This window comes from Macaca nemestrina, chromosome 12 (assembly GCF_043159975.1).
Source record: "Macaca nemestrina isolate mMacNem1 chromosome 12, mMacNem.hap1, whole genome shotgun sequence".
NCBI lineage: Eukaryota > Metazoa > Chordata > Mammalia > Primates > Cercopithecidae > Macaca > Macaca nemestrina.
This window is the reverse complement of record NC_092136.1, coordinates 69452676-69524764: the sequence shown is the minus strand read 5'-3', so window position 1 is coordinate 69524764 and position 72089 is coordinate 69452676. Positions and strand designations below refer to the sequence as shown.

Sequence of the window (72089 nt, the reverse complement as noted above, 5' to 3'; positions counted from 1 at the left end):
ACTCAATAGTATTTTTAATACTACAGAGAGGATATGCCTTGGATTTTTTATCTAGCCAATCCACTGGATGATAATGACATAAAAAGATTACACAATTTCATTGCTTTGCGTGTCTTCTGACTATTTCTATGTGGTATTCATGTCACTGTCTGTCTACTTAACAAACTATTCAGACCCTGTCTTACTATAGAAATAATTATCTGAGTTGACAGATATAATTTCCCGATTATTTTATTTGCAAACACCGAATACAATGTCCTCTCTCTCTTTTACAAAAAATACACAAATATGTAGCTTATTTATTTCCTTTAATGATCAGCTTTGCACTTACTAGCTAAATTTTTTTTTTATTTACTGAGATTCAATTACATATGAGAAGGTTGAAAAGGAAAAATACTGTTTTTGTAGTTTTCTTGCCTATATTTCTGTTTTTCAGAGATGTTATTCAGGAATACAGAAAGTTTAATTGAATTAAAAAAAACCCACTGGCATATACAGTGATAAATCACACACACAAAAAATGCCTTTTTTTTTTTGAGATGGAGTCTCGCTCTGTCGCCCAGGCTGGAGCGCAGTGGCGCGATCTCGGTTCACTGCAAGCTCCGCCTCCCGGGTTCAGGCCATTCTCCTGCCTCAGCCTCCCAAGTAGCTGGGACTACAGGTGCCCGCCACCACGCCCGGCTAATTTTTTGTGTTTTTAGTAGAGATGGGGTTTCACCGTGTTAGCCAGGATGGTCTCAATCTTCTGACCTCGTGATCCGCCCGCCTCGGCCTCCCAAAGTGCTGGGATTACAGGCGTGAGTCACCGCACCCGGCCAAAAAAGTGCTTTTATAATTGAATCCTACTCTCACACCTTTTGTTGTCCATGTCACACCTTCTTAAAGTATTCGCTGTTAGATTACAAGGTCAAAACATTATACAAGAAAGACTCTGTTCTATGAATATTCCACATTGTGTCTCATGCAGATAACATCTTTTCTTAGCCTTTCCTCTTTTCAAATGTTTACCATTTCCTTCTAGGAGTCCCTGTCTCCCCATCCATATTACAGTGCTCCCTCCCATATGACAGTGCTGTTTATCATGGGCCCTCCTCTTCTTGGCTTTGCTTCTCTCATGTTAATGTTTATCCCACATCCTGATTATCTTCTGGAAACTATAGTCATAATTAGTATTGCTGCTCTGGAATCAACCAATGATAAAAATGATCAAAAAACTTTTTACTATATAATAATAACACTTAATGAATAATTGAATGCCTTGAAAATACTCCCCTAACAAATGCCATAAGTAAGGTACGTGAAAATATGTAAAAACAATTTGGGTAGTTTTAGAAATGATATATATTTTTTACTTCTAATAATTCAATGCTCAGATTATATTTTTCTCTCTCTAGTCTTTTCTTCCACATGTTTTTCATCTATCTTAAACACTCAAAATCTAAGCGTCTCAGATTTAAAATAAAGATAATGATATCTCTTATTCAGATGCATGTGTGTTTAAAAGAGATTACCTGTGTTACTGTGTGTGTCATTAGCAATATGACTCAAATAAGATGCAAATCATCTCTTCCTTATTTATAGTTTCTTTCCATTTTAATTCATTTATTTCCTCTCTATTTCCTTTTTCTAGTTCTATAATTACAAGTATTTCATGCATATAGTTTGATGAGTCATTAAACTAGTTAAGGCTCAGACACTTTGTAAAATACGGCTAAATATGCTCTCCCACATGTTTACAGAGATTATATCTGCTATTTACACAGATTCTAACATAGAATTTCAAGCAGGAAACAGTATATTAATAAATGGTAGTTGATGTGGCTGTTTTACTACATTTACTTCATTATTTTGTAATAATGATGAATAAATAATAACAAATGGGCCAAGTTTAAATCTTTAAAAACATGGATAGAACTAGAGGACATTATGTAAACTGAAGCTAAACACAGAAAGACATATGTCTTCTGTTCTCATTAATATGTTGTATCTAAAACAAAATTGATCTCATGCAAATACTGAGTAGAATGATGGTTACCAGAGGCTAGGAAGTGTGTAAGGATGAGGAGGGATAAAGGGAAGTTGGTTAATGGGTAAAAAGTATAGTTAGATAAAATAAATAAGTTCTAGTGTTTAATAGCACAGTAGGGCAATTATAGTTAACAAGAATTTGTAGTATATTACAAAACAGCCAGAAGAGAAGACTTGGAATGTTTCTAACACAAAGAAATGACAAATGTTGGAGATTATGGATATCCCAATTACCCTGATTTGATAATTACACATTTTACATATTACATGTGTGTATCAATATATCACATTTACCCCATAATTATGTGGAACTATTATGTATTAATAAAATTAACCTGCACTAAAATAAATTTTCAATATTTTAGATTACATCTTAATGAATCTGTGTTTTCATTAACAATTTCTTACCATTTTTTATGTAACACCTGTGTGTTGCCATCTAACCAAGTGGAACAAATAGAAATCACTATGGGGCCTGACAGCTCTATGTATGTCTGAATTGAAAGTAAATTCTGTGTGATGGTAAGAGAAGTTAATAAATGGGTATTAAGATAAAATTGTAGCATAATATCAGTGATGAGATCATTGCAAATTGATGAGAAGAAAAGCATTAAAACAGAGGAATATGTTATGTCAAAGTTTTTATTACAATCCACTGCTTAAATTCATCCAGACCCTTCTCACTGAGAATTCACATTTTTGATTGTTCTCTATGTAGTACGTTTCTAATTGTGTGAATTTTTTGGTTTTCAATTCTGCAGAATTTTACCTGTTTTCCTGCTGATTGGCACACATACAGTCATAAAGATCACGGACTTCTGCATTCACAAGCAGGATGTTTCTTTCCAATGACACCCAGCTTCACCCCTCCTCCTTCCTGTTGCTGGGGATCCCAGGACTAGAAACACTTCACATCTGGATTGGCTTTCCCTTTTGTGCTGTGTACATAATCGCACTCATAGGGAACTTCACTATTCTACTGGTGATCATGACTGAGAGCAGCCTACATCAGCCCATGTTCTACTTCCTGGCCATGTTGGCCACCATTGACTTGGGCCTTTCAACAGCTACCATCCCTAAGATGCTTGGGATCTTCTGGTTTAGCCTCAGGGAGATTATCTTTGATGCCTGTCTCACCCAGATGTTTTTCATCCACAACTTTACTGGCATGGAGTCAGCAGTCCTCGTGGCAATGGCTTATGACCGCTATGTGGCCATCTGCAACCCACTACGATATAGCACCATCCTCACCAACAAGGCTGTTTCTGTGATTGGTCTTGGTGTGTTAGTGAGGTCATTTATCTTTGTTATTCCATTTGTTTTTCTTATTTTGCGGTTGCCCTTCTGTGGGAATCATGTCATTCCCCACACCTACTGTGAGCACATGAGTCTTGCTCATCTGTCTTGTTCCAGTATCAAGATCAATATCATCTATGGTTTGGGTGCTATTTCAATCCTAGTGTTCGACATCATAGCCATTGCCCTTTCTTACGTGCAGATACTTCGTGCTGTTTTCCATCTTCCTTCCCAGAAAGCCCGACTCAAGTCCCTCAGCACATGTGGTTCACATGTGTGCGTAATCCTTGCCTTCTATACACCAGCCCTCTTTTCCTTTATGACTCATCGCTTTGGCCAAAATGTGGCCCGCTATATCCATATACTCCTAGCCAATCTCTATGTTGTGGTGCCACCAACGCTCAATCCTGTCATATATGGAGTCAGAACCAAGCAGATCTGTGACTGTGTGAAGAAAATATTATTACAAAAACAAGGAATTGAAAAGGAAGAGCATCTAATACATGTAAGAAGGACTTTTTGAACACAAAAATACCTTCCTATAGTAAATTTAAGCTTATTTGACAGTTCTTTCCTGTATGTTATTGAATTCAGAAAGCTAAAGTCTAAGCTTTGCTATTCAATTTATATGATAAAGAGAGCCAATCAGAGTTTTTGTATGTAATTTTTATCGATTATGGCAGTAAATTTAAAATAGGATTTTAGAAACCTGCCGTGTTTTGTGTACTATCCACCTATGTCATTCATGCGAGTGTTTTCATGTTTCTTATTCCTTTATCTCCAAGCCTATCTGTATCTGTTTCTCTCTTCTTGCCTTATATGCCATCCTATCTATCCTTTTGTTTTTTACTTCTTTTTATATCTAGAAATATCAGTCATTTTTATTCCATAATAAAGACTATATTATGATATATTATTATTTTATCATGAAGATTATTAACATCCAAAATTGGTTCTATGGACTTGATACTGATTATGGCCATAAAAAGACAGTGAGAAAGCAAATGGAATCACAAACAGATTCATTATAAATTTTTGTAAAATTTGTTATAAATATATTTAGCTTTTTATGGACTAAATTGTGATTTAAACATAATTAAGGAACCACTTATAGCCTAGACAGATCGCTTGTTTTCCCTCCATAGTTGTATTTGTTTTCTAATTTATTTTTAGATTAATCCTGCAGTCACTATCTTCTTTTTCTTGTCTTTACTCATATGATTTTAATATTAAAAAATTTGGGTTTATTCCTAGTTCTCTCTTCAATATATGTTTAAATATGTTTAATATATGTTCTGTCTTTAATGTATGCTTAATGTTCAATGTTCCTTAATTTTTTGTGTCATAAATATGGCCTATTTCATAGATTAAGCATGAAGGGCTTAATTATATACTGTTCCTAAAATAATTAGAATATTGCTCTGCATGCTATTTATAGTAAACACAAAATAGTTGTTAGCCATTACTAGAGTCATGTTATTACTTGCATTACAGTGTTTTTTAAATCCTGATGCTTGACAACATCATTACAATAAGAGATGCTTATATTCATAACATTTCATTTTATATCATGTAATATTCCTGAAGTTGGGACTCAACTAAAGGACAATTAGTGTTAAATATGTACATATATGTTTATATGTATTCATCATAGACAAATACACATGCAACTAACGTGAAATTAATTTAAAATTTTTTGAAAATTTGATTTCCTTGAAGTTCTTATCAGAAGGAATTTGAAAAATGCCAACTTTTCCCAAGTCCATCATAAATTAAACTTGTATTTTTCATATATATATATATATCTTAAACTCTTAATCTTTATTTATTTATTTATTTTTTTAAATTTGTTTATTATTATTATACTTTAAGTTGTAGGGTACATGTGCATAACGTGCAGGTTTCTTACATATGTATACTTGTGCCTTGTTGGTGTGCTGCACCCATCAACTCGTCATTTACATCAGGTATAATCCCAATGCAATCCCTCCCCCCTCCCCCATCCCCCTCCCCATGATAGGCCCCGGTGTGTGATGTTCCCCTTCCTGAGTCCAAGTGATCTCATTGTTCAGTTCCCACCTATGAGTGAGAACATGCGGTGTTTGGTTTTCTGTTCTTGTGATAGTTTGCTAAGAATGATGGTTTCCAGCTGCATCCATGTCCCTACAAAGGACAGAAACTCATCCTTTTTTATGGCTGCATAGTATTCCATGGTGTATATGTGCCACATTTTCTTAATCCAATCTGTCACTGATGGACATTTGGGTTGATCCCAAGTCTTTGCTATTGTGAATAGTGCCGCAATAAACATACGTGTGCATGTGTCTTTTTTTTTCAGGTCTTTTTTTTTTTTTAATTTATTTATTTTTATTATACTTTAAGTTGTAGGGTACATGTGCATAACGTGCAGGTTTGTTACATATGTATACTTGTGCCATGTTGGTGTGCTGCACCCATCAACTCGTCATTTACATCAGGTATAACTCCCAATGCAATCCCTCCCCCCTCCCCCCTCCCCATGATAGGCCCCGGTGTGTGATGTTCCCCTTCCCGAGTCCAAGTGATCTCATTGTTCAGTTCCCACCTATGAGTGAGAACATGTGGTGTTTGGTTTTCTGTTCTTGTGATAGTTTGCTAAGAATGATGGTTTCCAGCTGCATCCATGTCCCTACAAAGGACACAAACTCATCCTTTTTGATGGCTGCATAGTATTCCATGGTGTGCATGTGCCACATTTTCTTAATCCAATCTGTCACTGATGGACATTTGGTTGATTCCAAGTCTTTGCTATTGTGAATAGTGCTGCAATAAACATACATGTGCATGTGTCTTTATAGCAGCATAATTTATAATCCTTTGGGTATATACCCAGTAATGGGATGGCTGGGTCATATGGTACATCTAGTTCTAGATCCTTGAGGAATCGCCATACTGTTTTCCATAATGGTTGAACTAGTTTACAATCCCACCAACAGTGTAAAAGTGTTCCTATTTCTCCACATCCTCTCCAGCACCTGTTGTTTCCTGACTTTTTAATGATCGCCATTCTAACTGGTGTGAGACGGTATCTCATCGTGGTTTTGATTTGCATTTCTCTGATGGCCAGTGATGATGAGCATTTTTTCATGTGTCTGTTGGCTGTATGAATTTCTTCTTTTGAGAAATGTCTCTTCATATCCTTTGCCCACTTTTGGATGGGGTTGTTTGTTTTTTTCTTGTAAATTTGTTTGAGTTCTTTGTAGGTTCTGGATATTAGCCCTTTGTCAGATGAGTAGATTGCAAAAATTTTCTCCCATTCTGTAGGTTGCCTGTTCACTCTGATGGTAGTTTCTTTTGTTGTGCAGAAGCTCTTTAGTTTAATGAGATCCCATTTGTCAATTTTGGCTTTTGCTGCCGTTGCTTTTGGTGTTTTAGACATGAAGTCTTTGACCATGCCTATGTCCTGAATGGTGCTACCTAGGTTTTCCTCTAGGATTTTTATGGTATTAGGTCTAACATTTAAGTCTCTAATCCATCTTGAATTAATTTTCGTACAAGGAGTAAGGAAATGATGCAGTTTCAGCTTTCTACTTATGGCTAGCCAATTTTCCCAGCACCATTTATTAAATAGGGAATCCTTTCCCCATTTCTTGTTTCTCTCAGGTTTGTCAAAGATCAGATGGCTGTAGATGTGTGGTATTATTTCTGAGGACTCTGTTCTGTTCCATTGGTCTATATCTCTGTTTTGGTACCAGTACCATGCTGTTTTGGTTACTGTAGCCTTGTAGTATAGTTTGAAGTCAGGTAGCGTGATGCCTCCAGCTTTGTTCTTTTGACTTAGGATTGTCTTGGTGATGCAGGCTCTTTTTTGGTTCCATATGAACTTTAAAGCAGTTTTTTCCAATTCTGTGAAGAAACTCATTGGTAGCTTGATGGGGATGGCATTGAATCTATAAATTACCTTGGGCAGTATGGCCATTTTCACGATATTGATTCTTCCTATCCATGAGCATGGTATGTTCTTCCATTTGTTTGTGTCCTCTTTTATTTCACTGAGCAGTGGTTTGTAGTTCTCCTTGAAGAGGTCCTTTACATCCCTTGGAAGTTGGATTGTGGATGGAAGTTCATTCCTGTTTTGGCTCTCTGTTTGTCTGTTACTGGTGTATAAGAATGCTTGTGATTTTTGCACATTAATTTTGTATCCTGAGACTTTGCTGAAGTTGCTTATCAGCTTAAGGAGATTTTGGGCTGAAACAATGGGGTTTTCTAAATATACAATCATGTCATCTGCAAAGAGGGACAATTTGACTTCTTCTTTTCCTAACTGAATACCCTTGATTTCTTTCTCTTGCCTGATTGCCCTAGCCAGAACTTCCAACACTAGGTTGAATAGGAGTGGTGAGAGAGGGCATCCCTGTCTTGTGCCGATTTTCAAAGGGAATTTTTCCAGTTTTTGCCCATTCAGTATGATATTGGCTGTGGGTTTGTCATAAATAGCTCTTATTATTTTGAGGTACGTTCCATCAATACCGAATTTACTGAGCGTTTTTAGCATGAAGGGCTGTTGAATTTTGTCAAAAGCCTTTTCTGCATCTATTGAGATAATCATGTGGTTCTTGTCTTTGGTTCTGTTTATATGCTGGATTATGTTTATTGATTTGCGAATGTTGAACCAGCCTTGCATCCCAGGGATGAAGCCCACTTGATCATGGTGGATAAGCTTTTTGATATGTTGCTGAATCCGGTTTGCCAGTATTTTATTGAGGATTTTTGCATCGATGTTCATCAGGGATATTGGTCTAAAATTCTCTTTTTCTGTTGTGTCTCTGCCAGGCTTTGGTATCAGGATGATGTTGGCCTCATAAAATGAGTTAAGGAGGATTCCCTCTTTTTCTATTGATTGGAATAGTTTCAGAAGGAATGGTACCAACTCCTCCTTGTACCTCTGGTAGAATTCAGCTGTGAATCCATCGGGTCCTGGACTTTTTTTGGTTGGTAGGGTATTAATTATTGCCTCAATTTCAGAGCCTACAATTGGTCTATTCAGGGATTCAACTTCTTCCTGGTTTAGTCTTGGAAGAGTGTAAGTGTCCAGGAAATTATCCATTTCTTCTAGATTTTCCAGTTTATTTGCGTAGAGGTGTTTATAGTATTCTCTGATGGTAGTTTGTATTTCAGTGGGGTCTGTGGTGATATCCCCTTTATCATTTTTAATTGCGTCGATTTGATTCTTCTCTCTTTTCTTCTTTATTAGTCTTGCTAGTGGTCTGTCAATTTTGTTGATCTTTTCAAAAAACCAACTCCTGGATTCATTGATTTTTTGGAGAGTTTTTTGTGTCTCTATCTCCTTCAGTTCTGCTCTGATCTTAGTTATTTCTTGCCTTCTGCTAGCTTTCGAATGTGTTTGCTCTTGCTTCTCTAGTTCTTTTAATTGCGATGTTAGAGTGTCAATTTTAGATCTTTCCTGCTTTCTCTTGTGGGCATTTAGTGCTATAAATTTCCCTCTACACACTGCTTTAAATGTGTCCCAGAGATTCTGGTATGTTGTATCTTTGTTCTCATTGGTTTCAAAGAACATCTTTATTTCTGCCTTCATTTCGTTATGTACCCAGTAGTCATTCAGGAGCAGGTTGTTCAGTTTCCATGTAGTTGAGCGGTTTTGATTGAGTTTCTTAGTCCTGAGTTCTAGTTTGATTGCACTGTGGTCTGAGAGACAGTTTGTTATAACTTCTGTTCTTGTACATTTGCTGAGGAGTGCTTTACTTCCAATTACGTGGTCGATTTTGGAGTAAGTACGATGTGGTGCTGAGAAGAATGTATATTCTGTTGATTTGGGGTGGAGAGTTCTATAGATGTCTATTAGGTCTGCTTGCTGCAGAGATGAGTTCAATTCTTGGATATCCTTGTTAACTTTCTGTCTCGTTGATCTGTCTAATGTTGACAGTGGAGTGTTGAAGTCTCCCATTATTATTGTATGGGCGTCTAAGTCTCTTTGTAAGTCTCTGAGGACTTGCTTTATGAATCTGGGTGCTCCTGTATTGGGTGCATATATATTTAGGATAGTTAGCTCTTCCTGTTGAATTGATCCCTTTACCATTATGTAATGGCCTTCTTTATCTCTTTTGATCTTTAATGGTTTAAAGTCTGTTTTATCAGAGACTAGCATTGCAACCCCCGCTTTTTTTTTGTTCTCCATTTGCTTGGTAAATCTTCCTCCATCCCTTTATTTTGAGCCTATGTATGTCTCTGCATGTGAGATGGGTCTCCTGAAGACAGCAGACTGATGGGTCTTGACTCTTTATCCAGTTTGCCAGTCTGTGTCTTTTAATTGGAGCATTTAGTCCATTTACATTTCGGGTTAATATTGTTATGTGTGAACTTGATCCTGCCATTATGATATTAACTGGTTATTTTGCTCGTTAGTTGATGCAGTTTCTTCCTAGCCTCGATGGTCTTTACATTTTGGCATGTTTTTGCAATGGCTGGTACCGGTTGTTCCTTTTCATGTTGAGTGCTTCCTTTAGGGTCTCTTGTAAGGCAGGCCTAGTGGTGACAAAATCTCTAAGCATTTGCTTATCTGTAAAGGATTTTATTTCTCCTTTACTTATGAAACTTAGTTTGGCTGGATATGAAATTCTGGGTTGAAAATTCTTTTCTTTAAGAATGTTGAATATTGGCCCCCACTCTCTTCTGGCTTGGAGAGTTTCTGCCGAGAGATCTGCTGTTAGTCTGATGGGCTTCCCTTTGTGGGTAACCCGACCTTTCTCTCTGGCTGCCCTTAAGATTTTTTCCTTCATTTCAACTTTGGTGAATCTGGCAATTATGTGTCTTGGAGTTGCTCTTCTCGAGGAGTATCTTTGTGGCGTTCTCTGTATTTCCTGGATTTGAATGTTGGCCTGCCCTACTAGGTTGAGGAAGTTCTCCTGGATGATATCCTGAAGAGTGTTTTCCAACTTGGTTCCATTTTCCCCCTCACTTTCAGGCACCCCAATCAGACGTAGATTTGGTCTTTTTACATAATCCCATACTTCTTCCAGGCCTCTTTCTTTTTCTTCTTTTTTCTTTTGGTTTCTCTTCTCGCTTCATTTCATTCATTTGATCCTCAATCGCTGATACTCTTCCTTCCAGTTGATCGAGTCGGTTACTGAAGCTTGTGCATTTGTCACGTATTTCTCGTGTCATGGTTTTCATCTCTTTCATTTCGTTTATGACCTTCTCTGCATTAATTACTCTAGCCATCAATTCTTCCACTTTTTTTCAAGATTTTTAGTTTCTTTGCGCTGGGTACGTAATTCCTCCTTTAGCTCTGAGAAATTTGATGGACTGATGCATTCTTCTCTCATCTCGTCAAAGTCATTCTCCGTCAAGCTTTGATCCGTTGCTGGCGATGAGCTGCGCTCCTTTGCTGGTGGAGATGCGCTCTTATTTTTGGAATTTCCAGCTTTTCTGCCCTGCTTTTTCCCCATCTTTGTGGTTTTATCTGCCTCTGGTCTTTGATGATGGTGATGTACTGATGGGGTTTTGGTGTAGGTGTCCTTCCTGTTTGATAGTTTTCCTTCTAACAGTCAGGACCCTCAGCTGTAGGTCTGTTGGAGATTGCTTGAGGTCCACTCCAGACCCTGTTTGCCTGGGTATCAGCAGCAGAGGCTGCGGAAGATAGAATATTTCTGAACAGCGAGTGTACCTGTCTGATTCTTGCTTTGGAAGCTTCCTCTCAGGGGTGTACTCCACCCTGTGAGGTGTGGGGTGTCAGACTGCCCCTAGTGGGGGATGTCTCCCAGTTAGGCTACTCAGGGGTCAGGGACCCACTTGAGCAGGGAGTCTGTCCCTTCTCAGATCTCAGCCTCCGTGTTGGGAGATCCACTGCTCTCTTCAAAGCTGTCAGACAGAGTCGTTTGCGTCTGCAGAGGTTTCGGCTGCGTTTGTTATTGCCCTGTCCCCAGAGGTGGAGTCTACAGAGACAGGCAGGCCTCCTTGAGCTGCTGTGAGCTCCACCCAGTTCGAGCTTCCCAGCAGCTTTGCTTACCTACTTAAGCCTCAGCAATGGCGGGTGCCCCTCCCCCAGCCTCGCTGCCGCCTTGCCGGTAGATCACAGACTGCTGTGCTAGCAATGAGGGAGGCTCCGTGGGTGTGGGACCCTCCCGGCCAGGTGTGGGATATGATCTCCTGGTGTGCCTGTTTGCTTAAAGCGCAGTATTGGGGTGGGAGTTACCCGAGTTTCCAGGTGTTGTGTGTCTCAGTTCCCCTGGCTAGGAAAAGGGATTCCCTTCCCCCTTGTGCTTCCCAGGTGAGGCAATGCCTCGCCCTGCTTCAGCTCTCGCTGGTCAGGCTGCAGCAGCTGACCAGCACCAATCGTCCGGCACTCCCCAGTGAGATGAACCCAGTACCTCAGTTGAAAATGCAGAAATCACCGGTCTTCTGTGTCGGGTCAGGTCTATTTTTAAGGGGCCACTGATAGAAAAAAATCGCATGTGTCTTTAAACCTACAGAATGGGAGAAAATTTTTGCAATCTACTCATCTGACAAAGGGCTAATATCCAGAACCTACAAAGAACTCAAACAAATTGACAAGAAAAAAAACAAACAACCCCATCCAAAAGTGGGCAAAGGATATGAACAGACATTTCTCAAAAGAAGACATTCATACAGCCAACAGACACATGAAAAAATGCTCATCATCACTGGCCATCAGAGAAATACAAATCAAAACCACAATGAGATACCATCTCACACCAGTTAGAATGGTGAACATTAAAAAGTCAGGAAACAACAGGTGCTGGAGAGGATGTGGAGAAATAGGAATACTTTTACACTGTTGGTGGGACTGTAAACTAGTTCAACCATTATGGAAAACAGTATGGCGATTCCTCAAGGATCTAGAACTAGATGTACCATATGACCCAGCCATCCCATTACTGGGTATATACCCAAAGGATTATAAATTAGTCTTTAAAAAGAAATATACATTAGGAAATAATTATTTATATAATTTATTCTTATCTTCCTCCTTCTGTAGGATGAGGAAAGCTGTTTTCACAATGTTTTGTGATCTCAGTTCGGATTCTTTTTTGTTTGTTTGTTTGTTTTGGCTTTTGAGACAGAGTCTTGCTAAGTCACTCAGGCTGGAGTGCAATTGCACGATCTCGGCTCACTGCAACCTCCGCCTCCCAGGTTCAAGCGATTCTCCTGCCTCAGCTTCCCTAGTAGCTGGGATTACAGGTGCCCAACACCATGTCCGGCTAATTTTTGTATTTTTTAGTAGAGACAGGGTTTCACCATGTTGGTCAGGCTGGTCTTCAACTTGTGACCTCAGGCAATCAATCCACCTCAGCCTCCCAAAGTGCTGGGATTATAGGCATGAGCCACCGGGCCCAGCCTGCTCATATTCTTATAACCTCACTTCTGTGTTCTTCTTCTAAACTATCTATTCCTCCTTTCTTGTTTTTAGGTGATGACTCTATTTTTAAAGTCCTTTATTCACCAGCCACTTTCAGTCATCTTTTCAGCCAATTTTATTCTCTTAGATATTTTCCTTTCTGTCTCTGCTGCTATTGTCTAAATAGTGTTAATAGTAACTGGCATACAATATTTTGAAATTGACTACATTCTCCATGCCAAATATCTCTCCCAACTTAACACCCTCCTTGATCCTTATTCTGTGGAGATATGCCAATTTTTTTGATAAACTCTACAATACAAATATACATAAAGCTTAATATAACAACTTTCAATTGTTGGCCATCATCCCCTCTCTCCTGGATGGTAGGAAACTTGTAATTTATGTATTCGTTCAGTGACTCACAATGTAAATGTAACTCACATATCTACTCAATAAATGTCAGCTGAACGAGTTGATCTAGTTTAAAATAAAAATTCGTGTGTTCACAATTACTCATAGTGTACTACAAGAAAGTTGATATTAAATGTATCAATTGGTGTAAGTTACAATTGGAAAAAGAAGTTTTATAAACAAACAGTCTATAAAGAAAATGCACTGAGAAGTAAAGGACTTAATTCTAAAAATAGCGATTGAGGGAGTGAAGGCACATATTCAATTAATTTATTCATGCAAAATGAAATGTAAATTTGTAGATTATCTTTGGCAAGTGTTTTTAATGCTGTAGAATAATTGTCTTAAAAATGCTTATAATCATTCTCCTGGTTAGTATGCTTTGTGTTGCAAATTTTTTTAAAAAATGTGTAAGTTTACTTTAACTGTAATGAAATATATTATTTCACGTAACAGTAAGCCCAGTGTAGGGCAGGATTCAATATTGGTTGTTTTAGCAGCCCACGATAAAATTAAGGATTTGCCTTCTCTCCAGCCTTTTATAAGTTAAAACACTTCTATCAACAAAGATATAGACATCTTCTTTTTATGACTGATTGTCCAGAATTAGGTTGTATGACAATTTCTAAACTTGCCCCTGATAAGGAGGTTGAATTTACCATTACTGTTTTATACTAATCATCTTAGGTAGGATAGGTTTTTGGTAATCAACATAATATGCCATGCATCAAATGATTTAACTTCTCAGAATTTCTTCATGGTTAATACAATTTCTTCATTCAATATGTAATTATAAAGAGTATACTCAGTGAGAAATATCTTTTCTGAAGATACAAATGTTAAAAGATAAGTATGGAAACACTTACAAAAATAAAAAACTTTCAGAGATTTGGCCAGGTGTGGTGGCTCATGCCTGTAATCCCAGCACTTTGAGAGGCCAAGGCTGATGGATCACCTGAGGTCAGGAGTTCCAGACCAGCCTGACCAACATGGAGAAAACCTGTCTCTACTAAAAATACAAAATTAGCCAGATGTAGGGGCACCTGCCTGTAATCCCACCTACTCGAGGCTGAGGCAGGAGAATCGCTTGAACACACAAGGAGGAGGTTGTTGTGAGCCGAGATCACGCCATTGCACACCAGCCTGGGCAACAAGAGCAAAACTACATCTCAAAAAAACAAAACAAAACAAAACAAAAATAACAAACTTCCAGAGATTTACCTATAATTACATCTATGCAATCTTATGCATCATATACATATTACAACTTGCAATTTTAGAATGTTGAGAAAATGTACACTACTGTGGAGTAATTAAATGAGCATATATTACATATTAAGATGATACACTGATAAAATCTGAGAGAAAAAGTTTCACTATTTTATATTGAGTGAAAATAAGAGAAATTTAAAAAATTGACATTCTTTTAAAGGCATAAATGTGTACAAAGATAAAGGGAAAAATATTTTTAGTGTTAGTGGTTAGTGATTTTTATAAATATATTTGTGTGCATTTTATTTTTGTTATATATATTTATTTTTCAAATTGACTAAAATAATAGGTATTATTATATAATAAAATTATATAAATAAGAAAAAAATATAAGTATAAAAGTGAAGTTGGTTGCCTAAAGCAGGGGTCCCCAACACCTGTGCTGTAGACTTGTACCATTAATGGGCTGTTAGGAACCATCTGCACAACTGGAGATACTGTGGTATGCAGTAGTCTAAAATGTAACTAATCTTTGTCCTCCATAATAGCCCCCCTTTCTTTGAAGGGACTTAGTCAACTTGAGTCAATAATTCATCATTTTGTCAACAAATTTTTTACGAGGCAACATTGCACACATCACTATATTAGGTACCATGGTACTTATCTATGTTCTATGTAATGTTACACAATGATCGACGTAATGATTTCAGGATTTTGCTCTGTAGTAGATGAGATATTTCAGCATTACACTGCATGATGTTCCAAATAAAAATAATGTGTGTCATAAATGTGTAAGAAAGAGGGGAAGAAGAAGAAAATGGTGTTGGGAGGCATGAATAAGGTGTTCAGGAAGGAATGGATAATCAAGCTTTATAGAAGGATAAGTTAATTTCTCTAGGCAAATAAGAGGTGAGTACATTCTAGGACAAGAACAAGAAAATATTAGAAACACATGTCTTTGATTTAGCTTACTTCAGTGCATTTACAATGTGCATTCATTCTAATGAGACTCATTACAACATGGTAGAAGCAAAGCAAAATTTTTCTTCTGATAGTTCTGTTACCCCTTGTGCCATTCTGATTATTTTATATTTCCAACCCTCACCCATTTATTGAGTTGATATTCAATTCATCTCTCTCTATGGTTATGTTATGATTCAAATAGGTATAGTTTTGTTTTGTCTTCTTTGTCCTAAAAATTCCACATGAAATCAACCAAATAAAAAATCGAACAGTACAATATGGTAAAAAATCTTTTGTAGCGGGGTTGCTCAAACTTACATTTTTATTTTAGGCTTGATGATTGGACAAGTCATTTTATATGTACCAATTTTATATATTTTTAAAAAATCAGCTTTTATTTCTTTTTACACAAATACGGGATGGTTGTGAATCAGAAACAGTGCCTTGAGATTGAATGCCTATCTGAACTTTTATTTTTTGTAAACTTTTTCTGAGGAACTGCACACTTTTGATTACCAGAGTCAGGGAAGTAGGTTTAGGTTATAACCAGATTCTTTTAAAAACAGGCACCTCCCTTGGCCCGGCGCGGTGGCTCAAGCCTGTAATCCCAGCACTTTGGGAGGCCGAGATGGGCGGATCAGGAGGTCAGGAGATCGAGACCATCCTGGCTAACACGATGAAACCCCGTCTCTACTAAAAAATACAAAAAACTGGCCGGGCGAGGTGGCGGGTGCCTGTAGTTCCAGCTACTCGGGAGGCTGAGGCAGGAGAATGGCGGGAACCCGGGAGGCGGAGCTTGCAGTGAGCTGAGATCCGGCCACAGCACTCCAGCCTGGGCGACAGAGCAAGACTCCGTCTCAATAAAAATAAAAAAATAAAAATAAAAATAAAATAAAATAAAATAAAAACAGGCACCTCCCAAAGTAAGGGAAACACAAATTAATTCACCTTATTTCCTCTCTAAAGAAATTCCTTCAGTTTCCCTTTTATGATGAATATAAAGGTGAACAATAAAAAAAAAAAAACTTTATCAAATGACCCAAGCAAAGTGCTTCCTTGTTTCTTTTACTGTAAGTCCTAACTCTAACACTGAAGATTAAAAATCTTAAGAGCACAATTTGATATGTGTCTGCTTAATCTTTGCTAAACAATATTTCTGTTAAATGAGTCTGTTTTGTATGTAATGACAATTCAATTGCGTTTGTTCTATTTTGTTTATTTGTTGCTTGTTATTGTTAAATTATTTTGTTTCATCACTTCACAGATAGTATTTAATGAATGTATTTCTTTAAAGAATACACACTACTTAATTTATATATTTTACCGCTATCAGATATTTGACTTTTAAATTTTTCCTTATTATGATAAAATCAGTACCAACATTTTTATATATGTATTTGGGTGAACATAATTATGTATTTTTTTTGAGTATTTATCTAGGAGTAATCGCTGGTTTATAGGTAATATAGTTTGAATGTGTCCCTGCCCAAAATCTCATCTTCAATTGTAATGCCCATAATCTGCACATGTCAAGGGCGGGACCAGGTGGAGGTAATTGAATCATGGAGACAGCCTCCCCTAGGCTGTTCTCATGATATTAAGTTCTCACTAGATCTGAGGGTTTTATAAGTAATGCCTGGCATTTCCCTGGCTTGTACTCACTCTATCCTGCTGCCTTGTAAAGAAGGTGCCTGTTTTTCCTTTACCTTCTGCCATGATTGTAAGTTTCCTGAGGCCTCCCCAGCAATGCAGAACTATGAGTCAATTCAAACTCTTTCCCTTATAAATTACCAGTGTCAGGAAGTTCTTTATAGCAGCATGAAAACTGGCTAATACAATAGGGAATATTTAGGCTTAATAGGCTCTTCCAGTTGTCAAACTGTTTAATAGTTATTCTGTATCTTTATGAACAGTCAGGATTAGAGGTCTTAATTTTAGCCATACTGAATGGGTTGTAGGGTTGTTACATTGTGGTTTGCATTAGCATTTTTCCTGATGAGTAGTGGTGTAAATTTTTTTCTTCTACTTATTAACTATGTTCTTCCTTTAAGGTTCCAGCTTAAGTTTTGGCAATATTTTATATTGAGTTGTCATTTTTAAATAAATGTATAATTAATTCATTGTAATATTTTACCGGATTATAAGCACTATAACTGATATATAATATGTATCCATTATTTATATATTGTATAATAAAAATATCGTATTGCAAGCAATGACTTCCCTATTCAATGTCTTAATGAAAACTTTGGTAAGCAGCATACTTATATTTAAGTATGAGTTATCATTGTTTTCATTTTCCATGATTTGTTTTATGACCAGTTAAAATATTTTTCTAATCAAAGGTAAGGTGTATTATACATTAAAGGACCTTCTGTGAATATTTTAAATAATCACAGAATTTTAATGAGTAAGAAGCAGAGTGAGATGGCATTTTAATTTTGTATCACTTTACTTTTCTCATTCTATTCAAGCATTCTGCATTTTGTACCTCATGAAAGGAATAAAAATAGAAGAAAGAGAACAAATATATAGAAGCTCTTGGTTTTTGAAACCCTAGCACAGGAAACCAGATTTAAGTATTTCTCCAATATTAGATACATTTTCTTTACAAATTTGATGCTACCCAATGATACCTAGGGATAGGTTGGCTAGGTGGGGAAGGATACTTGGAGGAGATGAAGAAAACAAAAATAGTAATGCAATCTGCTTGAGAAAAAAATGTATTTTATGTCCTGTCTTTTAGGGTAGGCCCAGTGATGGCAGGAAGTTTTGAGTCCTATTTTGTTTTAAGTTTTTAGGAAGAAAGGCGATCAGGTCTCTATTCCTATTAAGTTTAGGAAAAGGGCAAAATCCCCATGTTGGTATGGTGGCAACTGTGTGCACAGAGCATCAAAATAGCTTTACAGAATTATTTCTGGGACCTATCATTGAATAACCACAATAAAGTTTCCTCGGTAACACATTATCACAAGACAGCATGGAATCTGTGAATTTCTGAAACATTTTAACAACTGCTTATGTTTCTGCCTTGCCAGTGGATTGGAAACATAAAGTTTTACTTACGAAACAAATTTTAAAAACCTACATTTGCTTCAATATTGCTTGTTCCAGGTGTGCCTATTGCTTAAACGTCTGAGAAAGCACATACATTTTTTCAAATTTAATAGTAACAGTGTCACATACATGTTAAGTTAAAATATCAGGGGTACAGTTAATATCAACCTTCCTTAATCCCAACCAACCTAATCTTCAGTTCTACTCCCTGAATACATTCACTATGAAATCTTCTAGATATATATTCTGGTATTTAATTATACATTAATTTACGATGGGTTTATTTAAAAATCTGGTGATTCATTCTGTTCAAACAGGATTTATTAATTACCTGCTATATACATGATAATTTAGATTAATTATATTAATATTCACTCAGACTCCCCAACTCCCCTTTTTCCTTTCTCTCTCACTCTCACTCTCTCATATATATATATGTGTGTATATGTATATATATGTGTGTATATGTATATATACACACATATATACACATTTCATATATTTTCCTACAATTAAGCAATAAGTATTATTTTTATTGCTTTACTACTTTTGTTATTGTATTAACATAGTGTTACTTTGTACAATTAATATAGTGTTAATTTTTACTTATTATGTTAAAGAGATATTTCAACTTACACTGTAAATTATGAATACTATCAATAATTTTTTTTCCTTTGGCTTTTGTATATTTCACAACTCTAAATATAGTACTTCATGTTATTTTATTTTTACGTATTTTAAAATTCATTTTTATTAACTTAAGGCCAGTAAGATGAGTCTTGCTAGAAAAGAGATAAGAGGCTTTATCTTATCTGATAACCATGATATCTTAATAAATTATTGGTGAGTGCTAAAGCATTGATGTGGGAAAGGGGAATACATCCATTGGTCATTGAGGACCTAAATCTGCAATATTATAACATCTCATAAATTCAGACATAACATTTACTCAAGAGATTCAGTTTGCTTCATGTGAATAAGTTTTGGGAGCATTATTTTTGTGTCTCTGACTTCCTATTTACAATGTATGTGTCAGAAGAGAGGATGGGAAGGGATGTCTACTTCTGCTCTTGTCCCTGTATCCCTGGTGTAGAAAATGGGATCTTTCCAAGGAGACTCTGAGAAGTTATTCCTGGTTGATAGAAGAAATTTGAGTTGGCTGTAATTCTAGACATGACCCATAGGGCCCTAAATACTTACAGAGTAAAACTCTCTTCCCTTTAGTAGATATGCTAGAGCTCCCTGTTGGAGGTGAGTTTCTCATTAAATATGTCATAGATATGTACAGTGATCAGAGTCTCTTGTCTAACAGCTAAGGAACAGGCTACAGCTGAACATATTAAGCTGATATTCGATATCTCACTATTATAGAAAGATTTCCTGACAGAAAGAGGTCTTAATGGATCAGGCTGAAACACTTAAATTTTTAAAGTAACCATTTGCAAAGGGAACTTTAAGTTGTGGTATAAATGAAAATTTCCACTTCCAGGGATAATCGTGTATTAAGGCATAATTTTTAATAAAAGCAACCACAATGATAATAGTAAACAATGTTATCAGAGGACCAGAGATACATGCAGATTTATACATTTGTTTGCAAAGAGGGTGGAAAAATAAATAAGAATACAGGATATGAACTTTATATAATCTCACACAATTTACTGGCTAGGAAAACTATATTTTTAATGGTTTTTAAAAACTGTATTTTTAAAATACTTTTCAAAATTCGAACTTTCCCCTCTTATTTTTCTCTGGACTCAATTAGATTCAAGACAGACCTTCCTCCCTTCCTTTTTTCTCTTTTTTTATTTCTTTCTTCTACTTTTCTTTTTTAAAATAGTTTTCTTCTTTCTTGCCATTTCTTTCTATACCCCTCCATTTTTTCCTTCTTTTTGCAATAGTCCTATGTTATCTTTTCTTTCTGGAAGGAAGAAGGAAGGAAGGAAAGAAGGGAGGGAGGGAGGGAGAGAAAGGGAAGATCAGAGCTGCAGTGTGGGAAATCAGTAACATGGATCTTTTTAGCCTGGTGCCAACCACTGTCATTGCCTTTTTAAAATTTCTCTCAAGTTTCCTTATTTCAACAAACCCCTTTATTTCCCCACTCCCAACAGTATTAGATACAATTAATATTCCTGGGAATTTATCAGCCAGTAGAAAAGTTGGTCTTATTTATAAATTATATTCTCACCAGAAGACTACTGGCAAAAACACACATTTCTCTTCTGGGGGTGATTTCCAGCTGCAGTGTTTTTCACCTTTGTGCAACTATTTTCACATCTAAAGTATGACATAATACAGTGTGTCTATGGGGTATAGGAATAAACATATAAAGAGCAAATTAATAAAGCATAAGTTTTTATTTTGGGTATGGTTTTCTAAATATGCACCATGGAAATTACTGATACCAAATAAGCCGGTTTAAGAGTTCTGCTAGATTTTCTGTCACTCTTCATGGCTAGTTACCCTTAGGTTTTTGTATATATTGTCATGTTTGGTGGGCAGGTATCAGTGTCTGTCTTTCTGTGATTTTGTACGTTGACCTGTATAATTAAGGTCTGTTTTGTCTTCAAAAAAGATTGACATCTCACTATAACATAACCTTCATTTTTGAAATTCATTCCAGGTTTTGTATGGGGTTTGAACAAATAAGTAAATTATTGTCCAGAACCTCAGAGGAAGACTCAGGTCTCCCTCCGAGTCATAAAGCTAATTTGTCTTCCAGTCGAAGAATGCTCAGTCCGTGTCTAGATCTGACTTTGTACTCCAGCTTTGGCATTAGCTTTCTAATAATAAAACTAGACATAAAATTAAGCTTATTGGAGAGGTTTTGAGCTAAACATTTATAAATTTAAATTTTCCTTCTACGGGTGGTCAGCTACTGCTTTTGTCATTAATGGCAAGATATTCCACACCAACACCACCATTTTCTACCCAGATACCTTTTTTCTGACAGGCATCCCAGGACTTGAGGCTTTCCATGGCTGGATTTCCCTGCCCTTTTGCTCTGTTTACTTAATGGCTCTGCTGGGCAATGCTACAAATCTACTGACAATCTGGTCTGAGCATACTCTTTGGGACCCTATGTTCTACTTTCTTGCCATCTTATCAGCCATAGACCTAGCCCTCTCAACATCCTCAGTGCCTCGTATGTTAGGTATCTTCTGGTTTGATGCACATAAAATTGGCTTTGGAGCCTGTGTAGTCCAGATGTTTCTGATAAACACCTTCACAGGAATGGAGTCCACTGTGCTACTGGCAACGGTCTTTGACGGCTATGTAGCCATCTGTACACCACTCCACTATACCTCTATTCTGACACCCCGAGTGTTGGCAGGCATTGGTGTGGGCATTATATTGCACCCAGTCCTGCTCACGTTGCCCATTGTCTACCTAAACCATCATCTGCCCTTCTGTGAGGCTCGGATTATTGCCCACACCTGCTGTGAGCACACGGGCATTGCAAGTTGGCCTGTGCTAGCATTCACCTCAATGTGATTTATGGGCTTTTTGTGGCTTCTTTTCTTATTTTGGATGTGACACTTGTTGGAATCTCCTATATCTGCATTCTCCAAGCTGTTTTCCACCTCCCATCTCAAGAAGCTTGTCATAAAGCACTGAGCACGTGTGGCTCACATGTTGGGGTGATGTGTGTTTTCTATACACCCTCTCTCTTCTCCTTCTTCACCCATCGATTTGGCAAAAAAATTCCCCATTATGTCCACATTACTGTTGCCAACCTCTATGTGGTCATTCCACCTGCCCTCAATCCTATTATCTGTGGTGTGAGAACCAAGCAGATTCATGAGCATGTGGTCCACACTTTCACCTCAAGGTAAGGTCTCTTATTTCTTTACTTCTTGAGGGTGTGGATATGGCTGACAAAAGTCAATTTTGAGATTTCACTAGATAATTGTTTTGTAAATGAATTTCATATCAAGAGATTCTGCAAATCGTAAAGGAATAAAATTTGCACTTATCCTGTGTAAACTAAAATAATTCAAAGATTCTTAAAGTACAACTCTGCATGACAAGAATTACTAGGTATATTATTAGGAACAGTGAATGATGGGTTGGATTGCCTGTAAATCAATCTTTGTGAGTGAACATTTTGATAGCTCCCTCTCGGATCTGTTTGGTCTTCACTCCATAGACAATAGGGTTAAGCAGGGGTGGAACAAGCAGGTAAAAGTTGGACAGAAGAATGTGTACATAAGGAGCAACACTGAAGCCAAACCTGTGTATAAAAGATATTAAAAATGTGAGAATATAGAACTGGAGAAAGACAAAGATGTGAGTTGTGCACGTGTTGAATGCCTTGAATCATGCCTCCTTCTGTGGCAATTTGAAGACAGCCTGGAAGATAAAGGCATAGGACAAGAAAATGAAGATCACATCAAATCCAAGGACTGAGAAACCCACAAGCAGTCCATAAGCTTTATCGGCTCTGACATTTTCTGCAGCCAGCTTTACCACAGCCACGTGCTCACAGTAGGAATGAGAGATGGCTGCGGCATGGAAATGCTTCAGGCACAACTTAATTAGAAGTGGACACATGATGATGATAACAGATGCTGGAATGGTCACCACCATAATGATGCTGATGAGCACCTTCACAGTGAGGATAGCAGAGTGTCTCAGGGGTACACAGATAGCCACATATCAGTCAAAAGCCATGGCCAGGAGAATGCCAGACTCCATGCACTGGAAAGTGTGAGTAAAATACATTTGAATTAGACAGGGGTCAAAGTAAATCTCCCTTGATTGCAGCCAAAAGATCATGAGCATTTTCGGAGTAATGCATAAGGTCAGGCGTAGGTCAGTAGCTGCCAACACAGCTAAAAAGATATACATGGGCTCCTGGATACCACACTCAGTGTGGATGATAGTGATGAGTAGGACATTTCCAACAGCAGACAAGATAAAAGACATGAAGAATGGAATTCCAGTCCAGGCTGCACTGATTCAAGGCCCGGAATTCCAATCAGTATGAAAATAGATGACTTGAAGAAGGTGCCATTGGTTAGTGAACATTACCACACACCTATTAAGTAACCAAACAATGTTAATAATTTCGAAGAAATGTTTTTAAATATTTTTAAACACTTTCATATGTAACCAATTATAATATTTGTAAAAATTACTCATGATACATATTTTTAGTTGCTGTGTTTATAAAAATGAAGGGAGCATTATTTATTTACCCAATCCAACATGCCTGAACCATACTGTTACCTCTCTTTATACACTCAGAGGGATACAGCACAGGGAAGACTCCAAATCAAAGTAAAATATTTATTGTGAACATTTTTTCTCTCTTGGGCTCCCACTTTTTCATTATCCTAGTAAAGAATAGATATAAATCTTCAGGTGGTTTTCCCTTTCATCTAGATTAGAATCATTCTGAGATAAACATCTACTTTTTTCCTTCTTATCCAGCATCCAAAGGATAGTCCACTTCTAATCTTATTTTATTTGTTTCATTATTTTTAATTAGACTTGAAGATTGGAGGGATTTTCTACTCAGGAGGTTGAGGCAGGAGAATCGCTTGAATCTGGGAGGCAGAAGTTGCAGTGAGCTGAGATGGCGCCTCTGTACTCCAGCCTGGGCAACAACAGCTAGACTCTGTTTCAAAAATATTAAATCAATTAATCAATCAATCAATAAAAAATAATGGCAACCCAAAATGCCCATGATACTCACATAATATTCATAATATTCATTACATAGCAGGTGTCACCAGAATGGAATAATCAAGTGGCTTTTAAAAGATACCTGGTAATCTCAACACTTGCCCACTGGTTCAAGCCAGAATAAAACTGTACCTCTATAGCATTATATTTAAAATATCAACAATGACAACAGCTGGTATTACTACGTCAATAGTAGTATTAAGGGCTTTGCATGAATTACATGTATTTCTCATGCAATTATAAAGAGCAACTGAACTGAAAGTGTTGTTATCACCGTAACATTTTCTCTCTGTTAAATTAAATAGCTTGGTCATGGATCTAGAAATTTAAAACAAGTTATGTCTGACACTGTTGTCTATGCAGTTAAGAGATACTATATATTTTCTGCTCACTACTGGCTTAAATTCAACAGATTTCAGTTAGGTGAGGAGGAACAAAAACTAGGACAGATATCCCTCATTGCATCAGCAGTTATTTATATGCTCTTTCCTCATCACGTTCCTTACTATTACACAGTATTACTCGTATATTTAATGTCTTTCATAAAAATCCTTCCTCTTTTTCATTATCTCCTCTGTCAGAGTAAGGAACAGACCACTGTCTCTCTAATCATAGCATGTTGAATATCTGAGTGCCTCTTCTACTTAATGCGAAAACAACCATGTTAATCTTAGTTTCAGAAAAGAAAAGTATAAGTATTTGTGTTGGGATATCCTGCAAGTGTAGTTCAGGTCGGCAAGTACCTTGATTGCAATAGGGTTTATAATAGTCAAGACACTTCCCTTAGGAGTCTGGCAGTACCCTAGAGACAGAGAATATTTCTGTCTTTCCAAAGTTATACATCTCATACGAGACCTCAATTTTCTCTTTACTTACTGAGCTTCTAATAAAACCAAAATCAAAACAAAGCAATAACACCGACAAAATTTAGGAAATGAGAAAATGGGCAAAGGAGAAGCAATTAAAAAAAATTAAAAATTGAAATAATAAATAGCTTATCCTCAGTATTAATAACAGAAGAAGGTCTACCCCACATCCATGAGGAATTTTTCCATGAATCTACAAAAGGGCACAGCATAAATATTTTACACATATTCAAACTTGAAATTGCCTTACTTAAATATCTTAATGACCGTAGGCGCCTTCCAATGCAGTAGAAATCTTAAGCCTGGTGTTAATTAAACTCCATTAATAATTAATTCATTTATTCACTATATAATTATTTGACAATAGATGAGTGCCAGGCACTCCTCTAGGCATGGTTTAAATGCCAGTGAAGCAGAAAGCTAAGACCTCTGCCTCTATGCCACTCAAATTCTCAAATATATCTCTAGTATTAATTCCAAGTTATATTTTAATGCTCAATGAAGCAATATTTTGCTTTTATTCATTATATTTTTAATCATAAACACCCTCCCTTAATTCATTGTATTATTTAATTCCAATTAATAATTGAACATCTTTCAAACTCATTCCAAACCTTCTTCCGAAAGCATATCGTGTCTCTTTATAACCTTTTTTAATTTAATTTTATTTTATTTTATTATTTTATTTATTTATTTTTTTTAAGTGATACTCTTCCTTGTCCACGTACTCAAATTTTAATGTAGGGAATTTTCTTAGATATGCATTCGTTTATGGTCCACTTTGCTCACCATAGCCCTCCCTTTCCCTTCACCCAAGATAAGTGTCATGAGTATAGGAAATTTGCTTCATCCCTTGCTGTATTCTTTTTTTTTATTATTGTTTTTAATATAATTTGTTTTTAGTTTGACCCAAGTCTTTTTTTTAGTTTTGTATTTGAAATGCTTTTTCCTATTTCTTTTATTATTATTATTATTATTATACTTTAAGTTCTAGGGTACATGTGCATAACGTGCAGGTTTGTTACATATGTATACTAGTGCCATGTTGGTGTGCTGCACCCATCAACTCGTCAGCACCCATCAACTCGTCATTTACATCAGGTATAACTCCCAATGTAATCCCTCAACCCTACCCCCTCCCCATGATAGGCCACGGTGTGTGATGTTCCCCTTCCCGAGTCCAGGAGATCTCATTGTTCAGTCCTCACCTATGAGTGAGAACATGCAGTGTTTGGTTTTCTGTTCCTGTGATAGTTTGCTAAGAACGATGGTTTCCAGCTGCATCCATGTCCCTACAAAGGACGCAAACTCATCCTTTTTTATGGCTGCATAGTATTCCATGGTGTATATGTGCCACATTTTCTTAATCCAGTCTGTCACTGATGGACATTTGGGTTGATTCCAAGTCTTTACTATTGTGAATAGTGCTGCAATAAACATACGTGTGCATGTGTCTTTATAGCAGCATGATTTATAATCCTTTGGGTATATACCCAGTAATGGGATGGCTGGGTCATATGGTACATCTAGTTCTAGATCCTTGAAGAATCGCCATACTGTTTTCCATAACGGTTGAACTAGTTTGCAGTCCCACCAATAGTGTAAAAGTGTTCCTATTTCTCCACATCCTCTCCAGCACCTGTTGTTTCCTGACTTTTTAATGATCGCCATTCTAACTGGTGTGAGATGGTATCTCATTGTGGTTTTGATTTGCATTTCTCTGATGGCCAGTGATGATGAGCATTTTTTCATATGTCTGTTGGCTGTATGAATGTCTTCTTTTGAGAAATGTCTGTTCATATCCTTTGCCCACTTTTTGATGGGGTTGTTTGTTTTTTTCTTGTAAATTTGTTTGAGTTCTTTGTAGGTTCTGGATATTAGCCCTTTGTTAGATGAGTAGATTGCAAAAATTTTCTCCCATTCTGTAGGTTGCCTGTTCACTCTGATGGTAGTTTCTTTTGCTGTGCAGAAGCTCTTTAGTTAAATGAGATCCCATTTGTGAATTTTGGCTTTTGTTGCCATTGCTTTTGGTGTTTTAGACATGAAGTCTTTGCCTATGCCTATGTCCTGAATGGTACTACCTAGGTTTTCCTCTAGGATTTTTATGGTATTAGGTCTAAGATTTAAGTCTCTAATCCATCTTGAATTAATTTTCGTATAAGGAGTAAGGAAAGGATGCAGTTTCAGCTTTCTACTTATGGCTAGCCAATTTTCCCAGCACCATTTATTAAATAGGGAATCCTTTCCCCATTTCTTGTTTCTCTCAGGTTTGTCAAAGATCAGATGGCTGTAGATGTGTGGTATTATTTCTGAGGACTCTGTTCTGTTCCATTGGTCTATATCTCTGTTTTGGTACCAGTACCATGCTGTTTTGGTTACTGTAGCCTTGTAGTATAGTTTGAAGTCAGGTAGCGTGATGCCTCCAGCTTTGTTCTTTTGACTTAGGATTGTCTTGGCGATGCGGGCTCTTTTTTGGTTCCATATGAACTTTAAAGCAGTTTTTTCCAATTCTGTGAAGAAACTCATTGGTAGCTTGATGGGGATGGCATTGTATCTATAAATTACCTTGGGCAGTATGGCCATTTTCACGATATTGATTCTTCCTATCCATGAGCATGGTATGTTCTTCCATTTGTTTGTGTCCTCTTTTATTTCACTGAGCAGTGGTTTGTAGTTCTCCTTGAAGAGGTCCTTTACATCCCTTGTAAGTTGGATTCCTAGGTATTTTATTCTCTTTGAAGCAATTGTGAATGGAAGTTCATTCCTGATTTGGCTCTCTGTTTGTCTGTTACTGGTGTATGAGAATGCTTGTGATTTTTGCACATTAATTTTGTATCCTGAGACTTTGCTGAAGTTGCTTATCAGCTTAAGGAGATTTTGGGCTGAGACAATGGGGTTTTCTAAATATACAATCATGTCATCTGCAAAGAGGGACAATTTGACTTCTTCTTTTCCTAACTGAATACCCTTGATTTCTTTCTCTTGCCTGATTGCCCTAGCCAGAACTTCCAACACTATGTTGAATAGGAGTGGTGAGAGAGGGCATCCCTGTCTTGTGCCGGTTTTCAAAGGGAATTTTTCCAGTTTTTGCCCATTCAGTATGATATTGGCTGTGGGTTTGTCATAAATAGCTCTTATTATTTTGAGGTACGTTCCATCAATACCGAATTTATTGAGCATTTTTAGCATGAAGGGCTGTTGAATTTTGTCAAAAGTCTTTTCTGCATCTATTGAGATAATCATGTGGTTCTTGTCTTTGGTTCTGTTTATATGCTGGATTATGTTTATTGATTTGCGAATGTTGAACCAGCCTTGCATCCCAGGGATGAAGCCCACTTGATCATGGTGGATAAGCTTTTTGATGTGTTGCTGAATCCGGTTTGCCAGTATTTTATTGAGGATTTTTGCATCGATGTTCATCAGGGATATTGGTCTAAAATTCTCTTTTTCTGTTGTGTCTCTGCCAGGCTTTGGTATCAGGATGATGTTGGCCTCATAAAATGAGTTAGGGAGGATTCCCTCTTTTTCTATTGATTGGAATAGTTTCAGAAGGAATGGTACCAACTCCTCCTTGTACCTCTGGTAGAATTCGGCTGTGAATCCATCTGGTCCTGGACTTTTTTTGGTTGGTAGGCTATTAATTATTGCCTCAATTTCAGAGCCTGCTATTGGTCTATTCAGGGATTCAACTTCTTCCTGGTTTAGTCTTGGAAGAGTGTAAGTGTCCAGGAAATTATCCATTTCTTCTAGATTTTCCAGTTTATTTGCATAGAGGTGTTTATAGTATTCTCTGATGGTAGTTTGTATTTCTGTGGGGTCGGTGGTGATATCCCCTTTATCATTTTTTATTGCGTCGATTTGATTCTTCTCTCTTTTCTTCTTTATTAGTCTTGCTAGTGGTCTGTCAATTTTGTTGATCTTTTCAAAAAGCCAACTCCTGGATTCATTGATTTTTTGGAGAGTTTTTTGTGTCTCTATCTCCTTCAGTTCTGTTCTGATCTTAGTTATTTCTTGCCTTCTGTTAGCTTTTGAATGCGTTTGCTCTTGCTTCTCTAGTTCTTTTAATTGCGATGTTAGAGTGTCAATTTTAGATCTTTCCTGCTTTCTCTTGTGGGCATTTAGTGCTATAAATTTCCCTCTACACACTGCTTTAAATGTGTCCCAGAGATTCTGGTATGTTGTATCTTTGTTCTCATTGGTTTCAAAGAACATCTTTATTTCTGCCTTCATTTCGTTATGTACCCAGTAGTCATTCAGGAGCAGGTTGTTCAGTTTCCATGTAGTTGAGCGGTTTGGATTGAGTTTCTTAGTCCTGAGTTCTAGCTTGATTGCACTGTGGTCTGAGAGACAGTTTGTTATAATTTCTGTTCTTGTACATTTGCTGAGGAGTGCTTTACTTCCAATTACGTGGTCAATTTTGGAGTAAGTACGATGTGGTGCTGAGAAGAATGTATATTCTGTTGATTTGGGGTGGAGAGTTCTATAGATGTCTATTAGGTCTGCTTGCTGCAGAGATGAGTTCAATTCCTGCATATCCTTGTTAACTTTCTGTCTCGTTGATCTGTCTAATGTTGACAGTGGAGTGTTGAAGTCTACCATTATTATTATCGTATGGGAGTCTAAGTCTCTTTGTAAGTCTGTAAGAACTTGCTTTATGAATCTGGGTGCTCCTGTATTGGGTGCATATATATTTCGGATAGTTAGCTCTTCCTGTTGAATTGATCCTTTTACCATTATGTAATGGCCTTCTTTGTCTCTTTTGATCTTTGATGGTTTAAAGTCTGTTTTATCAGAGACTAGTATTGCCACCCCCGCTTTCTTTTGTTCTCCATTTGCTTGGTAAATCTTCCTCCATCCCTTTATTTTGAGCCTATGTATGTCTCTGCGTGTGAGATGGGTCTCCTGAATACAGCAGACTGATGGGTCTTGACTCTTTATCCAGTTTGCCAGTCTGTGTCTTTTAATTGGAGCATTTAGTCCATTTACATTTAAGGTTAAGATTGTTATGTGTGAACTTGATCCTGCCATTATGATATTAACTGGTTATTTTGCTCGTTAGTTGATGCAGTTTCTTCCTAGCCTCGATGGTCTTTACATTTTGGCATGTTTTTGCAATGGCTGGTACTGGTTGTTCCTTTCCATGTTGAGTGCTTCCTTCAGGGTCTCTTGTAAGGCAGGCCTAGTGGTGACAAAATCTCTAAGCATTTGCTTATCTGTAAAGGATTTCATTTCTCCTTCACTTATGAAACTTAGTTTGGCTGGATATGAAATTCTGGGTTGAAAATTCTTTTCTTTAAGAATGTTGAATATTGGCCCCCACTCTCTTCTGGTTTGGAGAGTTTCTGCCGAGAGATCTGCTGTTAGTCTGATGGGCTTCCCTTTGTGGGTAACCCGACCTTTCTCTCTGGCTGCCCTTAAGATTTTTTCCTTCATTTCAACTTTGGTGAATCTGGCAATTATGTGTCTTGGAGTTGCTCTTCTCGAGGAGTATCTTTGTGGCGTTCTCTGTATTTCCTGGATTTGAATGTTGGCCTGCCCTACTAGGTTGAGGAAGTTCTCCTGGATGATATCCTGAAGAGTGTTTTCCAACTTGGTTCTACTTTCCCCCTCACTTTCAGGCACCCCAATCAGACATAGATTTGGTCTTTTTACATAATCCCATACTTCTTGCAGGCTTTGTTCATTTCTTTTTCTTCTTTTTTCTTTTGGTTTCTCTTCTCGCTTCATTTCATTCATTTGATCCTCAATCGCTGACACTCTTTCTTCCAGTTGATCGAGTCGGTTACTGAAGCTTGTGTATTTGTCACGTATTTCTCGTGTCATGGTTTTCATCTCTTTCATTTCATTTATGACCTTCTCTGCATTAATTACTCTAGCCATCAATTCTTCCACTTTTTTTTCAAGATTTTTAGTTTCTTTGCGCTGGGTACATAATTCCTCCTTTAGCTCTGAGAAATTTGATGGACTGAAGCCTTCTTCTCTCATCTCGTCAAAGTCATTCTCCGTCAAGCTTTGATCCATTGCTGGCGATGAGCTGCGCTCCTTTGCCGGGGGAGATGCGCTCTTATTTTTTGAATTTCCAGCTTTTCTGCCCTGCTTTTTCCCCATCTTTGGGGTTTTATCTGCCTCTGGTCTTTGATGATGTTGATGTACTGATGGGGTTTTGGTGTAGGTGTCCTTCCTGTTTGATAGTTTTCCTTTTAACAGTCAGGACCCTCATCAGTAGGTCTGTTGGAGATTGCTTGAGGTCCACTCCAGACCCTGTTTGCCTGGGTATCAGCAGCAGAGGCTGCAGAAGATAGAATATTTCTGAACAGCGAGTGTACCTGTCTGATTCTTGCTTTGGAAGCTTCCTCTCAGGGGTGTACTCCACCCTGTGAGGTGTGGGGTGTCAGACTGCCCCTAGTGGGGGATGTCTCCCAGTTAGGCTACTCAGGGGTCAGGGACCCACTTGAGCAGGGAGTCTGTCCCTTCTCAGATCTCAACCTCCCTGTTGGGAGATCCACTGCTCTCTTCAAAGCTGTCAGACAGAGTCGTTTGCGTCTGCAGAGGTTTCTGTTGCGTTTGTTATTGTTTACTGTGCCCTGTCCCCAGAGGTGGAGTCTACAGAGACAGGCAGGTTTCCTTGAGCTGCTGTGAGCTCCACCCAGTTCGAGCTTCCCAGCAGCTTTGTTTACCTACTTAAGCCTCAGCAATGGCGGGCGCCCCTCCCCCAGCCTCACTGCTGCCTTGCCGGGAGATCACAGACTGCTGTGCTAGCAATGAGGGAGGCTCTGTGGGTTTGGGACCCTCCTGGCCAGGTGTGGGATATGATCTCCTGGTGTGCCTGTTTGCTTAAAGCGCAGTATTGGGGTGGGAGTTACCCGATTTTCCAGGTGTTGTGTGTCTCAGTTCCCCTGGCTAGGAAAATGGATTCCCTTCCCCCTTGCGCTTCCCAGGTGAGGCAATGCCTCGCCCTGCTTCAGCTCTCGCTGGTTGGGCTGCAGCAGCTTACCAGCACCAATCGTCCGGCACTCCCCAGTGAGATCAACCCAATACCTCAGTTGAAAATGCAGAAATCACCGGTCTTCTGTGTCGCTCGCGCTGGGAGTTGGAGACGACCTGTTCCTATTCGGCCATCTTGCTCTGCCCCCATAAATTTCTTACATAAATCAATTTGTCCAGTCTTATTTATTTACATGCTATCTTGATTCCATGATTTTGTGGTATGTTTTTGTGCCTGAAAATACATCAGTTTTGGGGTGAAGTGGAAAGGCACGCCTTGCTGCAGCACTGCTGAATTATGAATGTGCATTGTAAGACAGATCGGCAGATGATTTACAAGCACGTCTATGCTGAGTGTACATCATTCTCAGAGGCTTAGTCTTCTATATGAAAATAAATCACAAAAGTAAAAGATTATTTATGATAAATAAGACTAATGCAGAGGAAGAGTACAGAAGCCCTCCTAAGCAGCTGCCTGCCCAGTTTTGGCTGGAGGTGAGTTTGACTCTCTCTGGCCCTGCCACAGTGGGTGCCAACTGTGTTCCTGATTACCTTAAAAGAACTGCCTTTGAAATTTGACATGTATATCCAGATAGACGAGTATCATTTTGTGGGCCCTGACAGTAGGTGCTCCTCTCAATTTGGGAAGTTTTTAAAAGAATTTCCATCTGTAGGCCGAACAAGCCCCACTGAGAGAGGAAAGCACCCTGACTGTTGCAGTATAGACACCCTCGGGGGCGCTTGGCGGAGCTTGTTTGTAATTCTGTGTAGTGTCCGGGCAAGTGAGTGTTTTTTTCTGGGTACCAGAGAGCAGGATCAGCTCCTCTCAATTTGGGAAACGACTGAGGAAACTCCATTTGCAGGTTGATCAAGCTCAATCAGTGAAGAGAGGAAGCACCTCAACTATTTCAGTTTGGAAACTTGGGGCTGGTTTGTTGCTGCCGCAGTTGGGTTGTGTTCTGGAGATTGTTTGTGTGTGTTTGGTATAGTTATGGGAAATTAGAATTTGGTAAACTAACATTCTCTTGCAATACTGTTTGGCCTCACTATTTTTTGGAATTCTGGAGTTAGCTGTTGAATGGGACAGTGGGATGGAGTTTCACATATCCAGGCTTTTGTGCTGCTGTTCTAAGCAGGGTTAAGCCTGGTTAGTATGTGATATGCTTTTGTGATGCTGTTTGGTCCCAGTGTTCTTGGGAGTCTGGGGAGGTTTGGCCTTTAAAAATCACACTGCCATGAGAACTGCTTTACTCAAAATTTTGGTTTACAGCCTTCACTGGACTACCGACGGGGCAAACAATGTCCAGTCGTGTAAACTAGTCAGTTTATATTGCTATCTCATAGGTAGGGTTCTAAGGTAAAAGCTATTGTATCTTCATTTGTGTGTGTGTATACATGTCTAGATGTGTTTATTTGTATGTACATTTCTTATTACATGCTGTGCCTATCAAATTGGCTTACAAATAAAAGGGCACTCATAAATTAAGTCTAAGAAATTTCAAGTTCATATGACTTAGGTATATCTTTAATAAACAAGCTGGCTTTAAAATTTTAAAAATGAGGTTGGAGAAGGGCAAACATCTTGCAGAGGAATTGGTAGCTAGAAGAGTAAACACTACAATGCACAAAGCATTGTGAGTCACTGAGGAGAAAACAAGTCAAACTCTTAAACAGGAAATTTGGTAAAAGTATCTAAAAGTAACTCAAAAATGAGGAATTCTAAATGGACTACACAAAACAAAAATAATATTTCATGTTATTACTTTTCAAGAAATTGTAAATAAAAAAAGATGTTATATCTTATATGTAATGGAGAAAAACTCTAAAGAAGATAGTAGGTAACATTGGGATACACTTGTCTTTGATATTGTTTTTGGAAAACATTCTTATTTGACATTTTAAAAGAGCACTCTGCTTTGGTAGTACCTTTAAAAAATCAATATACATGAACTTTTGAAGAGAATGACCTTACAATTCAGAATTTGTCCACATAAATAGAAGCAAAAAATAATGCAATATAGTGGTTAATATAGTAACATTTAATGGTGTGAACTAAAATAGAAATCAAATCCCTGAAAAAATTTATTCTAGACACAAACATACAACCTTCACAAAAGTTAACTTCAAATTGCATCACAGACCTGAGTATAAAATGCAAAACTACAAAATGCTTAAAATATAATGTAGGACAAAATTTAGATGACTTTGATTTGGTGGATTACTTTAAATACAACATCAAAAGCATGATCCATGAAATAAATAATTGATATATCAGATTTTATTAAAAATAAACCTTTTATTCTCAAAAGACATTGTCAAGAGAATAAGATGACTACCCAAAAACTGGTAGAAAATATTTGCAAAAGATACATCTAATAAAGGACTGTTACCCAACATATACAAATAACTCTTAAAACTCAACAATAAGAAAATGAACAACCAGCTGGGTGTGGTGGCTGACACCTGTAATCCCAGCACTTTGGGAGGCTGAGGCAGTAGGATCCTTTGACCCCAGGAATTTGAGACCAGCCTGGGCAACATGGTGAAACCCTGTCTCTACTGAAATTACAAAAACAGCCAAGCATGGTGGCACACACTTGTAATCCTAACTACTCAGGAGGTTGAGGCAGAAGAATCACTTGAACCCAAAAGGCAAAGGTTATAGTAAGCCAAGACTGCACCACTGAACTCCAACTTGGGTGCCCAGAGTGAAACAAACAAAAAAGAAAAGAAAAGAAAAGAAAAATCTAATTTAAAAATGGGCAAAACATCAGAGCAAGCAGCTTACCGGAGAAAATAGGCAGATGTCAAATTATCATAACAAAAGATGTTCAACACTATAACTGACTAGGGGATTACAAATTAAAATTACAAGATACTAGGACTTATCTTTTAGAACGGCAAAACTCCAAAACATTGACCACTCCAAATGCTAGTGAGCACGTGGAGCACAGGAACTCTCATTCCTTGCTGGTGAGAATGCAAATTAGTACTGCCACTCTGGAAAAGTTTGTCAGTATCTTACAAAACTCAATGTTCTTGTATTATGCAATCCAGCAATTGAACTTGCTGTGCTCCACTGAATTAAACACTTATGCCTATACAATATCTTGCATACAAATGTTTACAGCAACTTTATTCATAATTTGCAAACTTAGAAGCAACCAAATATCTTTCCATAGGTGAATGATAAACTTTGGTTCATCCATACAATAGAATATTATTGATCACTAAAAAAAAGAAGTTACCAAACTATGAAAAGATGTGGAGGAAACTTAAATGCATCTTGCTAAATGATAGAAACAATGACACCAAGTATATGACATTCTGAAATAGGCAAAACTATAGAGACAATAAAAAGTGGTTTCCAAAGGCTATAGAGGAAGTACGTATAAACAGAAAGAAGGAGCACCGAAAATGTTTAGGTCAATGAAAATATATTATATGATAGTATAACGGTGGACACATACCATTGTACATTTGTCAAAATCCATAGAATGCACAACATCAAGACTGAACCATCATATAAACTACAGACTTTGATGGTAACCATGTGCCAATGTAGGAACATTGATTGTAACAAATATACCACCCTGATGTGGGATGTTGGTAGTGGGAGGACTGTTTATGTGAGGTCAGGGAGTACGGGACATTTCTTTACTTTCTGTTCAGTTTTGCTGTCAATCTAAAACTATAGTAAAAATTTGTTAAAATTTTAAAAAAACACAATAAATATTTTAAAATAAATTCAATTCTTAGAAGTACAGAATGAGTGAAATAAGTTCCAGTACACCCGTACCATGGAATATTTTGTGGCAATCAAAAAGGATTATATACTGATACAAAAGTTATCCATAAGTTATTCATAGTTATAAAGTTTGAGTAAGTGCAGAATATGTAATCCTTTTTAAAATATATGCTTAATTTAAGCAAATTGTAAAACCTCCTATACTCTCTTTTTCTAATATTTTCTTTCAAGTACAAAGTAATAGAATGGTGAAAGGTATGAAAGGATAGACAAGCTGGTCATAGAGGCTAACTTGAGAGAGGCATTTAAGAATATATAAGGAATGGAGGATACTAAAAACTATTTAAATGCCTAATGTAATTTAAAAAACAATATAGACTGTTCACATTTATTGAGTTATGTAATTCATATATAAAATAATTCATAGTTTCATGAAAGTAAGACTCACAAAATGCTTATTGCATTTATTTTCTGTCAGTACAGTGGTGTAACTGCCCAATGGGTTCATTTTGCCTGCTGCTCAGATAGAGCTGATTTATCAAGACAAAAGAACCGAAATAGACAAAGGTTAATTCATGCAGAGCCAGCTAGAGTATGGATAATTTGGTGGGTAAAGGCCCAGGTAGTGGGAGTGCCTGTTGGTTGGGACAGAAATTAAATCATTGGGAGTCAACACTGTCTTCTGATGCTGAGTTGATCCCTGGGTGGAGCCCAGAAGACCAGATGACCCAGTTTGTCAATCTGAATGGTGCCAGCCGATTCGACTGTATGGTTTGAAAAATATCTCAATCACCAATCTTAGGTTTTACAATAGTGATGTTATCTCTAGGAGTAATTAAGGAGGTTTAGAATCTTGTGTACTCTCGCTGCATGAATCCTAAACCAAAATTTCTAATTTTGTGACAAATTTGTTAGTTCTACAAAGGCAAACTGTTCCCAGGGCAAGAAGGGGATATGTTCCAGGAAAGGGCTGTTATCATCTTTGTTTCCAAGTTAAACTATAAACTAAATTTCCTCTAAAGTTAGCTTGGCCTACACCCAGAAATGAACAAGGACAGCTTGGAGATTAGAAGCAAGGAGTTGGTTAGGCCAGATCTCTTTCCCTGTCATATTTTGCAAAGACAGTTTTAGTAGATTTACAAGTTATTTTTTTTTCCTTCTTCATTTGACCTTTTCAGTGTTCAAATTTTTAAAACAAATATTTCTATGGCACAATCACAATAAAATAGTCATTGTGGAGGGATTAAGATGATCCATATCATATTAAGCAACATAACATGTTCTGCATTGTTTATTAAAATTATGTTAATAGTTACAGCGAAGAAGAACACTCTTATTTAGCAGAAAAGCTGTGCTTAGATTTTCAGGTGACAATTATACTTTTCTTTTTCTGTTCTTTCTCCTTTTTAAGTTTTTTTCTAATTAAAATGTTTCAAATATATATCATTCTCAAGGCAAAACATCTAAATTCCTGCTATGGCACATAGTGAATTATATAAAACTCCAACAGTTGTACCACAATCTTCATTTTCTTTAAAATAAACAAAAATAAAGTCTATATAATAAGCTAAACCTCAATCTTGGTCCCAGTTTCTTTCAAATGGAAGAATATCTAAGATTTTCAGATACACACTTTGTCCTTAATTACTTTTCTATTTTTAGTTACTAGAATAGTAACTGTTTACAAGCAAGAGAAAAAAATGTTGCCTCTCTATAAACTTGTATTGACATTTGCATATCAGTCACTCCCGGCCAACATGTCTGTGTCTACCAAGAAATAACGGAATGAGTGAACATCTGTTTTTTTTTTTAAATTTTATATTGAATATTTTTATTAATTTGAATAAAAATATAAATTATTTGAAATGGATGGCCGGGCGCGGTGGCTCAAGCCTGTAATCCCAGCACTTTGGGAGGCCGAGACAGGCGGATCACGAGGTCAGGAGATCGAGACCATCCTGGCTAACACAGTGAAAGCCCGTCTCTACTAAAAATACAAAAAAAACTAGCCGGGCGTGGTGGCGGGTGCCTGTAGTCCCAGCTACTCGGGAGGCTGAGGCCGGAGAATGGCGTAAACCCGGGAGGCGGAGCTTGCAGTGAGCTGAGATCCGGCCACTGCACTCCAGCCTGGGCGGCAGAGCGAGACTCCGTCTCAAAAAAAAAAAAAAAAAAAAAAAAATTATTTGAAATGGTTACCTGCGCTAGTTTTCCCTTATTGTAGCAAATACAGTGGAAACAATACAAAACAATTCAATGAAAGTCTTAGACTCCCTATAGCTTTCCCATCCTCCTGTCTCCTTTCTGCCAATCATTTACACTACTTTTTCCAAATTTGTCTTTTAGCATTTGTGCTGACAGTTTGCTCCATGTCCAGTTTTATGCACTTTTCTAAATTTTATAATTAAGTTGCATATAAATTTCTAATTTAACCTTTTGGAGCACAAAGCAGACCATTTCGATGAGTATTTATTGAAGGAATAGACACTTGTCAGATATTCAGTGAATGAGAGATTAACCAAATGCTGACAGTGAAGAGAACATGACCACAAAACTTCAATTTTATGGGTGCATAAAGTTGAACTCCTAACCCTCAGCACATGCAAAAGAAAAACATGAATATCATCTAAATTTATAAGTGCACATTAGCCTATACATTTCAGATTTTTAAATTACATGGTAAGATAAGGGTATACGGGGCTCTCCCCAACTTGCAGGTGGGAACCACAGGCAGAATACAACAGTGATTTGACTGAGCTTTTTCCACTGAATTTCATTGCCTCTTAAAAATGGCTAAAACATCCACGGAACAACTTTATGCTGATTCACTCAAAAACTTGAGGGCACGATTCTCATTGTGATTTCTCATTTCTGTTTTGTGATCAAGTATTTTTGTGTCTGTAAGTAAAGTAGAAGTGTAAAATCGATTAAGAATGAGACTTGCAGTCGTCTCCATCCTTCTTAATCGAACATCTGTTTTATAAAAGGAATTACTATGTGGTCGATGTGTTTTGAACCCAAATGTAGGTGCTGGGCAAACACAAATGAAGAAATCACCTTGTAATGAAAAAAGCACTACCTCTCACAAAATACTGTATGTCTTCCATTTGCGAGGACCAACTCTATCCCACATATTAACTATGTGTTTGTTATTTTTGTTTTTTAGAGTTAATATGAACTCCATGTTTACCTGGAAAGTTTCTGTCTTCTTAGGTAATGTTGATTTATTTGAATATAAACAAAGCCATAGTTCCATGATTATTACCTGCCTTGCTGAATAGGCTGGTTAATTAAAAAACAAACAAGCAAACAAACATACAGGCTCAAACATTTATAAAGTATAGATGTTTAGCATCCTCTCTTCAATATTTTTGGTTTTTACATCATAGGTGGTAGGGTACAACATAAGAAGGATAACAAAGTAATGTTGTCTATAATGATGTGGATATGTGGAACAATTTTATAACCAAATCTGTAAGTGATAAAGGAGAAAAGGTCAAATATGTATTACAGTAAGATGATTCAAGCATAAGAGCCCCATGTGCTCAAGGTATTGAGTCTAGCTTTCTGTCGTGGGAGCTATAACATAGAATAAAGAGTGAAAACACAAAAGTTGATTATCGATACAAAGACTGAAACTCACTAACAAAGCAGATTAGTTAGTAGGAGAAAAAGCATACAAATTTATTTAACATATAAAGGAGCCTTCAGAATGAACATCCAAGCCTCCCAATGAGGTACAGAAGCTTAAACACCCCCTTGAGGCTGCACCAAGAATGAGCATGCAGATATGGCGCAAAACAGGTTACCTTAGTAACTTATTTTAATAGCAAGACAGGTTACAGGACAGGGGGAGGAGGAGGCTTATCTAGCACAGGTTGTTATGTAGATGAAACCTCACAGGTAGAAGCCCCCAGGGAGATGAGAAGACAAATGTTTCTTTCCAGAACTTTAAAGGTATCAGACTCTCCGTTAACCAAAAAGGGAAGGGCCAGGCGCATTAATGCAGATTCTCCATAGATCTACAGATACAAACGTTCCCCACAAAAGACAGCTTTGCAGGGCCACTTTAGAATATGTTAAATAAATATATTTTGGACTAAAATATTTTTATTTCCTTCATAGCTGTTATGTTGGTTTTCAAAAATGTGTATATGATTCAGGAAAATAGAGTAGACATTAAAACATTTAGCTATGAAACAGGGAAATTAGATTCAATTATGTTCAGAATTATTAAGGTGCATCATCTCACTTAAGACACAAATTCACAATCATGAATTTCCAGTTATTCTTATACCATAGATAAACCTGAACCAAAACCTTACACCTTATCTAACATAAAAGTTTTAGAAGAAATTTTTGGAGAAAATCTTCATTACCCAAATTTATGCAATACATTTCTTAGATATAACACAAAAATTATTCATAAAAGAAAATAAGATGAATTGGACATTATCAAACTCAAAATTATTTAAATATAAATTTAGTTATATCTTAACAAGCTGTAAAATCTACACAGAAAATCAGGTTTAGAAACATAAATAAAGATTTAGAATTCTGGTCTAAAATATTTCAACCTTCTGTGCATCTTCCATACTCATTACTGCTCACTGAAGTCAATATGCTTAACATGATTTAACAGTCTATATGAAGCAGAACTTTCACTGAAAAGTTAAAGTTTAAGGGAATGCTGATTTATTTTAAATGTTTTCTGTAAACCCTTATCTTTGTTGATGACCCAGGAGAATCAAATATCCTTGCAAAATCAAAAACCTTTTATTGTTAAGAACTTAAAGAACCTCTCCCTGATCGTTTTAGTTTTAACACCTAAATAATGGGATTCATCATGGGTGGAATAGGAAGGTATATATTGGCTACAAAAATGTGGATATGTGGAGCAATGTGGTGGCCAAACCTATGGGTAAGAAAAGAGAAAAAGGCTGGTGTGTAAAACACCAAGATGACCCACACATGGGAGACACAGGTACTTAAGGTCTTGTGGTGGGCAGCTTTGGATGGGAGGTTGAAGACAGTTAGAAGAATAAGAGTATAAGAACAGATGATCAATACGAAGTCCAGTCCTCCTGTCAGGAATGCTATGACTAGGCTGTAAGCTCTACGAATCTTGGTTTCAGTACAAACTAGCTTTATCAGGGCCATAAACTCATAGTCGGTATGTGAGATGACATTCGTTCTGCAGTAGGAAAGCCACCTCAGGAAGAAGGGATGTGGACTGAGTAGTACAGCTCCTTTGAAGACAATAACCAGACCTAAGTTTCCAATCATTGTAGGTGTTAAGATAGTAGAATGTCTCATTGGGTGACAAATGACCACGTACCGGTCAAAAGCCATGGCCAAGATAAATCCAGATTCCATGGTAGACAGAGAATGGATAAGATACATTTGAGTGAGGCAAGCTTCAAAGTAGATCTCTCTGTCATTGAACCAGAAGAGGCTCAGTATTTTAGGAAGAGTAGTAGAAGTAAGCATCAAATCAGCCACAGAGAGCATACATAGAAAGAGGTACATAGGTTCATGCAGTTTTGGGTCTGTCTTGACGATTAACAAAAGAGCAATATTTCCCATCAGTGACAATATGTAGACCAGGCAGAAAGGGACAGAGAACCATTTGTGGGCAGCTTCCAACCCTGGAATGCCAAGCAGTAGGAAGATGATAGGTAGAAGATCGCTCCTGTTGAAAGCTAGCATTATGTAAGCAATGGATAGTCCATGTTTCTGTCAAAATTAAAAATCACAAATATTATAGATACATGAATACCAACATTATTATTATTATTATGGACCGGGAAAGATGTGTACATTCAACAACATAGAATTGGCTATGGAATAATATTCTCAGTAGTACCACCTTTCAATGAATCACATGCATGTGAGTGTGCTTTTTTGGGTAAGAATAATTGACAGAAAAGTATTCTATGTGAGTATATATTACATATATATTTGTGATTTTTTTCAGAAAGTATTGTTCAGCTGGCTAGATACATTGTAGTAGTATTACAGAGATAGCAATTGATATATTGACAAATATAGAGATATAATTTTCTACCATCTGAGACAGTCAAAAAAGGAAAAGAACAACTACCTTGCCATTTGTATATTTAACCTTTCTTGTCTATTATCAGTGATAGTGCTTAGAGAAAGGAGGAACAGGAGATTTAGGAAATACTGAAAAGCAGCTAAGGTAATTAGTTGATATTTCAGAAGGAAGAGGTGTAAACAAAGCAGGTGCTATATTGGAAGGCAAATCATTGAGTTAATAAAGAAAATACCTTATTCTTCATAAAATCATACAAACTCAATAGTAAGAAATTATCATTTTACAAAGGATAATCCAATTTAGAAGATGTCTAAATCTTGGAACCATAGTATTCATGCTACTATATACTTGTGTTCTTTTATAAATGATCAATCAGATTGAGAATGTACACAATGTATTCCTCAAAATCACACAATGCATGTGACTTGATTTCTGTTTCCAAAGTGAACTTTTGTAAAAAAATCATTGGTTCACAGATACCAGTTTTCAGAATGATTGGCTTGGAAAATATAAACAATTACTTTGGAAAAGTTCTAACAATACCAAATTTTAAATTGGTAAATCATTATTTTTAGTTAATAATGTTGTATTACATATTGGTAATTGGCCAACAGAGTAGATTTCAAATACATTAAAAAAAATAAAATTGGCCAGGCATGGTGTTTCATGCCTGTAATCCCAGCATTTTGGGAGAGTGAGGCAAGTGAATAATCTGAAGTCAGGAGTTCAAGACCAACCTGGCCAACATGGTTAAACCCTGTCTCTACTAAAAACACAAAAATTAGCCAGAGATGCTGGTGCACATCTGTAATCCCCGCTACTTGGAGTCTGAGGCAGGAGAATCGCCTGAACCCAGGAGATGGAGGCTGTAGTGAGCCAAGATCATACCAGTCTCTCCATAAAATAAATTAAATTAAATCAACAATAGGAGATAATGGATATTAATTTGGTTGACTATAGTGATCATTTGTTGTGTATATGTTTATCAATATAAGTATATCAAAACATCATGTTGTACACTCTAAATGTATACAATAAAATAAATTGCTAATTTGCTTGAAATATCAATATATTAATATAAAGAACCTATGGAATTTGAGGAATCCTTTTTGTATGAGTAAAATAAGCATGCTAAGAAAAATAAAGTTTTGACCAAGGTATATCAGGACTAAATCCAATGGCGAGATAAATCTCAGCTTGAATATTGAGTTAGTCTTCTTCTATGTCACTTTCTGTAAAGTCAAAAAGTACCTTTCAGACAGCCACGAGGGCTGAGAATTCACTCCTTAGGATTTAGTTTGCAACTTCCATCCTAGGCTTCAACATTCCTTTTTCATGGAAGCACTGATTTCTCCCCCAAACTAGCCATCTCTTTACTGCCTATAACCTGTTTATCTTACCTCTGTAAGTAGATGGTCTCGCTTCACAGCCAGAGACTCAGCTGAATGATGGCTATAAGGACAATAGGTATCCTAACACTTCTTATCCTGGGGGACAAGAGGCCTGCAAGGAACATATTCTCTCTCTCTCTCTCTCTCTCTCTCTACACACACACACACACACACACACACACACATATACACACACACACACACATATATATATATCCTCTCATGAGAATGCTGTTTAGTTCTAAACATTTTAAACAGTTTCACCAATCTTTCCCAGTCTTTCCAGGCAAAATATGGTTTCTTAAAGGGATTCAATCTGGTTGTTCTTTACCACCTGAACTCTGATCATAGAAACCAATAAGAGATGGTCTCTAGACTCCAGGTCTCTTGAGATACTTGATTTCTTGTACTTCTTAGACTTAAGTACATGCAGATGTTGTAAACTAAATGCTTCTTTAGAACATATGTGATGAGACATGAAGGGACTAGAGGACATCATGGAGAGACTGGCCTGTTAATTAACGAGGGCGATCACATTAATATCCTCATATGTCTCCAGATATCCTGAAGTAACTTACCTAAACTGTATTTAGCTCCAAAAAACAAAGCTACAGGAAATTTCCTAGCTGGCTTCCTGTTCCCAAATCCCCCTGAACTTTACTTGCTTGATCAAGGACACGATATGCATTATCATGTATAGGTGCATCATTATTTTTATTTTGGGTAAGATGTTATGTAAATACTGTATTTGCTTTCCTACAGATATGTTCCTCAATTTTTTTCTTCTCTAATATTTCAGGAAGGATAGATTTTGGAGGCTATATTTTCCAGGATAACAGATCATCTATCTTCTGCAGAGTTTGTTCAATAGGGACACTGAAAAACAAATATTAGAGAAGATGAAAGAGATGTCAGGGTATTTTTCCTAATGTTTTATATTCTTCAACTGCATTTAGCCCATGGTTCCAAATCCTGCCAGAGGGGACTGCTATGTTTTCAGTTTCCACTGAGAGACTCACACCTCTGAATAATGTATGATTACACTACTGCTGCCTTTCTATTTCACTGGCCTAGAGTCACATTAGAATCATTTCTTTCTAATTTCTGGGAGTCTTCACGCTCAAATATTTGACTTTTCAGCAATTCTGTAATTTGTGTAAATAATTATTTGCAATAAGGATGCCAAACACTAAATATTCAAGTGCTTTTGGTTATCTCATTAGACTCTGACTAATATACTATAGAGTTAGAGGTTTCAGTAATTGGTTGAGGTTTCAGTAATCGGTTTATTTAAAACATTGAACATTGGCATAGCATTGCCCTCATAGTTATCTGATTTTAATGATTATGAAAGAAACAATTAAAAACCACCAATAACCTCAAGATAATAAAGGCCATATATGAAATACTCATGGCAAACACCATAGTCAATCACAAAATATTAAAAAGCGTATTCTTTAAGATCAAGAACAAGGCAAAAACACCTGCTTTCACCACTCATATTAAGCATAGTACTAGAAGTCCTAGCCAAAGCAATTACACAAGAAAAAGAAACAAAAGGCATCCAAGTTGGAAAAGAAGAACTAAAATTATATCTGTTCACAAATGACATTACCTTAGTAGTAGAAATTCACAAAGATTCTATGTACACATAGAAAGAAGAAAAACAAAATCAACAAGCAAAAGTCAGTTGCATTTCTGTGTGCTAATCATGAACAATCTGAAAAAGTAAAGTCAGAGAATAATGTCATTTACAAACATATCAAAAAAAAAATAAAAGAATAAATTGAAGCAAAGTAGTGAAATACTTGTAAACTGACTATAAAATATTGCTGAGGCTGGGTGTGGTGGCTCATGTCTGTAATCCTAGCATTTTGGGAGGCCAAGGCGGGTGGATCACCTGATGTCAGGACTTTGAGACCAGCCTGGCCAACATGACCAAACCCCATCTCTACTAAAAATAGTATTTATCCACACATACACACACACACACACACACACACACACACACACACACACACACACATTTTGTTTATCCATTCATTTGATGGACATTTGGGTTGTTTCTACCTTTTGGCTGTGTGTGTCTATATATAGACATAGACATAGTCTATATATATACACACACGTATATATGTGTGTGAGACTATATATAAATATATATATGCATGCATTTTAATATGATTGAAACTTAAAAAGAAGGAAATTCTAACACACGCTACAATGTAGATGAACCTTAAAGACTTTCTAAGTGAAATAAGCCAGTCATAAAAGGACACATGTTGTATGGTTCCACTTATATGAGGTACCTAGAATGGTCACATTTAAAGACAGTATGTGAAATGGTAGATGCCAGGGGATGATAGGAGGGAAGAATGAGGACTTAATGTTTAATGAATATAGAGTTTCAGTTGGGAAAGATCCAAAAATGTTCAGGAGATGCATGGTGGTTATGGTGGTGATGGTTGCACAACAATGTGAAAGTACTTAATGTCACTGAACTGTATACTTCAAATGGTTATAATGATAACTATTATATGTATTTTACTACAATTTTACACACTTAACAGTGAAATGTCCTTTAGGTACCTTTAGTCTTAATGCTAGAAACATGAGTGGTGATTATGTAGATATTTTTTTCTTTATTATTAGCATATAAATATATATTTAAAAAAGAAATATCAGGGAAGGCTTTCTTCAGTTGACACTGTGCTGCATTATAAAATATAACTAATGGTGGGAAGTGTATGACAATGATATATGGGCAGTAAAAAGTATTTGAGGAAGAAAGGAAAGTATATGCAACAGTACATAAGTATATACCAAACATAATATAGTCTGTTTTATTTACAATTTAGTCTGTAGAATTCTAATTTGACCCCATCTGTTTAGTTCACATGATGAAACAAGAAAGCTGGAAGCCCTAAATGATCAGAGAAATCTGAAATGGCTGTGCACTCAAACAAGATGAGTGATTTTGTTTCAGTGTTTCACAGGTATCAAAGGATTCTAAATAACTTAATTATGACATCTTTATGCAAATGTTTTCTAAGGAAAAGTTAAGAAAAAAATACTAAATAATGATGAAAGAATAAATGAGAGTGTTATGAAAATTAGTCTAAATCCATCTAATCCAATTTAAATTTATTGAACACACATTATAAATGAATGAATAATTGTGTCAACGAAAGAGATGAAAGTGGTCACTGCATTCTTATCACTCTTCTATTGCATTTCCATAGTATTATCTAATTTTCTACAAAGCTTTAATAATGTAAACAATTTATGGCATGAAATTAAGCAAAATATTCCACAGAAAAAGGAAAAATAATATTGAAGTATTGCCATATTTGCTAAAACAAAATGGAATCAAACATATTCATTATATAAACATCAAAAGATACACATTTTACACAGTTGCAAATATATTACATAAGATATAATGGGTATTTCCTAAAGTTCTTGAAGCAAGTCAAGAGTGGTGAACTTCGGAAATCATAATCATTGAAGGAAGAATAAAATAACCTTTTTTTTTTAATTGAGTGTTTTCTCTGTGCCATTTCAAGTTACACATCTCATGTAATTCTCACACAACCATATAAAGCAGGTTCTATGATCACTTATTTTGATATATTAGGAAACTGTGGCAAAAATGAAATAAATGGAAATAAAGCTAACCAGGGAAGAATACTGGACTAAGACCCAGGCAGTCTAACTCCAAAGCCTGGACCATTAACCAATAAACTATTAAACTACTCAGAAAAAGTATGGAATCTAAATTCTACAAAATATAATATGTGTTCAGTTTAGACATTTATCAGGAAGATATATGTTTAATTAAAGGAAACAAAACCTAAGCCTTCTAATCAAGGACTGTTGTTCATCAGTGAAACTATGAGACTGAAGACTGGGGAGGTGAGGTGGGAATGAGAATATTAAAAAAAATACAAAGAAGGATCCAACAGATACATAGGGGAAGGTTAATCTCTTCAGTATTTACTAAATAAAAAATCTGAAACAACTTGTTTAATTACAATTTTTGGAACTTACAGTAATCTGGTGAATAACAGAACTTTCAGATAATGAATACTATTCCTTTTATGAGAGTAACAACTGTTAGTTATTTTCCCTACATCATCTCTTGCATTTAGATTTATTCTTCAACCATCTCTCTTGGTGATCCAAATAAAATCAAGCAGCTTTGACCCTTAGCACCTTAAGAACATGCTCCCGTATTTTCTTGGTCCTTACTCCGTACACAATGGGATTGAGAAAAGGGGGAATCAAAAGGTACATATTTGCAATGAAAATATGAACATGTGCTGGCACGTTTTTCCCAAAACGATGAGTGAAAATTGAAAACCCAGCTGTGGAATAGAAAACAAGGATGACACAGACATGGGAGCCACACGTGCCCAAAGCCTTCAAGCTAGCTTCTCGAGATGGCAGGCGGAATACAGAGCGCAGGATGAAGACATAGGATACAGCAATGAGAATGACATCACATGAACCAATGATAGAAGCCATACTGAGGCTATAGCTTTTGGTAGCACTTATGTCCATACACGCCAGCTTCACCACAGCCATAAACTCACAGTAGGTGTGGGCAATGATTCGAGTTCTGCAGTAAGGCAGCTGTTTCAGCAGGATAGGATGTGGAGAAAAGAAAGCTACTCCCCGACACACGACAATGATACCCATTATATTTATGCGACTGTGTGTGAGAATGGTGGCGTGGCGCAGTGGGTCACAGATGGCCACATAGCGGTCAATGGCCATGGCGAGGAAGAAGCCAGATTCCATGGCAGTAAAGCTGTGGATGAAGAACATTTGGGCCAGGCAAGCATCAAAGGCAATGTCATGAACTCTGAGCCAGAACAGACAGAGCATGCGGGGCAGTGTGGATGTGGAGAGGACAAGGTCAGTAACTGAGAGCATGCAAAGAAACAGGAACATAGGCTGATGGAGGCTTCTCTCTGCCTTCACCACAGCCAGGATGGTCACATTCCCCACCAAGGCCACCATGTACATGGAGCAGAAGGGAATCCCAATCCAGGCATGAAGATGCTCTAGTCCTGGGATGCCCATCAGCAAGAAGGTGACAGGAGATGGACGAGAAGTGGTGAGAGAAGGCATATTTTTATTTTCCTTTGCTTTCTTTATGTGTTCTTCTGAAAATAAGGTTGCTATGATAATATGATCACAATCATATGCTGATAAATGGGGTGATTTTGTTCAGAAGAATCTTTAATTATCTGTTGTTGTAAGCTATCCAAATTCATAATCTGAAGTGTTTAAATTCACTAGGACCAGAATAATAAAATGATTACTTACAATGTACCAAATTGTTGTACATTTTATTGCTGTACAAATTGTTGTAATACTGAAAGATAACTCTTATAAAATGTCATATTATCACAGGAACCTATAAGTCACGTTGTCTATTCATTTCCACTAAAGGATTCCATCTATAGAGTCATACTTGTACTTCATCCCACGAATATTTCCTGAGCAGTTTTTCCATAAGAAACAATGTTCTAGAAACTGGGGATAAATACATGGATTTATCAAGGAGGTAACACTCTACAAGGAGAAGGAAGATACCATAAGATGATACATAGTGACTAGTGTGTATGGTTATTAGATCGGGTAGTGACAGTTGTCACACTTAAGTTGGAACTTTATGATGGAGCTTTAACTATTCAGAGTCTGGGATATTATGTATTCTGGTAACAAAAATATTAAGAAAAAGTGTTATGAAGAAGGAACAAACAGGAAGGACAAGGAGGCCAAGGCTTCTAAAACTTAGGAAGCAAGAAAGAAAATCATGGGAGAAAAGGATTATTTATCCCTTTTATCAGCATCTTCATATCTTCACGGTTTCCTCTGCCTATTGTAGAAAAATGTCAGTTACATTAACAGTTATATGAAAATGTAAAAAATTCTCTGCTTTATTTCCTTTTACCAGGACTTTCTGAAAAATACCTATTTTTGTATCAATTAACTGGTTGCCAAATTACAGATGTTATAGGTAACAATCCCATAGCTTGTCATGTTTTCCATCTATATTTTATTGTAAGCTCTCCATATCATTTATTTCATAGCATTTTCTTAGATTTTCCTCTATGTTCCCCTAATCTTAGTTACCAGAAAGCTCTAAATCTAACATATTTACTGTTTTACCAAAAACATTGAATCCGGTGTCAAATATGATACATGCTTAGTAAATATTGAAGACCTGTATTTAGTACCACCCATAAATTGGAGCTCATAGAGTGTACTTCAGATATCCAAATGTGAAAGATGCAAACTGTTACTCCTAAGGCATAAGAGATGCCCTTCAATGGTACGTGGGTTTGAATTTATAAGTCAATCTCTATGGGATGCTTTCATATCAGTTATAACCAGAGATTATTTTGAATGAAATCGGGTTTTTGAAATGCTGCTTCTTTGAGCTCTCCTTCAGTATTTCTCTCATGTAAGTGAATTTTCCATAAACACAAGAGATCAAGCAGAAGCCTTGTAAGATTTTAGTGAGTTATAAAGTACCTTTGCTTTAGGTAGAAGATTTCGTAATCCATAATTTAATTGACTTAGGGAATTGAGATAAATAGTCTCTGCCTTCCCCACATGAATATGATATTGCAGTTCTTAGTGTGAGTTCTAAAATAGGATTAATATAATCTACATATTTGCTCTTTAATTTGCCACCCTGAGTTAGTAGTTAATTTGACAAATAAAATATCATGTTTTTTTTAAATTTCTGATCACTTAATCATTTCTCTCATGCAACCTTTAAGTAGGGCATAGAATATATCATTTTGAACTAGATAGATAGATGATAGATAGATAGATAGATAGATAGATAGATTTCAAGAAAAGGTATTTCTTAACATTAACCACACTCACTACCTTCCCAACTTCCCATCCTCCTTTATTCTGACTTAGAACATTTCACTATGGAGGTGGATCCTTCTTGTGTACTTTAATGTGTTGATTTAGAAGCTCAAATTATAACACATGCAAAGTAATTTGTTTACTGGATTGGTAAATTGACCTAATGATATCAGAGTTATCAGTTACTTACTAAAGAGGCTTTCTTATATATCTTCTCATAGTTCCAGTAGATAGTCCAGTCTCCGTTGCAGAGAAACCCTGGGATAAAATGGTTAAGCACAAGTCAGGGAGTATGAGGGTTACAGTAGAGACAGACTGTAAGTCACCACAAATATTTCAGTTTTAGACAAACTCTATTATTTTTGGTCTTTCCCATCACCTGTCAAGGCAGCGACCTTGGGTAGTATTGCCATTAGCCTCAAGAAGAACCTGCTTTCACTATGTAGCAAACAAATTCTTGTAAGTATAATATGCACTCATATGAATTTCAACACCATTACCTCAAAATATACTATCCAGAATCAATAAATGATCCCAAATAGGAGAAAAAATGAGTTATGTGGAAATACTTGCAAGAGACCAAATCAAGTTTAGTGAGTCACATAAAGCCTTCTTGAATAAATGGTACTCAGACTGGGATGTGGAGAATATAAAACAATGGCATATTGGATTTAAACAAAAGTAAAAATAAGGATAGATGTATAATTACATGCAATTATATAGATATACTAGAGATCTATCTATGTATCTATACAAACACACATAATTAATAAGAACAAAAGCATAAAGTTTCATGAAAAAGCAATTATGAAATAACAAATTAAAATCTAATATAGTTGAGATTCAAAGCATACAAAGATATTTACGTGGGTAAGATTATATGGGCAAACAAGAGTCCTCACACATCAATGAGTAAACACTTAACTGATGATAAATTTTATAATGTAGTCTCTAGAGCAGTGACTGTCACTTACTAAGTGCTCAGTAAGTATACACTGGATATATAAATGCAATACAGACATTGCAAGAGTAGAGTTGGAAAGCACACACACTCACAGATATACACACTGGTTTACAAAACAATTTTTAGCCCAAGTACTCATGACATAATCCCTCTGATATTGTCTCCCTAAAAATGCCAACCTGTATTTGAGTCCAGTAGTCACAGACAGCCATGTTTTTGTTATTTCAATAGATCCGCAAAATAAGAAATATGCTCAAATTGAGAAAGAACCCTCATTTCTATTAAATCCTTTAAAAAAGATGTATATTTCCTAGAATCTAGCAGTTTCTTCATTTTATCCATGGAGAATAAAGAAATATGTATTCCCTCAGTCCAAAAATTAATATAGAAGTTATTTTTTGAGGGAGTATCATGTCTTTTAAATTTTTCTATAGATATTCAAGCTATTCTCTTTCTTTCCATTCCTCTCTCATTTCAAAAAAACCTTAACTAGTTCATATATAAACTTATTCAGAGTCAAGAAGCAACCTAAACACATAGTCTCCATATGTAGCAGCTTCAGCATGGTCATCTCAAGGGATAAGTGAGAATAACATTTGATACAACAGGTCCCTATGGAATCATTGGCAGAAGAGGGAATTTTTTTTTTTTTTTTGGTGGTGATAATGATTGAAAATAGACATAATTTCAGGAATAAATTATCTTTGCAGTCTCGCAGGTTTATGCCTGAAGATGTAGCCATAGCTCAGTAGTTTGAAATATTATGTCAACCACCTACCAGGACCAGTCCTGAATGAAAGTAAAATGACCCAGAACACATTTTTTCCCTTTAATTCACTAATCTAACTTCAATACCAATTTAAGCCAGAAACCATACACGTGAGAAACTCTCCCTTAAAAATAAAAGAGAAGTTAAGATATCCCCAGATAAACAAATCTGAGGTAATTTATTATCACTATACCTGGAGTATGGGAAATATAAAAGTGAGTATTTTATATAGAAATGAAAGAGGCTAGAGACTGATAGAAACCCATATAAAAATATAAAGTTTTTCAGTAAGGATAAAACACATGGACAAATAAAAAATTAGTATCATCATTATTTTTGTCCATTACTTTGTATTCTTTTACAGAAATAAAAAAAGCATACAAATAATTATGAATCCATATTAATGGATACACAATATATAAAATGTGATAACAAAAACATAGCAGAAAAAAAACATGGTATGTTTGTATAGGAGGTGAAGCACTAAAGGAGTAGAGCTTTAGTAAGTGAGTTGAAGTTAGATTGGTATCAGTTTAAAACATATTGTTACAATTGCATTTCCCGTTTAGGAAAAAAATATGCAGCTTGCTGCCAGCACAGTATTCTCAGGAAAAATGGGAAATTGGTTAAGATGTTATATGTTGGCAAACCCACAGCCAATATCCTATTGAATGGGCAAAAGCTGGAAGCATTCCCCTTGAAAACCACCACAAGACAAGGATGCTCTTACTCACCACTCCTATTCAACATGGTATTGGAAGTTCTGGCCAGGGCAATCAGGTAAGATAAAGAAATAAATTGTATTCATATAGGAAGATGAGACGTCAAATTATCTTTCTTTGCAGATGACATGATCCTATTTCTAGACAACCCCATTATCTCAGCCCAAAAACTTCTTAAGCTGATATTCCACTCCAGTAAATTTTCAGGATACAAAATCAATGTGCAAAACTCACTAGCATAACTATATACTAACAACAAGCTAATACCAAATACCAAATCATGAATGAACTCCCACTTACAACTGATACAAAGAGAATAAAATACCTATGAATACCACTAACAAGGGAAGAGAAGTACCTCTTCGAGGAGAACTACAAACAACTGCTCAAGGAAATCAGAGAGCACACAAACGAATGCAAAAACATTCCAAGTTCATCGATAGGGAGAATCAATGTTGTGAAAATGGCCATAATTGCCCAAAGTAATTTATACATTCAATGCTATTTCCTTTAAACTACCATTGACATTCTTCACATAATTAGAACAAAAACTATTTTAAAATTCATATGAAACATAAAAAGAGCCCATATAGCAAGACAATCCTAATAAAAAAGGACAAAGATGAAGGTATCACACTCACCAACTTCAAACTAAACTGCAAGGCTACAGTAATCAAAACAGCATGGTACTGGTACAAAAAAAAAAAAAAGACACATAGACCAATGGAACAGAATAGACAACACAGAAATAAGACCTCACATCTTAAACCATCTGATTTTCAACAAATCTGACAAAAACAAGCAATGGGGAAAGGGTTGCCTATTTAATAAATGTTACTGGGGAAACTGGCTAGCCATATGCAGAAAATTGGAACTGGACCCTTTCCTTACACCTTATACAAAAATTAAGTCAAGATGAATTAAAGACTTAAATGTAAAACCCCAAACTATAAAAACCCTAAAAGAAAATCTAGGCTATCCATTCAGGACATAGGCATAGGCAAAGATTTAGTGATGAAAACATCAAAAGCAATTGCAGCAAAAGCAAAAATTAAATTAGTTTAGTTAAATTAGTTTAGTTAAATTAAATTTAATTAGTTCTAATTATACTAAAGAGCTTCTGCACAGCAAAAAAAGCTATCAGCAGAGTGAACAGACAACCTACAGAATGGGAGAAAGGTTTTGCGATCTATCCATCTGACAAAGGTCTAATATCCATAGTCTACAAGGAAATTAAACAAATTTACAATAACAAAATTATGAAGTAGGCAAAAGAGATGAACAGACGCTTCTCAAAAGAAGACATTCAAGTGGCCAAGAAACATACGAAAAAAAAGCTCAACACCACTGATTATTAGAGAAATGCAAATCAAAACCACAGTGAGATACCATCTCATGCCAGTCAGACGGCAATTATTAAAAAGTCAAGAAACAACTGGGCGTGGTGGCTCACTCCTGTAATCCCAGCACTTTGGGAGGCTGAGAGGGGCAGATCACCTTAGGGCAGAAGTTCGTGACCAACCTGGCCAACATGGTGAAACCCCATCTCTACTAAAAATACAAAAATTAGATGAGCATGGTGGCATGCACCTGCAGTCCCAGCTACTCAGGAGGCTAAGACAGGTGAATCACCAAAAGAGAGTAGTGCTGTTATACCAATATTAGACAAAATAGAATTACAGGCAAAAACTGTTACAAGAGACAAAAACATTGTAATACTAAAAGTCCAATTAATCAAGAAGATAAAGATTTAGAAATATATGTACCAGAGCTGTGAGCTCCTAAATACACGAAGCAAACATTAACCAGAAATTAAACACCATAAATAGAAAGACGTCCCATGTTGAAGGATTGAAAAACTTAATATTGTTAAGATGTTGATACTATCCAAAGCAATCTACAGACCCAATTCAATCTTTGTTAAGTTTTCAATGATAATTTTTTCAGAAACAGAAAAAACTACTCTAAAATTCACACGAATACAAAAGGGACTCCCAATAGCCAAAATGTTGTTTTGTTCACCCATGTTCATAGCAGCATCATTCATTGTAGGCGGCAAGCCACCTAGGTGCTGAGGCAAGAGACAGAGGGCACAAACTGTTCCAGTATAATAAAATATATAAAACAACAAGAGTTATACTAGATCTAGATCATAGACGTGATTATATATGAATATCATTAACCATTAGTTTGTAACAATTACTCTTTATTCCAATATTATAATAATCCTTGCTCTATAATCATAACCTAGGGAAAACCAGGCCATATGGAGATAGGAGCTGAGGGGACATAGTGAGATTGCGAGCCTTCTGTTATGCCCAGGCAGGGCCACCAGAGGGCTCCTTGGTCTAGAGGTAATACCAGAGTCTGGGAAGACGCCCGTTGCCAGGCCTACCGTGGTCTTGCAGTAGCGTCAGTGTCAAGGAAAAACACCCACTACTTAGCAGACCTGGAAATGGAGTCTCCTTTTCCCCAGGGGAGTTTAGAGAAGGCTCTACTCCTCCACCACCTGTGGAGGGCCTGACATCAGTCAGGCCCCCTGTGATGCTGTGCTTCAGTGGTCACGCTCCTAGTCCGCCTTCGTGTTCCACCCTGTACACCTGGCTCTTCCTTTTAGATAACAGTAGCAAAATTAGTGAAAGTACTAAAAGTCTCTGATATGCAGAAATAATGGCATAAGCTGTCTCTGTCTCTCCCTCTCTTTCTCTCTCTCTCCTTCTGCCTCGGCTGCCAGACAGGGAAGGGCCCCTTGTCCAGTGGATATGTGACCCACATGGCCTTATCTATCATTGGAGGTGGCTCACACTCCTTACTCTGCCCCTTTGTCTTGTATCCAATAAATATCAGCGCAGCCTGGCATTCGGGGCCACTACCAGTCTCCACGTCTTGGTGGTAGTGGTCCCCTGGGTCCAACTGTCCTTTCTCTTATCTCTTTGTCTTGTGTCTTTATTTCTACAATCTCTTGTCTCCACACATGGGGAGAAAAACCCATCAACCCTGTGGAGCTGGACCCTACAAGTCATAATCTCCAAAAGGTGGAAACAACACAATACCCATAAACAAATGCATGGATAAATAAAATGTGGTATATACATACAATGGAATATTTATTCAACCTTAAAAATGATGACATTCTTACACATGCTACAACCTGGATGAAACTTGAACATTATGCTTAGTGAAATAAGCCAGTCATAAAATGTACAAATATCGTGTGATTCTACTTACATGACTGACCCATTTCAGATGACCCCTATGTTAGAGAGGATGTTAGAAAGGACTCTTCAATGAAAGATATTTTCTGAGTGCAGGTCTGACAACAGAGAATAAATGTGACATTATAAAGCTTCTGTTTGCACCTGAAATGCACTGTTGTGTATCATGACTTCATCCTGGCTTATAGCTCCCAGAACCATGTAGAGGAATTTTCTGTTTAAAATAACATCACCTCAGATGCAGATAATGGCTATGGTCAAAGCAATGCATACCTTCACTTGTAGACATAATTTTTAAGATCTTTAAGTGAACTATATGTGAAGCATATAAATAGAAGACAAAATGCATCCTTCGATCGAAGTAAATATGTGTCTCATCTCTTGCTTAAATGATTTCAACCACTTTTAAATGTATTTTCTCACTACGGTTTCATCTTCAAATTCTTACATCAGTTTTCAGACTGACTTTTCTATTGTACAATTGCAAATATGACTTCATTGACCCTCTGTTAATGGTCAACAATCTGTCAAAGGTGTCTCTTGTATAATAAATAATGTTTAACACACACACACACAAACACACACAGATTCCTATACATAATTTTACTTAAGTGGGTATACATAGATCTGTACGCTACAGGTCAGGACTCCTTCCTTTCTTAATGCAATCCCTCTGTTTGAAATACATTATTACAGTTTTTGTGTAATCCACTCCAACTTCTGTTTTAAAATGAAAATTAAATAAAATTAAGAAAAGACAAATTAATCTTTGATAAAAATCAGTAAAGTATCAAGATACCTAGAGTGAGGAAGTTAGTAGCAGAATGGCTAGAATGGGGCATGAGGGATCTTTCTGGGTACTGCAAGTTTTTAATAATTTAATTTGTATGATGGTTATGCAATAGTATACACATGTCAAATTTCATCAAACTGAATGCTTATGACCCATTATTCTTTTGATGGATATTTGGATTGTTTTCATTGTAGTGCTATTGTGCAGAAACTGGTATAAAAATAGTATACAAATCTTATTGTGAACTTGCATGTTTGTTTCTCTTGAGTAAACACCAAATAGTACAATTGCTGGGCCATAAAGTGGATATGTGTTTCCTTGTATGGAAACTTGCAGTAGAGAGCAAAAACCATAAAACCACATTAATACGGTATGTGAGCAAAAACATAAATATAACCTGTTATCGAATGGGAAAGTCTCAGGAATATTTTTATGCAAAAGAGAGATTATGTTATTTTAATGATAATTTAACATTTATATATGCCTATAGGAAAAATGTGGGGGAGTTAGTGAAATGTACCAGTGTCCATTTAAGTGTAGAAGATTAATGAGACTTGACCCTTTGGGACTCAGTGAAATCGACAAAAAGTAAAAGGATAAGAGAGAGGAGAAAGAGAAAAAGAAGTGGTAGAAAAGGAAAGGAAAAAAAAAAAGAAGAAGAAATGCTGGAGGTCATCCCCAGTGGGAGCTAAAAATTGAATACTCATGGACGTAAAGGTGGGAACAATAGATACCGGGGATAAATAGAAAGGGAGGGAGAGAGGGAGGCAAGGAATGAAAAACTAAGTTTGGGGTACTATGTTCACTATATGTGAGGTGAAAGCATTTGTTTTCCAAACCTCAGCATCATGTATTATGCAAAACTGCAAATGTAACCCCTGAATCTAAGATAAAAATTGGAATTATAAACAAGCAGACAAGCAAGTCAACAGGAAAATTTAAAAAGAGGTAGAAGAGGAAGGAAAAAAACTTCTAAGGAAACTGAGAGTAAGAAAAAAATGACAACTGATAGTCTAAAAAATATTTTATTCTTTCCTCTACAACTCAATGAATTTTGTATGCATAATGAGGTTGGACAAGTGATTTTGAAGCTGGATAGCTACTGACCATGTAAGAATGCTGGAACACTGAATCAGCAATGTTCTCACATGAGACTGGAAAGTGAGTGCCAGGCAGTTAAACCACATTCTAACAGACAAAAAAAATCTATACTTTGTTCGTTATAATCTAAAATACTGTTACCTAGGAGTCTTCTAGAGGAAGGCAGTTTGTCAGCTTCATAATTACAATCAGTGGATTATTGACCTTACATGCCAAATAGGTGAAAGGCTAAAAACTCTGAAGTTAGAAAAACAACCTACAGTTGTTTTTCCCTACAATATCCCCAGATATTTTGGAGGGAAAACACATTATGGATATATTCTATAAAACTTGTTATCTGAAGACTTTGAGTAGATCAATGAAACTGGATACACATTGTTACTGAAGTTAGTCTCAATTTCTATCAAGAAAGGAGAAAAAAATGAAATATCTGATGTCTCAATCAACAGAGAAAACTTGGAAATCTTGTCCCTGAAAAGGGGGTATTTAAATTTACTATTAAATATTGGGCAAGGCAATGGAGTAAAGTGTATCACGTAATTGTAGTAGTAATAGTATTACTATTCTATTTATAAGCAGAATAGCTCCTACTCTTCCACTGCAGTTAAAGGACTTGCCAGATGATAGAACAGAAAAGATAATTAATCTTCATTTCTACTTCTTAGGAAATCTCCATCTCTTATATTCACTTGATTGCATTCCTAATGAGCCCATAATCAACTTACTCTGAATGTGAGCAAAACCAGATATTTCCTGGTTCTGTTTCCTGAGAGACTCTTTTCTTCTAAAAATCAGAAAACTTTATGACCTTGCCTTCCAGGTCTGAGACCAACTTGCTCCTGGTAAGGAAGCCTGGGACTCAGAAGGATAATGATACTCTAGGGACACCAGAAGGATAATGATGCTCTATGGTAAGTCCAGACCTTCAGGAAAACCCAGTGACTCTTCCATTAATATCTATATGTGCTGAAAATTTTGGTAGAAACAAGTGATAAAACCAACTTAATCACATAATAGACCAGTCTTCAACTCTACGCAGGTAAGTTTCTCCCTGTGCAAAGTGGGATCCCCTGAGAGCGGATATGGCTGTGATGGCAGTTCATCTAGGAAAAATTGATAGAATAGTGTCTTTAAATCTTACTTAACTCAATGAGTCTTTTGTCCATGTTTCTTCTGTATTTATAATTTTTCATAAAAAATGAAGGGATAGATTAATATAATTTAGACTTAAAATATATTCATAAGTAATTAGGTAATATCTTCATGTGTTTCTGTTCTCCAAATAATTAATTACATAAGCAAGTTTGTAACCAAGTGTTTTAGAGTCTAGTCAATTGAATACCAATTAATTCTAATATTTCCTAATTTAGGAAAATTAAGAAGAATAATTAATAGCAATCTACCATTGAGTGGAAGTGAGACAGACGTTTGAGCAATGTAGAAAGTAGAGGATGGAGAAGAGAATCATATAGTTTCTAAGTATTTCATATCTTATTTATTTGCCCAGCACCTCAAACTTCTCTCTGTCAGGGCAAAGGACTTCCCAGCCTCCATTTTTCCTTCTTGTCTCTGTCAGAGATCGTCTATTCTTTTCTTTGGCTTCTACTCAGTGGGTAAAAATAAGACACCCATTATATGAAAACAGTTAGATTATTTTAAAAAGTTAAGAGTCATCAAGCTCTTAATCAAGCTCATACCCTGTTGTCTCTTATAGAAAGTGGGTTTGAGGTAATTTATGTGTATATATTTCCCCCATTAAATTACTACATACTCAGAAGCCTATAAAGGAGGAGTGCTGTAAATATTTACTTTTTTCTTAATCATATTACCTTTTTTTTAACCGCACCAAAAAAAATCTGCAAACATTTTTAGAATGTCACCTTTTTACTTCAAATCAGATCTTTTGATGACTGTTTGGAAGAATGGCTAATCTTATACCCAAGGTGATGGAGGAAAGCTCTTTGACTCTAGATCTTTTCTTGTCTTCTAGCTTTCTTTGTTTCTATCATCAAGAAGACTTTACTTCTTTTTGTTTTTATCTCTTCCGAATATTTTACTTTCTGTTTCTGCCTTGCCAAAATATCAGGCTCTACAGAAAAAAATAAAATAAAATAAAACTGGGCATAATGGCTCACATCTGTAATCCCAGCACTTTAAAAGGCCAAGGCAGGCAGATTGCTTGAGCCCAGGAGTTTGAGAGCAGGCTAAGCAATTATAAGCTACCATATATTGAATATTTAAATTGTTCCAGACACTAATCTCTTCTATACAGTTTCTCATTTAACAATGAAGTGAGGGTTAGTGTTCTTAATTTACAGATGAATAAATTGTGTGTAAGCTACTCAGGCAAGATGCTACACATGATACATGAGGGATCCAGGATTGGTAGCCAGGCCATCTTTCTGATTTTCAAGCCCTTGATTTTAATCACTTGTTGAATACTAAGAGGTAATCTGATAAAGAAAGACATTATGATAAAGTGGGTGGGGATAAGTATAATATTTATTTTTGCTTTTAGGTTAATGGAAACTTATGGAATGATTAAAGAAATTCTAACAGTTTTAGCTTATGAGATCTTTTTCTTTCAGTATCTATCATTTCTGGCAACTCATTCATAAGTAACAGAAACATTATCCACATACTTCACCATTCCTTCTACCACATACTTCCAAATATCTCATGTCAGCATCAAAGGGATTTTTTTTTTCACAATGTTTACGTGATTTGTTTTGACAGAGTTTTACTGTAGTCATCCAGTCTGGAATGCAGTGGCATGATCTCAGCTCACTGCAACCTCCAGCTGCCAGGTTCAAGTGATGCTCCTGCCTCAGACTCCTGAGTAGCAGGGATTACAGGTGCCTGCCACCATGCCCTACTAAATTTTGTACTTTTAGTAGAGATGGGGTTTCGCCATGTTGGGCGGGCTGCTCTCGAACTCCTGACCTTGGATGATCTGCCCGCCTCGGCCTCCGAAAGTGCTGGGATTACAGGTGTGAGACACCGCGCCTGGCCCACAATGTTTATTGCTTTAGTCCTTATTTGTAGCTGTTCTACCCACAGTCCACTCATTAGTATTTCTGCAGGATCTCAAGCAAAGATATTTTAGTGTTTTTTCCATTCTGTTATATAAGAATTAATACACCACAAATTATTTTTGTACTCCCAAACATGTACTTTCTGTGAAAATAAAGTAGCTGCTCATCTGACATTTTTAAAGAAATTGCTATCCAGAGAGAAAAAGAAACAGAAATTTTTACCATTATTCATAAAAGGCTTCCTTTTTTAAGGATGTATGGATGTTACTAGATGGAGAAAATCTCTTTATGTGAGGAACTGGGCTCTGTGTTTAGGTATGGACAGTTTGAAGCAAACTGAGAAATGGTTCAAAAATTAGAGAGTGATAAATAAAACTAAGACTAAAGGGGGAAAAGGTTGTATTTAATGGAATCCCCCCCAAAAGGATCATGAGTCAAAATCTGGAAAGACTGTAGAACTAGGGAGGTATTAAGACGCGGGCATTATATTCAACAGATCTTCAGAATTCAAACCACAGCTCATTACTCATAATATTACATAAAGTTATTTAAAAGAGAAAGTAGGGAGCCAGTTATACAAAGTAGGATATGAAATCTTACCCAGAGCCCAAGGAGTCTAGTGATCCATGGATCTTTAACCTCTGGGAAAATGAACACACACACACACGCACACACACAGAGGCACACACACACACTCTCAGTCATGTTAATCCAACTAGCCAGGTTCTGCTTTTGAATACATACTGTCCTTTTCAACTTGTTCATTTTTCATTGAATTTGATATCTTTGTATTCTTCTTTAAAAAAAATTCTTGGCCTTGGTGAAAAACAAACTAATTAAAAAAAATCCTCTATATTCTACATTTCTCCTTCCACTCTACAAATCTGCCCAAAACATAAAACGTAACTGGTCCTTAATTTACTTAGGAAAAATAAACTTTCCTTAACTGTCTCTGGAAATGAACAATCCCCTTCAATTCTTCTCTAAAGGCCACACTTGGTGCTCTGAAAAATGGTGGATTATTCAAGATTTTGATGAAGGAATGATTTAAACTAAAGCTCTCCTTTAACAAACCCCACTTGAGAACAGATGAAAATGACACAGAAATAAATAACTCATTTTCCGAGACCGGGAGAAGTGTGGCTAATACTGAACACTCTCATAAGATTATGTACTAGTGTACACAGGACATCAGAAATGAGATTTCTTTCAGGAGAATTTCTAAGTCTGGTGAAATTGTCTGGCCTCTAGAAGTAGATAAAGAAGGAACACCTAATAGTGGTGTGCAGGCAGACTAGTGTAGTGGAAGACGCAAAAGATCAATGCTCTGTGTCATAGCTTCCATTTCCACAAGAGCTAAGTCCGAAATCCTGAAACATCACCATTTTAACCTACCACATAGTTGTAGTACAACTTTTTCGTGATTGCTTGCTTGTGCTATCTTGTCATGTGTTGTAGAACCTCAGGATAATCTAACTGAACTGCCATTCACAGCACTGACTTATTTGCTCAATGCACACTGTGGTTGCATGAGAGGGAGGCTGAGAAATTTTCACTTTCCATTCAAATACTCTTCTACAGGTATCAGAATCAGTGGTGAAAAGACAGAATACCAACCTCAATGGCGTCCATCAGCATGTCATATTTGAACCCCAGAACTGTAACTTTGACTGGCATTCCTGGACTAGAGAATGTGCAGTTTTGGACTGGCTTTCCTTTTTTCTGTGTGCCCAGTGGCTGTGTTGGGAAACATCATTTTACTGATTATCGTCCCTACGGAATGTAATTTGCATCAGCCCATGTACATCTTCCTGGCTGTGCTGGCAGTAACTGACATAAGACTGTGTGCAGCCATTGCTCCCAAGATGTTGGCCATCTTTTGGTTCAAGTCTTGCTCAATGGCCTTTGATGCCTGCCTAGCTCAGCTGTTTTTCATCTATGCCATGCAGTGCATGGAGTCTGGTATTCTGTTGGCCATGGCCTTTGACCGCTATCTTGCCATCTGTGATCCTTTGAGACACACATCCATCCTCACACCTTCCGTCTTGGTTCACATGATAGTGGCAGTGGCAATCCGAGCTACAGTGCTGGTTGGTCTGTTACCCATTCTTATCAAAAGACTGCATATTTTCCATTCCATTCTTATTGCCCACTCTTACTGTGAACACATGGCTGTCGTCAAGCTGGCTACAGAAGACATCCAAGTCAATAAAGCATGTGGTCTTTTTGTGGGCTTTACCATTCTGGGATTTGACGTGATTTTTATCCTTGTGTCCTATGTTCTGATTTTCCAAGTTGTTTTTCATCTACACCAAAAGGAGGCACAGTTCAAAGCATTTAACACATGCACAGCTCATATTTTTGTTTTCCTTGAATTTTATATTCTTGCCTTTTTCTCCTTCTTCAGCCACCATTTTGGACATGTGGCCCCCTCCACCCACTTTCTGTTGTCTACCATTTACCTCCTTGTGCCACCTACACTCAACCCTATTGTCTATGGTGTAAAAAACAAGATAATCTGAAAGCGTGTGGCACAAATTTTTCTTCTGAATTGTGGATCCCAAGAGTGATCTATCAAATGTTTATGACCATGTAGAGAATGCTTTACTTTCCTAGAGATGGAGAGAGTTTGGAGTGTGCTCACGGCTGGAGGTTCACATTATCATGCTGGATATCAATTTATTTTATAACTACATCTAGGTCGACATAAAAAGTGTTCAATTTAAGACTGATATTAGCTCTCTACCAAATTAGTATTTGGCTTCTAATTTAATCTATCATGTCTTTCCATTCATATTATTTGCATTGAATTTGCAGCCTCTATATTCTACATTTCCTCTTCCACATCAAATCTAGATTCTACAAATCTACCCAAAACAGAAAATGTAACTGGTCCTTAATTTACTTAGGAACAGAACTTTCGTTAACTGTCTCTGGAAATGAACAGTCCTTTTCAATTCTTCTCTAAAGGCCACACTTGGTGCTCTGAAAAATGGTGGATTATTCAAGATTTTGATGAAGGAATGATTTGAATTAAAGCTCTCCTCTAACAAACCCCATTTGAGAACAAATGAAAATGACCCAGGGATAAATAACTCATTTTCTGGGAGCAGGAGAAGTGTGGCTAGTACTGAATACTCTCATAAGATTATTTACTGATGCACACAGGGCATCAGAAATAAGACTTCTTTCAGAAGAATTTCTAGGGGTTGTCTGGCCTCTAGAAGTAGATAAGGAACATCTAATGGTGTGCAGGCAGACTGGTGAATAGGTCATGGAAGATGCAAAAGATCAACACTGTGTGTCATAGCTTCCATTTACACCAGAGCTAAGTCAGAAATCTTGAAACATCACAGTTTGTACCTACTATATAGTGGCAATACTACTTTTTCATGATTGCTTGTTTGTGTTGTCTTGACATGTGTTGTAGAACCTCAGGATAATCTAGTTGAACTGCCATTCAGAAGACTGTTACCTGTGTGACTTTATTTCCCCATGTTCATAATTAGAATCACCCTTTGGGAAGAGCTGGAGAAACGCAGTTACTCTTCTGTTCCTCTGTTCTCTCAATAATCAGAGCCCCTCATTTATTACTGCCTACACTGATTCATTTCCAATGTGTTCAGATAGTTGTGTTCTTTTCCTCTAGATTGTCACAATTTTACACATATTTTAAATAAAATGTTTAATACCATACCAACTCCATATTTTGTCTGGAATCTCAGTGCCTCACCTTTATAGTCATGGCAAATGTAAAGAAGAACAAAATTGGGGGATGTAGACTATTAGATATAAAGACTTACCATATAGTGTCACAGGATATTTCTTATGATTCCAAAGACCTCTCTGAATTGTATGTTTTTGTGTTTCATTTGTTAGGAAGGCAAAAGATTGAAGTGGATCAGAATTCTAAGAGCTTCTCCTTAACAGACATTTTACTTTCCTTTCCAATTTTAAGTCCTACTTTCTGTGAGCATTTGAACTAGAAGTTGCTAGGCAGCAGGGAGCACACTAAATTTCCCAACTTAATTTTATCAACTCTGAAGTGAATGCAAACTATTATGTTATGAAATGTTGTTGTGATGATTTTTTTCTCACCATATTTCACTGAGAAGGCACTCTGTATATTCATAACATGATATTTTTATTAATGCTTAGCTGTACACATGAACTATAGTATAATTCTTTGTCTTCCCATGATCAATCAATCCAGACTTCTTTACTCCTAGTAAGCCTCATTTCATACCTCATTTTACACACCTCATTTCATAGTTCTAGTCTTTATGCCATTATGAATTTCTCTTTATGGCTGCTTATCAAGGATTATCCAGTGGCATAACAAATAAAAACTTGATGAATAAATACCAAAAGCTACATGCCTATAACTATTTTAACGGTTTTCAAATTTCCTGTAGAACCATCTATTCCAAAACAGCTATAGAAAGTTATTATTGGGCGTCATAAATCATCTAATGCTGAATTTTTCTGTGCTATATGATTAAAATTATTGGTGTGTTTCTAAGCACAACATGCATTTAAATTCTGAAAAGTGACCTAATTCTGAAAAGTGATCCATTTGTTTATAATATCTTTCAATTTTACATATATGTAAAGTATCTATTATACATATATATACACACAGAGAAACACATAGGGAGTATATATACTATGTATAATACACACACACACATATACATAGAGAGATTTTTTTATAGAAATTGGTTCACTCAATTATGGAGGCTGAGAGGTCTCATGATCTGGTGTCTGCAAGGTGGGAAACCAGGAATGCTAGTGATGTATAATTCAGACTGAGTCTGAAAGCCTGAGAATCAGAGGGCCAATGATAAGTCCAAGCCTGAGTCCAAAAGCCCAAAAATCAGGAGTGTCAGTGTCTAAGGGTAAGAAGAAATGGATCTCTCACCTCAAGCAAAGACTGAATTTAGCATTTCTCCAACTTTTTGTTCCATTAAGGTCCTCAACAGATGAGATAATGTCTACTCACATTGGTGAAGGTGATCTTCTTTACTTAGGTTCTTGATTCAAATGCTAATCTCTTCCAGAGACACACTCACAGACACACTAAGATAAAGTTTTACCAGCTAACTGAGCATTTCTTAGCATGGTCAACTGGCACATAAAGTTAGACATCACAAGTACCATGGGAAGTATAGGCTAAAGCTACAGACAATATGCACAAAGTATACTGAACATTTCATCTAAAAAACGTAAATATCCCAAATGTCAATTTAGAGAGGTAACATCATATAGTGGCAGTCATAATTACTGTATAAAATGTAGAGTGGAGTGATAGTTCAAACACTAGGAATTTGCAAGTTCATAGTGTTTTATTCATTTCAAAAACCAAGTAGCAGTAACTAAACTGAATTCATCTGTTAATACATTTTAGCATTACTATGTAAATATTTCAAAGCATCCATTACAGATCCACATACATAAAGACTACCATCTTGTCCCACAATATAATTGATCTGTGTATCCTGAATCCAATAAAAAAAAGAGAAACCACACTTTGGACAAGTAACTTTTAATTTAAACAATTATTAACTTTAACAGGGGATTGAAATAATGAAAGACTGGTCACTAAGAAGTGAAGAGAACCCTAAAGGATATAGGATATTGGATATAAGAAGTAGTCAGTACCCCTAGGGTTGAAATAGAGTACCCAAGAATGAAACTCTCCTTCCTTGGTCTGAAATCCACACCTCATTAGAAAAAATATAGATATGGTCATTGAGAAACAGGAAAAATGGCTGTGATGCTTTTCTAGTGGAATTTTCCAGGAATCTGACCTCTAGGCTACCAGGAAAAGCCATACGTAGGTTTCCAAGAAAGCTGCTGGTCACTGGGCCTTATGTGCTTTGTGAGCTGCAGACGTAGGACACTGAAGAAGTTGCAAGAGCGGCAGGAACCTGCTGGAAACTGAAGGCACCCAAACTGCTAGTCTGGGCAATGATCATGTAAGATCCAGGAAGCAAGGCCTTCTCCTCCTGCAATGTTTCACCATTTTCACCTATTGAGAAAATTTAGCATTGTATCACATGATTATAAAAACAACAACAAAACTTAAAGAGCTGAGGTCCATTTTTGCAGAGAAGGCAAAAGGAGTGAATTTAGAATTGGGAGACAATCAATCATTAACCAGTGCAGTCTGTATGGCAAATAATAGAGTTATTTGTACACGCATCTGAAATATAACATGTCAACAGGGTCAAGCCAGGCATTTATCTTCAGTGAGGGTAGTACTTGCAGCGGCCTACACCCTACACAGATCACAAAGAAAACTATTCTCTTTGTTTCCTTAAGAGACATCTGTCATTTTAAAAAAATCACACAGGGCAAGATGAGCAAACAGTTTATATTTTATTTCAATATTATTACTAGCAATAGGAGAGAAAATACAGACCAAATCTGAATACACAGCTCCACTTAAAAAAGGGTGGGAGAGTTCTTAAGGGCTGGTATTGGGGAATTTTAGGCCATCTGTGTTTACTAATTGCCTTAACCCACAAAAAAGTAAGCTTTCTCCCATCTTCATTACAAGAAGTAGTTTTCTTTTCTTTCTTTCTTTTTTTTATTTTTTATTTTTTATTTTATTTTTTTGACAGAGTCTCATTCTGTACCCCAAGCTGGAGTGCAGTGGCATGATCACTGCTCACTGAAACCTCCACCTCTGGGACTCAAGGAATTCTCCTGCCTCAGCCTCCTGAGTAGCTGGGACTACAGGCGTGTGCCACCACAGCCAGCTAATTATTTGTATTGTAGTAGAGACAGGGTTTCACCATGTTGCCCAGCGTGGTCTCAAACTCCTGAGCTCAGGCAATCCACCTGCCTCAGCCTCCCAAAGTGCTGGATTACAGGCGTAAGACAACCACGCCTAGCCAGGAAGTAGTTTTAGTAGTTTTACAACGTAGAGCAAGGTGCTCACCAAATGCAGGCTCCTACGTTACTTGGCACACAGCCTGAAAGATAGGGGTATTATCTTCCTTGATGATTCGATTTCAAAGAGATGGCCTCCAGGTCCTTGGGAAAGACAGTCCTGGATTATAAAATCTAAGAGGTTTTCAAAATATTTATTTATTTATTTATTCACTTATTTATTTTTGAGACGGAGTCTCGCCCTGTCACCCAGGATGGAGTACAGTGGCGTGATCTCAGCTTACTGCAACCTCTGCCTCCTGGGTTCAAGCAATTCTCCTGCCTCAGCCTCCCAAGTAGCTGGGACTACAGGCAAGTGCCACCATGCCCAGCTAATTTTTTGTTTTTAGTAGAGACAAGGTTTCACCATGTTGCCCAGGCTGGTGTGAACTCCTGAACTCAGGCAATCCACCTGCCTTGGCCTCCTGAAGTGCTTGGATTATAGGCGTGAGCCACCGGGCCCAGAAAATGTTTACATCTTAAAGTGGCTGAGAAAGCATATACAATTATACATTTTCTAAGGTAATACTCCAAGGAAAGGGAGATCAGGGAAAGCCTATGTAAGGTTTAGTCAAGCTGAGGAGAGCTTTAAATCCTCCTTGGTCACATCTTACATGTAAAGGAGCGAGAATTAAATAGTACATGTGGATTCTGCATGCTCTATAACCCTCAAGAGCCAAAATGTATCTTGGCAGATCTCAAGAGCATAGGCTTAGGGCCCCACAAGGAGGGTACAGGTGAATTAGTGGATACCAAACTAGTGAGGCCAAAAGACACGATTACCACATGGTAAACATAATTCCTTCATAGAATTTGTAGTCCAGGTGTAATTTACCAATCAGATTTTATATTCTTAGAATAAGTAATAATGCCTGGTAATGCAGTTATGGGGCTATGGATCCATCTGTATAAGTCTTCAGGGAACTAGATCTATAAAGCTATTCTTTTACAGATTTTTCCCTTGGAAACAGGAAAAGGTTTGGGTACTTTTTATTTCCGTTACTTCCACTTGTAAACGTTGATTGACACCTTAAATTAAAAAACAGTAAAAAGCAGTGTTCTTGATCATACGCATTTGTATCTAACAGGTTATTAATGTCTTCTTCACAACTTGATGAATCACCTTATTATCTAGCCAATTAATTTATCTAGGCCCTGAATACCTTTTGATGTCAGGTATCACAAGCAAGTTTACAATGACTATCATTTACAAAAGGAATAGTGCATTAAACCATAAAACAACATAACTTTTACCACTTTTATAAAAACGATAAATGCACTGACATCATTATTCAAATGGGGTTTTATCAAGTCTTAGGGCACAATCATATTCCAGTCACAAAATAATAAAATATAGTTCATATTCTTCTAGCTTGAACTTTTAAAACATCAAGTAAAAGTCTCTCATTTTAATAATTTTGTGTGACTACATCCCCAGTGATTCTCTGCTAGATGATAGCATGATAGCAGAGCATGTTGTTTAGATTTTAATATAGAGTGTAGTTATGCAGGAGTCAGGGCCAAAGGGAATTTTGTACAGGTTCATGGACGATGCTGTATTGTTTCTGCTTATGCCACTGACATTATTCTTGTCGCCCCTAGAACATCATGTAGGTTGAACTCATACTATCACTATTGCAGCTGTGATTGAAGTCTAGATGGTCTAAAGAAATTTCAAGCACTCAGGTGGGCACACAGAAATTCCCAGGTGATTCTACGTTAGCTGGTGCTTTGGTGGAATTAAAAATCTTATCAACTCCAGACTCTGGAACCATTGATAAATATATATGGTCTGCAGGACTGACTGCTCAGCTTCCTCTCCTGCAGTTATCCTAGCCTGGTTGGCTGGTATTTAGCAGTTTGATTTACCTGTCTCATGGAGGGGACTCTCAGGCATGTCCCAGTATGAATGAGACTCAAAGCCTGTTGGTCTACAGGCTTGCAGACACACTCTCCCACCTCCACTCAAATATCCTGTCTTGGTTTGAACTCTGACCACCATATACCCCAGTGGCATTTTCATTCACATCAGGCTAGATATACCTGAGTTTATTGACAGGATCATTTCGTGGTCCATAGGTAGAGATGATAAGTCTATCAGTAAAATTTCCTTCATTAGATTTTTTTCTTTTTTCTGGGCTTTTATCCTTATGTGAGTAATTATTAAGTCATAGTGAGGGAGATTATGCCTGAAGCACCTTTCCCATTTCACCAGCTAGGTCAATTGTTTCATTGTATATCTGAAGTTATTTTATTCCATGGTGCACAGTACCATTCTGTGATCGTAAGGCAATATTCCTGACTCACGGACAATAAAGCTGTCATTACTACTGCACCCAGATAGTTACTTCAAGTAAATGGTTAGGTTATTTCTTTCACTTAATCTATTAAATAAAACTTTTACTTTATAATAAAATAAAAAGTGAGTGAGTGCTTTACTCTTTTAGTCATCTTAGATTTTTTTTTTAACCTCAAACCTGTTCATCTAATCCTCTACTAAGCCATTAACATGGCTAGAGCAATTCATTATTCTGCTAAATGTTCCAAGTGTGGTAGATTATTATTTCACTTACAAATATCTTCGTGAAATAAAATGTTTCAGACAACAAAGAGTATAAGCATATAGAAGAGAGTAAGATTGCCCAGAATTCAGGAAGAGTGACTTTCAAAATACAAGCAAATGTTTCTTTCATATCCTGTCTGTACATAATATCTTCCCTGAACTTCTCAAAGTTCAGGAAGCTGCACAGAGTATGCCCATAAAAGCTCTAGGTAAGTTGTATCAATTAGCAATAGCAAGTACATTATTACAATATTTTCCATTTTTTATGAAGCTTTTATCTAAGCAGGCATTCTGTATTCTCAGTATAGAATATTTGTATTATATGTAGCTACACACCTACACTATAATATAACTTCGGGTCATCAGATGACTAATCAAAATGTTTCTACTACTAGATATAGTAAGTTACCTCAGTCTTACATTTGAAATTATGATTATTATTATGCTATAGATTTTTCTTTTTTTTGAGACAGATCTCACTCTGTCACCCAGGCTGGAATTCAGTGGCAACATCACAGCTCATCAATGCATTGATTTCTCAGGCACAGGTTATCCTCCCACCTCAGCCTCCCTACTCAAATAGCTGGAACCACAGGTACACACCACCACACTTGGCTAATTTTTGTATTTTTTGTAGAGATGAAGTTTCACCATGTTGCCCAGGTTGGTCTTGAACTCCTGGGCCCAAGCGATCATCCTGCTTTGGCCTCCCAAAGTTCTGGGATTGCAGGCATGTGCCGCCACGCCTGGCCTACTATAGACTTAAAGCAGAGATAAAAATAGCTGACTAATGCAAAGTGTATAATCTATAAAATAGATCATGTATGTACAATTATCTAAATAGGGCAAAGTTATAACACAATGCAGTAAAGAATAGTTTTTTTTCTTTTGAACATACGATGTTGAGTAAATATTTATATGAAGCAAAATGAACCATGATTCTAATCTCAAACCCCTGAAAATAAAAGTCAAGTCTAGATTTAGTTTATATCTACACGTGAAAGGTCAAATGATAAAGCTATAAGTGAAAATGTGGAGGATTTATTTATGACTTTGGAATAAGCAAATGAATCATGAATCAAATACAAAAACATAAACGTTGGGAAAAAGATAAAAAAATTGGACTGTAAAGAAAATAAGAATTTTTGCTTATCTAAAAATGCTATTCAGTGAAAAGGAAATAATGTACACTGTACATATAGTTTAGGTAGAATATATAGATACATTAAATTGTATTAAATCTATAGGTCAATTCATAGATAATACACATTTTGTGTGTGTGTGTGTGTGTGTGTCTAGTGTCTTAAATCCATGTGCTTGGTAAATATTTCCATGTATTTAGGTCCTTTTTTAGTGTGTGGTATTTTTGAACAGACAGATTCTACACATAGATTGTAGGTTATTATCTAAGATGTTACTATTTTAGCTATTGGAAATATACTTTAAAATCTGATTTGCATTTTATTGATAATATATTAAAATATAATTTATTTTGTACATTGACCTTTTATCCTAGTAACTTGATGAACTCAGTCAGTTTCAGGAGAATGTTTGTAGATGCCTTGATATTTTCCATGTAGGCAATCATATTATCTGCAAATAGAGATGACTAGATCTCCCATTCCAATCTGAATGGATTTTATTCATTTTTCTATCCTCGTTGCATATGTTAGGTTTTCAATTATGACATAGTATTGGAGTGGTAAGAATAAACATCCTTATGCTGTTCTTAATCGTAGAGAACAAACATTGTCTTTTACCATTAAATATGATGTTAACTGTAAGTGTTCCTATACGCCCTTTACATTTTGAAGTGCCTATTTAACTCTTATTTTTCTTATGATTAAATGTGTATTTTTAAATTTTTTATCAAGACTGCCATTGATTTGTTTCATTTTTTTGCATCTATTGATATGATTATGTAAGTGCTTCCTTTGTTAATTTTCTTAATATGTTGGATTACACTAATGGAATTTCAATTCAATAAGCCTTGCACTCCTAGAATAAATCGTACTGTTTTGATGCTAATTGTAT

The 72089-nt window shown here is 36.6% G+C and overlaps 4 protein-coding genes and 1 pseudogene across 4 annotated transcripts; 3 read left to right on the top strand and 2 right to left on the bottom strand.

Annotated features, from left to right (window-relative positions):
- Positions 1 to 2863: 2863 nt before the first annotated feature.
- Positions 2864 to 3847, top strand: LOC105468637 (olfactory receptor 52E2). Its single transcript, XM_011718832.2, has one exon. The coding sequence runs from the start codon at positions 2864 to 2866 to the stop codon at positions 3845 to 3847; it is 984 nt and encodes a 327-aa protein (XP_011717134.2).
- Positions 3848 to 19554: 15707 nt separating this feature from the next.
- On the top strand, positions 19555 to 22161 carry LOC105468920 (olfactory receptor 52J3-like; annotated as a pseudogene).
- An 18277-nt stretch (positions 22162 to 40438) lies between these two features.
- On the bottom strand, positions 40439 to 41320 carry LOC139357339 (olfactory receptor 52D1-like). Its single transcript, XM_071073954.1, has one exon. The coding sequence runs from the start codon at positions 41318 to 41320 to the stop codon at positions 40439 to 40441; it is 882 nt and encodes a 293-aa protein (XP_070930055.1).
- Positions 41321 to 47251: 5931 nt separating this feature from the next.
- Positions 47252 to 48196, bottom strand: LOC105468636 (olfactory receptor 52D1-like). The gene has a single exon (XM_011718831.3). The coding sequence runs from the start codon at positions 48194 to 48196 to the stop codon at positions 47252 to 47254; it is 945 nt and encodes a 314-aa protein (XP_011717133.2).
- A 14051-nt stretch (positions 48197 to 62247) lies between these two features.
- LOC105468635 (olfactory receptor 52A5-like) lies at positions 62248 to 63078 on the top strand. The gene has a single exon (XM_011718830.2). The coding sequence runs from the start codon at positions 62248 to 62250 to the stop codon at positions 63076 to 63078; it is 831 nt and encodes a 276-aa protein (XP_011717132.1).
- Positions 63079 to 72089: the final 9011 nt, after the last annotated feature.

Bases quoted from the DNA above. Each gene is read 5' to 3' on its own strand.
- LOC105468637 (XM_011718832.2), top strand. From the start codon at position 2,864: ATGTTTCTTTCCAATGACACCCAGCTTCACCCCTCCTCCTTCCTGTTG.
- LOC139357339 (XM_071073954.1), bottom strand. From the start codon at position 41,320: ATGCTAGCTTTCAACAGGAGCGATCTTCTACCTATCATCTTCCTACTG.
- LOC105468636 (XM_011718831.3), bottom strand. From the start codon at position 48,196: ATGCCTTCTCTCACCACTTCTCGTCCATCTCCTGTCACCTTCTTGCTG.
- LOC105468635 (XM_011718830.2), top strand. From the start codon at position 62,248: ATGTGCAGTTTTGGACTGGCTTTCCTTTTTTCTGTGTGCCCAGTGGCT.